This window comes from Pinus tabuliformis, chromosome 3_2 (assembly GCF_031772625.1).
Source record: "Pinus tabuliformis cultivar Carrire ecotype Pingquan chromosome 3_2, CPIR1, whole genome shotgun sequence".
NCBI lineage: Eukaryota > Viridiplantae > Streptophyta > Pinopsida > Pinales > Pinaceae > Pinus > Pinus tabuliformis.
This window is the reverse complement of record NC_142302.1, coordinates 100,797,610-100,869,698: the sequence shown is the minus strand read 5'-3', so window position 1 is coordinate 100,869,698 and position 72,089 is coordinate 100,797,610. Positions and strand designations below refer to the sequence as shown.

Below are 72,089 nucleotides of genomic sequence, written 5' to 3'. Positions count from 1 at the left end.
GGGGAGCAACGTCACATAATACCTCATCCGTGAAGGGCTTGATGCTGTATGGAAGGTGACATTATTGGCTCACGCACAGATCTCGTCCTTGGTGAAGCCACCTGATGGTGTACGGTTATGGGTGTGTTGTGGTCGGTAAGCCCAGCCGCCTCACGACCTTTGCTGCAATGAGGTTATTTTGGTTCCCACTATCTACAATGAACTGTAGCAGGGAACCCTTCACCCACATATGGGAGTGGAAGAGACACTCCTCCTCTGGATCTTCGGGTTCCTCCTTCTGGATCTTTGTGGTGGTGACGGTGGCGTTGGGCTCTGCATCGATAATCTGCTTCCCTTTGTCATTCCCCTTTTCAGGTTCTGACTTAGAGTCAGAACATGCATCTAATTCTGAAGCCTTCATCTCATCCACCAATGACGGCTTGGCCTGACACTCACTTGTGTTGTGGGTGGAGCTCTTATGGAACTCACCCCACTTTCCCATGTCCTTCTCTAGATTCACAGTGTTGTCCTCTTCTTGTGGCCTTGGTGGGTTGTCCTGGGCCATCCCGCCTTGGCTTTGTCCTTTGTTCTACGGTTTGGGGGCACCTTTCCCTTGCTTTGGATTTGCATATCCAAAGTCTTGCTTCTTCTGTTTAAACTTCTGCTTGATCTTGATGGCATATCGGTACATCGTGCCGAGTGAGGAGATGTCCAGGAGCTCCATCTCATCCTGGATGTATCTATGTAGGTAGTCGCGATACTTGAGTACCAAATGTTTCTCAAAATCCTTGATACCCAACTTCGTGCGAAGGGTATGAAAAACATTGTTAAACTCTGACACATCTTGGTCCCTTCCCTACCGTGGCGTGGTCCACTTTAAGTAATTGTCCTCATAGCTCCCGATAGGGTAGTACTGCTCCTTGATGGCATCCCAAAATAAATTCCAAGTGGGAAAAGCTGAAAATAGTGAGGTCGTACTTTCATCCTTTTGCTCACAATACGTTTCCCACCAGTCCTTGATGTGGGGGGCAACTTTGAGAAGAAAAAAAGTAATATTTTCTTGGCTGGAAAAGTCATGAACATAAAAATATCCTTCTAGCAGATTCAACCATTTATCTATGACATTTACATCTATTTGGCCCTAAAATATGGGAATTTCAAAGTTTACTTGTACCTTAAAAGGTTTGGAGCCTGCAGAGTGGCTGTTGGATGCAGATGTGCCGATAGTGGGAAAACGTTGAAGGATCTGGGCAAAATTATCCATCATCACGTTCCTTTGTTTCTCGAGGGCCTCTTCGAGAAATATTTTGATATGATCTCCTGCTCCCTCATCTTTCTTTTCTTCCCCCATTGGAGGCCGTCGGTATTCCGTCGGGATTTACGAGGTTGGTCTTGCAAAGGTTCGACTAGTTCAAGCCCTAACTCCTTATATACCAATCTCGTTGGGGACATGCAAAGAAAAACAAAGAAAGAGCATACCGCTCTGATACCACTAATCCGAATTTAAACCGAAACACAACAAATTACAAATATAACCATAAATACAGAGATGCAGCAGAAATAATACTTTCTTTCATTAATATCAAATAATGAAATATGCTTACAAACATAATGGAAATGAGACTAGCTCGACCGATGGTAGCTTATCTCTTAGAAGAGATGTGGCGACTACATCCGCTTGAACTGATTTACAATGAGGCTTAAGGGCCATTTTATTATTGAATAATAAGAGAAACCCTAAACAACCAAAACCCTAACCTAAGGAGATGTAACACCAAGAGTTTATGGGCCCCGTTGGGGTTAGTTGGGCAGCCAAATTCCTGGGGTCGTAACTTGGTCATATTATCTCTGTTTGACGTGCATGATACCTCGTTGGAAATATCACTGTCAGGAATACAACTGAAACAAAAACTCAATGAAATCGCCCAAAATAATTTTTCCAAAAAAACGTTGGTTAGGGCCTCAAAACGGTTCTGGAAGTTCAAGACCTGCAAAACTGCCAAAAATAGTAAAGTGTGCTACCATTAAGGAAACTGAAAAAAAATTGACAGAACAATGGTTGGGGTCCAAGTGGAATAGGCGAGTGACCACCAATATCCACCTGGATCAACATCACACCTTTACCAATATTATAATAATTACAATTTCAAATAAACTGAAGAACATGATCAAAAGCAGGGACATTATCCTTACCGTTAAATTTTATTTTTGACAAGATATCTACTACGTTTAAGGGAATGGTGGCAAGTGGAAGTCCAATGAAGCAACTCCAAATAGGTAGTTTATAAGGAGCCATTGTAAAAATAAAAAACTTTAAAAACACAAAAACTTAAAAAGACAACTCACCGTGGCCCTCGTTCTAGCGCCAAAAATCTTGATGGCCAAAAATGACCTCATCAACATTTGGGAAGACCACCCGGCCAGAACCCCAAACTAAGCTCTTACCTATTTTATTTGGCAGTTCTAACTAGTTCTATTGGGTCTAGTTACCCCCTCACTCTTTATGATGACTTATGATATATTTGATTATTCAACAACAAGAATAAACGTATTGGATTTACCATCTTGCAGAGCTCTTGCAAGAAAGCAATCCTTAAGCTGACTTAATGGTTCATCCAAGCCGCACTAAAACTCACTCCTGCAGAAGGAGACTTCTAAAAATATAGTGAATTCATTCTAAATGCAATTCTAGACTAAGATGAAAACAACATAAATGAAATCCAATCTATCATATCTCGATTAGAATTAGATATAGATCTTATCCAAATCAAGAGTGAAGTGAGTTAAAAGAAAAATGAGGATTTAATATATTTTTATATGATGAATATCAGACTGCTGAAGAAGTTCTAACAATTGATATAGTTATTGCAATACATGCTTTGTTTGGAGATTTAAAACCAAGAAAGATGTGTCATCAAAAGAAAAAATAGTTCATACAGTTTAATGAAAATTAAATCGATTTAATATGGAAAATTTCTAAGTAAATAGTTACTCAAAAATTTGATTAAAGCACATGAGAAAAATGGAAATACATAACAAATCGACACAATTAGGATATTAGATAGATTATCTCATAAACAACCATTCTCACATTAAACAAAAGTGCAAAATATGGGATAATTGACACAAATTTCCCATTAAAAAGTAAAAAAAAATTGAATTTACAAATAAAAGTACTTGCATGCAAATTATAAAACATGGATTCCCTTGCTCTCTTTCCCAATCAACCTCTAACAATCCTTTCAAGACCAATTTCTACTATTGAAGAAATAGTAGCAAAAGTGCAAACTCTGCCTTAAATAAAAGGACTAGATCTTGAAAAGAAAATCCCCAAGCAACTAAGATCCGAGTATCCCCCTTCACCTACAACTTAATTTCCCTTTACAAGAGTGCAAAGAGCTTAAAAGTTGCAGAAAAGAGGAACCCTTCCTCATTCTCAAAACAATAATTTATAAATTTCCAAAAATCTGCCAAAAATGGAGAGTTGTTGCAAACAATTTGATTCATCGAATTTTGAGCTGCAAATCCTCATTTTCCCTTTTGTTGGATAAAATTCATTGCTCCAAATCTCTTTCCCTCATCCTCTTCAACAAATCTCCTGCAAAAAACCATCAAAATTGAAATTGAAAACCATTTAAATTTGTCCATCAAAATGAAAATACCAAAATTGGGAAAACAAGCTCTCCAACAAAAAATTAATTAAATAATTAAATGAAAATAAATTGATGCTTCCCATTGATCTTTGTCAAAGTTATCTGGCCGAAGAAGAAAGTCTTCAAATGAATTTGCAGCAACAAAACTTTTGGCTCATGAAATTCCAAAAACAAGATTTAGAAAATTGGTTTTTTGTTGCAAATTCGGAGCTACAAATTCTGCTAAATTTTAGGCATATTTAATATTGATATTTTGTTTAGTTAAATCCTCCAGGTTGTTCTCCATGATTTAAGATTTTCAACAAGCCACCGTGGGCCTCATTTTCTTTAGTTAAATCCTCCAGGTTGTTCTCTATGAATTAAGATTTTCAACAAGCCATCGTGGGCCTCATTTGGCTTAGTAAAACTCAAGTTAGAGCCTTCCAAAGTTTAGGTTCCAAAATTGCAAGAGTGCTAGAAAATGCACAATCATAAATAGATTAATAAAATTCCAAATAATTTTACTATAAAATTTTATTTTAGTGACTTTTATTAATTTTAATAATTTCATAAATAATATAAAAATAACTTTAATAAAATCCCGATTCTATATGAATTCTATTTTTCGGGAGCTTCAGGAGGAGAGCGTGACCAGGTCTGCTGCTACGAGCCTCGGCTCCCCTCGACCTGGCCTCCGCGGTCTCTAAAACCTACGATCCTCCTCGATTTTGCTGATCCTGAAATCTGCGGCTTCAAATCTGATCAGAACCAAGACAGTCAATCGCCCTTCTGGCTAGGGGGTGGCCTTTGCTGCGCTGCCCTTGTGGCGGCCGACATCAAGCCTGATGGAGACTCAGGGCCAAGATCCGCCCTCCGATCCTGCCGTAGAGGCATTTAATCAGCTCCTGGCAGGCTTGCCTCAGAAAAAAAGAAATGATGCCTCTAAATTCGTCAAGAAATTAGATGAAATTCCAGAGATCTCTCTGCCTCCGGAGACTCCCATGCAAGTAGCTTTGTCGCTGGCGGATTGGGGACTTATTGGCCAATTCACAGGACTTTGGCCCTCCCCGAAAACTACAGAGCAATGGGTTAACAGGAACTGGGCGCCTCTGATCAGTCAAAGTGTTACCTCTTACTTTCTAGGGCGAGGGTTTTTTCTTTTCGAATTTACCTCCAGAGAAGACAAAGACCTGATCTTTAGAAATGGACCGTATTTCATGGGTCCTCAGGGTCTCTACCTGAATAAATGGACACCAAATTTTGACCCGGCGGTAGATGTTCCCAAGGCTGTTTTAGTATGGGTTCATCTCCCAAATCTGCCGGTTCACTGTTGGAACTGGGACTCCTTGAAACACATCGGCAACTCCCTCGGGAAATTCATAGATCGGGCAAGCAACAAGGATCAGTATGATTGTGCCAGGATCTGCGTGGAGGTAGATCTAGAGGAGGGTTTACCAGAAGCAATCAAAATCAAAGTCGGCAGCTGGTCCCATGTGCAGATCTTGGATTATGAACAGCTGCCTTTCAAATGCAGGAAATGCCACGTGTATGGGCACTTCGCTAGAAACTGCCCGACTAACCCAGAGCCAGAGAAAGGAAATGAAGAGGGTTGGAATCAAGTAAGACGAGCTAGAGCCAACCACAAGGGGCAGAAACAGGGTGGACCATCCGGCAAAGGCAATCTTCAGGTTAATGCCCAGAGACCCCCTACAAAAAAGGCGCAAGAAAACAAATTTGACCTTCTAAGCCAACCGACAGAAGACACTCCAGAGGCAGAGATCCAAAAGCCAGAATCCTCAAGGAAAAGCACACCTCCAGCTTCCCCCAAAGAAGCTGAGAACCCCAAAGACATGGTCCCAGAAGACGAGGAAGAAGAGCAAGAAACTGAGGAGTCAGAAGAAGAAGGAGAAATAGGAGAGTCTCAAACCTCGGTAAGAAGATCTGCAAGAGGTTGCAAAATAGATAAAGAAAAAAGAGAGCAGTAGACCTACAAAGATAAGCTACAGAGCAGCCAACCAACTTTGGAAAAACTCCTAGCCTCAAAGCCCAAAATGTTGAAAAACCAGCCCCAAGGCTCCAAGGGAGCACAACAGAAGCATAAATAATGAAGGCCATCTCCTGGAACTGTAGAGTTATGGGGAGCAAAGTCAAGAAAGATGTTGGGTCCCTATAATACTAGTGATTACCCCATTACTATTGTAGTTATACCCCTTATTTATATTGTTGTGCCCCTATTACCCCCATATTGTTATTTCTGTGCCCCATAGAATCCCTCTATTGTTATTTTTGTGGCTTTATATTATTATTGTTAGGTCGGCTGGATTATATTGTGACTCCTTAGACTCCTATATATAGAAAGGAGGTTTTTTCATTTGAATCATCCAAGAATTGTTCATTTATGTAATGTAAAGGAGGTTTCCCCCTCGAAGAGGCTGAATTCTAAGGCGTTGATCTATCTTTTCTATCTTTTCTTGAGCTGGTTTCATAACATTTGGTATCAGAGCTTTGGATTCTAGGGTTTCGCTGCTCCAAACAGGTCATCGTGGCATTTTCGCTATAACTTTTTTCTGTGACGTTTCAGAAGTCGCAAAAAAAAACCCATTTGAGAAGAAATTGCCCTGAACCTTGGATCCGAATTTCAGAGCTTTTCACACGATATTTTCGGAGATATGATCTGAGGAAGTTGGTCTTTTTGCAGACTCCTAAATTACATTCAAAACAGGTGACCTGGGGAAAATCATCATAACTTTCTCTCTGAGGATCGGATTGAAATTTCGTAAGAAGGTACACAAAGAGGACGGACTATAGTTTCTTGTATGCGTTTTCCAGATCCATAGGTCGAAACAATGACTCGTGGCACGTCGTACAAGTTTGCTCTACTGAACTAGTCTATAAGAAAGTCACTGTGGGAGATTTCACATAACTCTTCCTTGGAGAATCCAATTTGGGTCAGACTTGTGGCATTGGAAAGAGGACTCAGAAGGCTACTACAGGTCAAAATTTCAGAACTGAATGATTCGAAATTACAGAGATACATCAGATTCAATATCAGGCTTCTACAAAGTGAAAAAAGGTGTGTAGTTTTTTTTTTTTTAAATTTTTGCATAAGCTTGGTTTGAAGGAATTCAAAGGGCATAGTAAAGCATTATTATCGGTAACTGATGCCCCGAGGAAAGAAAATGCAAACACCTAGTAAGGAACCTGAAAGCTCTAGCATGACTCATGAAGAAGAGGAAGAAATGCTACATGATATATCAAAATTACAAGAACAAGTGCAACAAATGTCACGCTCACAAAAGCTAACAGAAGCTAAGATAAATGGCGTGGAATCTAAGATAAAGGGCATGGAAGCTAAGATGGATGATTCGAACACAGATTTGAAGAGAGACATGGCAGATTTGAAGACAGACATGGACGAATTGAAGATAAATATGAATAAGTTGCTACAAGAAATGGGCACTAAGGATGAAAGGGTACTAAAGGAAACTCATGATGAGAATAAAAGAAATGTTAATCATGATTCCATAGATGCTAATGTTGGATCGAAGACTCACCATATTCCAAAAATCGATATGAGGAAGTTTGATGGCAAGGATCCTGCCACATGGATATTACAGATGGAGCAATTCTTCGATCTCAATAATGTGCAAAACACACAAAAGGTACGTATGGCAACTGTATATTTGGAACCAAATCAGTTTGTATGGTATCAATGGCTTTGCTCTCGTAAAAAATTTATCACTTGGGCAATTTTTACGGAAGAATTGATAGCACATTATGAGGATACAAAAAGCAACACTTTTTTTAGCCAATTGATAAGTCTCAAACAAAAGGGTTCAGTAATGGAGCACATTGAGGAGTTCCAAAATTGAACATAAGGGTAAAAGATATTCCAGAGGAGCATAGGATTGATGTGTTCATAGGGTCTTTAAAGGATAATATCCAACATGATGTTCGCCTTTGGGAACCTGATTCATTAGAGAAGGCATTCAGGTTAGCAAGAAAAATGGAAAGCAAAATTATGGCAACCAGGAAGCATACCACTCACAACTATAAAGATGGAAGTGTTGTTGCCCCTAGTCTTCCACAACCTATAAGGTTGACACCACAACAATTGGAAGAAAAAAGAGCAAAAGGGCTTTGTTACAGTTGTGATAGCAAATACACTAAAGGTCATAAGTGTGCTGAGAAGAAATTATTCTACATAGATTGTGAAGAGGAAGAAGAAAAGGAGCAAGAAAGGTCAAAAGAAGAGGATATACTCCAGGAACAAAGCCTAGATGAAGAACAAATAAATCCGACCATATCTTGTAATGCATTGGCGGGAATTACCACTCCTCAAACCATCAAGATAGAAGGACAAATCAAGAAGAAAAAGGTAATAGTGTTGATTGATTCAGGAAGCACCCACAATTTTATTCATTGTAGGGTAGCAAAAGAATTGAATTGCTTCCTATATCCAGCACCAGAGTGTCAAGTGATGATTGCAAATGGAGGAACAATAAATTGCTCTGGAAAGTGCCATAATATCAAGCTATCCATGGGAGAATATGTATTGACTAGCCCAATGCTTTCCATTCCAATGGGAGGTGCTGATGTTGTACTAGGAGTCCAATGGCTACAATCCTTGGGTACAATAGCTTTTAATTTTCAAGAACTTTTCATCAAATTTTCTACGGAAGGAAAGGAAGTTGAATTAAGGGGTATTGCAGGGAAACCAGGAAAGATAATCAGCTCTAATGGTATGACAAAGCTTCTAAAAAAGGAGCAAAGAGGTGTAATTGCACAATTATGTTCGCTAGATGTTTCCACATTGGAATCATCTATTTCTCCAGATCTCCAAAAAGTCCTGGACAATCATTCCAAGGTATTTGAGACTCCCAAAGGTCTCCCACCTATGCGTGATCATGATCATGCTATTCATCTGATTCCAGGAAGTGTTCCTCCAAACATCAGGCCGTACAGATATCCCTATGTCCAAAAAAGTGAAATTGAACGTATGGTTGCAGAAATGCTAGAGGCTGGTATAATTCAACCGAGTCAAAGTTCTTTCTCTGCTCCAGTAGTATTGGTGCACAAGAAGGATGGATCATGGCGCATGTGTCCGGATTATAGGGAGCTCAACAAGCTCACTATTAAAGATAAGTTCCCCATTCCTGTCATTGATGAATTACTGGATGAATTGCATGGATCAATTTACTTCACCAAGTTGGATCTTCGTTCGGGATATCATCAAATCAGAATGAAGATTGAAGACATTCCGAAAACAGCATTTAGAACTCATGAGGGTCATTATGAATTTTTGGTCATGCCTTTTGGCCTTACCAATGCACCTTCAACATTTCAAGGTTTGATGAATTCAATTTTCAAACCATTCCTTAGAAAATTTGTGTTAGTATTTTTTGATGATATACTAATCTACAGCAAGTCTTGGAAGGATCATGTTGAACATGTTGACAGGGTGCTACAACTATTGGAGGAGAAACAATTATATGCAAAAAGATCCAAATGTTTCTTTGGAGTCCAGGAGGTGGAATATTTGGGTCATATTGTATCTCATGAAGGAGTTAAGGTAGACCCTAGCAAAATTAAAGCCATTAAGGAATGGAAAATCCCCACATCCATAAAGCATCTGCGAGGATTTCTTGGATTGACAGGGTATTATGGCAAGTTTGTTAAGTGGGAGAATAGCAGCACCTCTAACAACATTATTGAAGAAAGATGCATTTTCATGGACTCCGGAAGCAACAAAGGCCTTTGAACATCTTAAAGAGGCAATGTGCCAAGCACCGGTCTTAGCTACACCGGACTTCACAAAAACCTTTATTGTGGAATGTGATGCTTCAGGAAATGGAATTGGTGCTGTTCTAATGCAAGATGAAAGACCCATTGCTTTTGAAAGTCGTCCAATCAAGGGAAAGTTTTTAAGCAAAGCTATTTATGAGAAGGAAATGTTGGCAATACTCCATGCACTTAAGAAATGGCGACCCTACCTAATGGGAAGACACTTCAAGGTAAAAACGGATCATGATAGCCTTAAATACTTTTTAGAACAAAGATTATCCTCTGAAGAGCAACAAAAGTGGGTCACAAAGATGTTGGGTTATGACTTTGAAATCATCTACAAAAAAGGGAAGCAAAATGTGGTGGCAGATGCACTCTCAAGAAAGGATGAGGATGTGGAAGCATTGTTGTGCGCCATTTCTATTATCCAACCAGATTGGATAAATGAAGCAAGGGAGGAATGGAAGAATGACGAAGAAGTGTGGGCACTTATTCGAAAGCTACAACAAGATTCCAGTACGTCTGATACATTTAGCTGGCAAAATGATTCGTTATGGTACAAAGATCGCTTATACCTCTGTAAGAATTCCCAGCTAAAACAAAAGATTCTTATGGAATTGCACACTTCTCCCTTAGGAGGGCACTCAGGATTTTTAAAAACTTACCACAGGGTTAAGAAGGATTTTTTTTGGGATGGCCTTAAATCAGATATTCAAAAGTTTGTGGCAGAATGTTTGGTTTGCCAACAAAATAAAGTTGAAACAATTAAGACACCGGGTCTATTACAACCTTTATCCATTCCAAGCCAACGTTGGGAGGAGGTTTCAATGGATTTTATCACAGGTTTACCCAAGTCTGAGGGAAAGAGTGTCATCATGGTGGTAGTTGACAGACTTACCAAGTATGCACACTTTTGTGCATTATCACATCCATTTAAAGCCAGTACAGTTTCTACTGCATTTATGGAAACAATTCAAAAGCTACATGGAAACCCAAAGATTATTGTAAGTGACAGAGATCCCATTTTCACTGGAAATTTTTGGACAAAATTATTTTCTTGTCTTGGTACTCAGTTAGCTCATAGCTCATCTTATCATCCTCAATCTGATGGGCAAACTGAGATAGTAAACAAATGTTTGGAAGGATATCTTCGTTGCTTTGTATCTGATAAACAGACACAATGGGTCAAATGGTTGCCTCTGGCTGAATGGTGGTATAACACTTCCTTCCATACAACAACAAAAATGACCCCATTTATGGCACTTTATGGGTATCAACCACCATCCATCACATCATATTTAAGAGAAAATTCTAAGGTTCAGGCAGTGGAACATCACATCGAACATCAAAAACAAGTCCTCCAACTCTTAAAGGATAACCTCGTGTTGGCACTGTTAGTGTCGGTCTTGAAAGCCCTCCATCAGTGATCAAAGCTCTTTGCATTTGCATTAGTAGGTGTCTCATCAGTGTCAAAGTTTGCATCCCGTTAGGCATGCCATAACCCTGATGGAGGAGCTGGTCTATTTATACCCCTCTTGGTTTTGCTGGATCAGGTCATCTCATGTCATTTAGTGTTTCAAGCTTGTCTTGTTTTGTCTTAAGGTCAAAAGTCCTAGGTCTAGGGTTTTGGTCATTTGTCTCAGCAAGGTCATGTCTTTGAAAAGTCCTTGAGTCACCAGCAAGCCAGAGGGTGGATGGTAAACATGTTTCTTTGATATTCTCATCATGTACAGTTCATTTCTAAACTTGGATTTAAAAACTCTGTTTTTAAAGCCAAATTCATGATAAATTTTTGTAAAAAGAATAAATTTTCAAAAAGTCTTCAAAAAGGCAGCAACAACCCTGGTCCCCTTGCCACAGTCCTTCAGATGATCTACCTGCAAGAAGAAGCAAGTCAAAGCACTCAAAAAGTCAAATTCAGAGTAAAGGAAACCAAGAAATCAGTGTTTTAAAAAGTGTCAAAATAGACTTTATAAAGTGGGTTTATTGATGAAATTTTTTCAAATGAAGATTATAAAAGGTCATATTCCCTCCTTTCACTCTCATTGTGCATTTCAAAGCTTGCAAGAGAGGTTGTGAGAGAGTGATTGGAGAAAGGGCGAAATTACAGTGATTTCGGGCAGTTTGGAGGTGCGCGACCCGTCCAGACCTTTCCCGCAGTGCAAATTTACTACGGGCGCGACCCGTTGGGCGGTGCGCGACCCGTTGGGAGGCCTGCGTGACCCATTGAGCCGCTGGCCTGTAAAACTCAAAGAAATTCCCTAATTTCTCTTCAAATCATCTACATTGCTCGAGGTAGGGTCTTTACTCATTATTTTGGAGGTTGATGATGAAAATAAGGTAGTATGCTATGATTTTAACCTCACATTATGCGAATGAAAGGATATAAATGGCTGCTTGTTAATGTTTGTAAAATGCTAGGGTTTTGTGACTGTTTCAAGTGATTTTGTCCCATTTGGTTCCTTCCCTCTTTTCCCCTTTCATTCACAGTCATGCTTTCATCTCTGTCCCATATTATTTGTACATAAAATGTAAACTTTTTCCCCCATCCCTAATCTATAAACCCTACCCCTCTCCCAAGCACACAAAACCCTAATTCCCTCTACCATACACATGCAAAAATAAAAGCAAAAAGAAAAGATACATTTGCAAATAAAGAAAAGAGTCATGTGAAAATAAATGTTGCTGTATATCTAAAGTCATGCACATAACCCCTACATGCCCTTGACATCCCCCTTGTACATGAAAACCTTCCCTCTATGTTAAAACAATGTACATGTACTCCTTATTAAAAAATATTTGCCTTATGATACGTAAATTTGGTGTATGGTTTCCGTATGTCCCTATTGATACATGTATGCTCCTTCCATGTTTACTATCACACATGTTTTTTGTCCCATATACAAACATCTTTGCAAATGATTTCCTAAATTCAAATACATGTTCCTATAAGCATGATCATTTGTAAAATTTCCCTTGAAATTCCCTGTTATTTTCATATATTCCCATTCCTTGTTAAGAAGTTCCCTCCCCTAACATTCCCCTCATGTTTTTTCCCCTTGAAACAGCATAGAGTTCAGCACTTTTGCAGGCAGAGGCAGCAGTTCAATTTGTCCTTCAGTTTGTCCACTTTGCTCCAAAACCATGTCAGAAACCGAAACTTATGAGCAAAGTGATGACCATTCATCATCTACAGAGGTTGAGGAACAGAGGAGGCCTCGTAGAGGAGGTAAGGGAGGACATCATAAGCGGGAGGAGCCTACTTCTTTGGCAGAATTACAGGCCTGTCCTTTGGCAGTGAATTGCTTCCAGTACATGTCTTGCTATCAGTTTTGTGAGAGGATCTCTCAGATTCAGCATCATAGAGAGTTGGCCCGCTTGTTTGTCTTACACCTCCATGATGGACATGTCACTCTTGCAGGGGTGAATTTCACATTGACACCTGAGGTGATCTCACAGGCTACAGGGATACCAAATGTGGGTGAGGTGTGGCCTAAGCGCAAATTACTTGATTTTGTTCACTTTGAGCCCTATGTCCGGCCATCATTTGTGAGACTGTTGACGGGTGTTTTCCCATTCAGATTTCTCCGGAGCGAGTATGCTCCCCTCATGAGACTTATCATGCATTACTTTACCTGTGAGGGCAGATTTTCATAGGTGTATTCATATCACATTCGCCTTTTGATGCATTTCACCCGAGTGAGGATGATGAACCTCCCGGTCTTCTTATTTCATAACATTCAGAGGATGGTGCCCATGTTGCAGAGGAAGACCCCGGCTCAGCAGTACAGGAGCCTTTGCCATTATGGTTTGATTCAGCTCATAGTCTCACATCAGTTGACTCAGCAGGGCATCTCATGGGAGGAGTTCATCTCCCGTGAGTTTTTCACAGTGCCACCTCAGCCACATCAGGAGGCCATTCATGAGGAGGGAGGACCATCTCAGCAGCCTGATGCTCCCGTCACCTGACATGTCAGCTCCACTCCTTTGGTCACCTATCAGAAAGGCCCAAGGGCCTTATTTGCAGTAGCTAGGCGAGTACTATCTCCACAACAGGTGGAAGGGGTCTCACCTTCATCTTCAGATCAGCGAGTGTTATCTCCACATCAGGTGGAAGGGGCCTCGCTTTCTTCACCAGCACAGGTATTGCAGAGGGGCAAAGAGCCCATGATTCATGAGGATCCGGTGATTGATCTTGAGGCCAGTTCTCCTAGCCAGGAGGCAAAGGAGATCATTCAGCATCTCAGGGCCGAGAATGATGTTTTGCAGAGGAGACTTGAGGGTGCCCAATGGACCATCACCTACCTGGAGCAGCGGAACAAACAACTAGAGGAGGAGAAAGTTCTTGATGAGCTATGGAGGATTCGTAGTGACCGAGTCCTAAACCGAAGGAGGCCCGGTGATCCTTTGCCTGCTGATCGTGAGTCTATGCTCATCCAGGTCAATGCACACTTAGAGAGGCTGTTGGCTAAGGCCAACCAAGAGAAAAGACTGCTGAGAAACATGAAAAATCACTATTGGGCAAGGATGCATGTTTGCAAGGCTAAAATGAAAGTTTTTCAAAGGAGGTTGACCGAGGCACTAAAACGGAGAAAAAGGCCAAATCCACTCCGTATCTTGGATGAGGCATCCCTCAAGGATCATGGCACTCATTAGCATCATCTACAGCGCAAATCCCAAAAATTTTGGAGAATTTTGGGTAATTTTGGTATTTTTGGGAAATTTACAGGTTTTGGCTTCTCAACGGGTCTCACCCCCAGTGAGACCCTTTGTCATCGTAGCTCCGTTTTGTGAAAACTCAGCATTTCTAGATTTTTCATGCAAAGTTACACATGCCTATGGATGGACTTGAGTTTTTATGGAGTTTTGGGCCTCCAAAAGGTCAAAATACAGCCAAATTTTGACTTTCTGCCCCTTTTTTGAGCTGCAGAAGTAGTCTTGGGAGAATTGACTTTTTACTAAGCAAATGACCTCCAAATCCAAAAATTCTGGTTGGGTTGGAAAGTAGACTCAGAGACCTTTCCAACGAGCTATCCTGCACCTCATTCTGACACCGGGAAGGCCTCCAAACAGGGCTCCAAAGTGCGCAACCCGTTGAGGAAATGTGCGCGACCCGTTGAGGAAAAGTTGCCAGATTTGACCAGTTCAACCCAGAAATTGCAGTTTTGACCTTTTTCGACTTTCTGAGGTTAATGATGATCTTGATGGATGTAATTGTGACACTTTTTGGATATTTTTACTCTTGTTTAACTCTTCTAGAAGTTTCTATCATGTAAAGGGTAAAAATTGACTGTATGAACTGGTTTCCAAGTTTATAGAGGCAAGTTGTTTTGACTGCCTATTTTCTAGTGCTTAGTTTAGAAGTGGTTCAAACAGCTCCTAGGATAGTGAGCTCGACCCATGGAGGCAGGGAAAGAGGTTAGATCATCTATATTATGTACTTTCTTGCTCATTTTCATGGTTGGACTCTTGAGGGAGAAGCTATCATTGTATATTTTCACTGTATCTCTGCAATTTTTGGCTAAGGAAGACCAGGGTTTTGCAGTCATCTTTGGGATTCTTGTGGACCCATGTGTTGATGGAGTGTTTCTTCATGTTATTGTAAGCTTTGTTATGTGATTCATTTCCTTTCTATACTGCTGCATATTAAACAAATGAAGTGATAAAGTTAGAATTCATGCTTGCCATGCTCTACTTTTAAATTTGTTTAATTTCTATGTTTTCTACTGTCTAAAGAGAATTCAAATCCATTGTTTGCTCTCTTTAGCCCTCTTATCTTTCTTCCTAATCATCCACTTCAACTGAATACATCAATACAGGCTCCTACCTTGCCCCAAAGACCCCCCTGCAGAAATTGTGTCCAATCCCCGCACCCTAAAATTGCAGCTCCTAAATTTGCCACCAAAAACCCCAAAAACCCCCAACTCAACCTTCAAATCAGTTTACTAGCCTAATATCAGTGTTACCTTGTTTGGTCATCTCATCCTATCGTAAATCTACCGAGATTGACCGGAGAGAGCCTTCTCCTGCCCCGTAGGGCTAGCTACGAGGCTGAATGGTTTGATGTAGCTTTGAGATTTGCCTTTTCAGCCTGAGGTGAAATTTCAAGTGCTAACAGGCACAAAATAGAATGAAACAACAGGCAGATCAACATCGCAGTGAAAGAAGTTTTGATGTAGGTGATTGGGTATTCCTACGGCTACAACCATATAAGAAAATGTCCCTAAAGCAAGCTAAGAAGGATAATAAATTATCACCAAAGTATTATGGTCCGTACAAGGTGTTGCAAAAGATTGGTACTATGGCATACAAATTGGAGCTTCCTGCAGCTTCTCGATTGCACCTAGTTTTCCATGTTTCATGTTTAAAGAAGGTTATAGGCGGCAAGCTCCCAGTTCAAACAATATTGCCAGAACTTGACGAGGAAGGAAAAATTATATTGGAACCGGAAGCGGTCACAGAAACAAGAACTCGACAGCTACGAAATCGATCAATTTCAGAGTATCTTATCAAGTGGAAGAACTTATCCGCTGAAGATTCCACATGGGAGGATGAGAATTTTATGCAGAAGTATCCAGAACTACTCAAGCGTTGAGGACAACACTTTTTTGAAGGAGAGGGGCATGTTGGGTCCCTATAATACTAGTGATTACCCCATTACTATTGTAGTTATACCCCTTATTTATATTGTTGTGCCCCTATTACCCCCATATTGTTATTTCTGTGCCCCATAGAATCCCTCTATTGTTATTTTTGTGGCTTTATATTATTATTGTTAGGTTGGCTGGATTATATTGTGACTCCTTAGACTCCTATATATAGAAAGGAGGTTTTGTCATTTGAATCATCCAAGAATTGTTCATTTATGTAATGTAAAGGAGGTTGCCCCCTCGAAGAGGCTGAATTCTAAGGCGTTGATCTATCTTTTCTATCTTTTCTTGAGCTGGTTTCATAACAGAAGAAGTCATAAGAAATCTAATAAGAACAGAAGCCCCAGACATACTTCTCATCCAGGAGACCAAACTGGAAGACAAACTCTTCCTGAAAATAAGCAAAAAATTGTGGCCTAAAAGCGAAGCAAGAGAAATCTCAGCCAGGGGTGCCTCAGGAGGGATCGGTACTCTATGGAACTCCAATAAATATGCACTCACCTTTGAAGCAAGTAACTCTCATTGGTTGCTGCTAAAAATGCAGAACCTCGACACAAAGGAAATCATCACTCTCTTCAATGTTTATTCTCCAGTTAATATAAGGGAGAAAAAAGATTGCTGGGATACTATAAAATGACAGGCAGATCTGATAAGTCTGGAAAATACAATCATTGCTGGAGACCTCAATCTCACTCTCCACTCATCTGAGAAGAGGGGAGGAAGCATAGTCTGAGATCCGGCAAGAGAATGGGTGGAGGATCTTCTGCAAGATTGGGACTTGCTGGACATCAAGCCCTCAACAGGTAAGTTCTCATGGTCTAACAAAAGAGTAGGACCTGGGCATATTGCTGCCAGGCTAGATAGATTTTTCATCCAAAGTTCTTTCCTGCTACTTGGTCTAGAACCTAGAATGCACATTCTTCCTTGCAGCATCTCGGATCATAAGCCGGTAAAGCTATAGCTGCTTGCCCACCTAGATCTGGGCCCCATCCCCTTCCGATTCAGTCCCCTTTGGGTAAAGGAGCCCCTTTTCATGCAATTAATCAAAGACTGTTGGAGCCAGCCTGTTAAAGGCTCACCTTTCTTCATTTGGGAGGAAAAGCTTAGAAGGGTAAAAGGAGTCTTGAAACGCTGGGCAAAAACCCTTCCAAATCCTGCAACATAAAGGAAAGTCATCAAATCCTCTCTTGCCTCTCATCAAACTTGCATGGAGAGCACCATAATCACAGAGGAGATGATAGACCAAGAAACTCATCTACAACAAAGTTATCATAAGGCCTGCTTGGCCGAAGAAGAATACTGGAGATTAAAATCACGAAATTTGTGGCTTAAAGCAGGGGATAGGAATATGGGCTTCTTTCATAAGCAAGCCCAGGCTAGGAAATGCTTTAACACTATTTCTGAGATCAAGGAAGATAATGATATGCACAAGGAATTTGCAGACATCAAGAAAGCAACCTTCTTACATTTCCAAAATCTATACACTGATGATTAGGAGCCGCTCCAGCACCAAGGGCTGCTAGACATTATCCCTCAAGCAATCTCTCCTCGTATGAACAAGATTCTAGAGGCCAAAATCACTAAAGAGGAAGTTAAAAAAGCCCTCTTTGACATGGATCTGGACAAGGCCCCAGGACCAGATGGCTTCTCTACCAGGTTTCTTCAAGTCTGCTGGCCGATTGTTGAAAAGGACCTTCTTAAAATGGTACAAAAGTCTCAAAATTCTCAGAAAATAGGAGGTAGCACAAACTCTGCTTTCTTAGCTCTCATACCAAAGGAAAAAGGTGCCAACGATTTCAGCAGATTTCACTCGATCTCGCTTTGCAACACTGGGAACAAATTAATTACCAAGGTCATTGCAAACAGGCTGAAGCCCATCCTATCAAAAATTATTCCGGAAAATCAAGGAGGCTTTATACAGGGAAGGAAAATCGTGGACAACTACACTCTCGTTTAAGAGGCATTACATTCAAGTCTTCTCCGAAAGGAACAAGGTATGGTGATCAAACTCGATTTATCAAATGCCTTTGATCGAGTCAATCATAGATTTCTTTTAAAAGTTATGTGTTAATTTTGTTTTGGAGCAAATTTTATAAAGTGGGTCCGGGCTTGCATCTCAGAGCCTTGGATTGCCCCACTTGTAAACAGAAGAGCCACTGAATTTTTCAAAGCCCCGAGAGGCCTCAGGCAGGGATGCCCTCTGTCCCCCCTGCTCTTTGTCATTCAAGCCTCTGTCTTCAGTTTTCTGTTAGATAAAAAGATGTAAGATCAAGATATCAATGGTCTGTGTATAACTAGAGGGGTTAAAAGCTTAAACCATGCCTTATTTGCGGATGATACCTTGCTGTTAGGCAGTGCCACCCTCTCCTCTGCCTCTAAGTTCAAAGCCTGGATGTCTCCATCAAGGCCTCTGGTAGCGCTCTTAACAAGAACAGATGTCATATTTACAGCTGGAATACCTCGCCCAAGATTCTCTGCTATCTCTAGATGTCTGGATTTTGCTGCCACATCCTCCTGGACCTCTTTTAAATATCTGGGCCTCCCTGTTTGTCATAAAAGGTTCTCTGTCAAAGACTGGCATCCTCAACTTGAAAAATTCAAGTCTAGGATCTAATCATGGGGCTTCTGCTGGCTCAACGCTGCTGGAAAGTCAGTCCTTGTGAAATCTATGCTCTCCAGCCTCCCTATATTCCATTTTGCAGGACTCCTTGCTCCAATAACCATTCTTAACAAGATGGATGAGTTTATGCGCAGATTTTTTTGGAAGGGCGGAAAGCAAAATGAAAGGAAAATCCCTCTCATCAGCTGGGAAACTATTGCCAAACCGTTGTGGGAAGGCGGTCTGAATTTCAAAAACATAGGTCACCAGAATGTGGCTATGGCAGCAAAGACCATCTGGAGGATCATTGCGCCCAAACCTGGATGGGCTCAGCTCGCTTTATGGAAAAAGTATTTCAGGGGATCTCGATTAAGATGTTTAGAGAATGAAATTCAGGTTCAGAATTCACCACTCCTCAAGCAGAACTCGCCATTCCTCAAACTATACGCTAAAGCAGGCCCTCTAATCAGAACGCACTCATTCTGGATCCCCGGGAATGGCAGGAGGATTAACATCTGGTCTGATAGAATAATGAACATGGAGCCTATGGAAAACATAACCGCCATCAGTGATCTACGTACGTGGATGGACAACAACGGGCTGCGCACTCTCTGGGATATTTCACTATGGCACGATGAGTCCTGGGCGGGCTGGAAGAGCGTGGTAGTGCCGGACCACCTGCGCAATGAATGGATCACGCTGACAGAGCATCTCCACGGCCTGGCCCCCACGCAGATGAGAAAAAAGGATCAGAAGGGATGGGGATCGCATGACAGAGGGTACACGGTTGCCATGGGATACAGAAAGTTAAATGAGAAACCCCATGTTCCTCCCGATCCAACACCTTGGCAAGGAGTATGGCGCACCCCCTCATGGCCCAAGACGGATTTTTTTGCCTGGCAGCTCTGTCATGAAAGAATTCTTACATACGATATTCTGCAAAGGAAAGGAATTCATGGACCATCTATATTCCCATTGTGCAAAGAAAACTCTGAGACAGCTACTCATATAATTCTTGAATGCAAGTTGTCCAAACGAATCTGGTGCTCTTTCGTTCAGAATTTGAATTCCAACTTCTTATTTCCTAATTCCATTGTGGAGCTGTTCTCAAATTGGACAGCCAGATATCTAGGTCAGCCTCCAAAAAATCAGGTAGTAAAAACAACATGGGTCATTCTTCCAAAGACTATCTGCTGGCAAATTTGGCTTGAACGTAATAGAAGAATTTTCAGAGGCACAAATTAGAGCAGCAAGGTTCTAGAGAGCAAAGTTAAAAGCCAAATCAAGGAATGCCTAGCTGACATTAAAGATGATTCAAACCTCAGCCAACAAGACATTTCCTGGGGTTCTCTCATTGGCTTGCAATTCCAACCAGCAGACAGAACTGCCCTCTCTTACAAAAATTGGAATATAAGAAAATCTGAAGATGACTTTCAAGAATGGCTCAATGCGCTTTCAAGACATTCCGTCTTCTTTGATGGGGCAACAAAGGGAAACCCGGGCAAAGCTGGTGCAGGAGGGGTCATAGTGAATCCAAATGGGGAAATAATTCATTCCTTCACATGGGGACTTGGATATACAACCAGCGTTCAAGCTGAGACTCTAGCTCTATATCAAGGCCTCAAGTTCCTCCAAGACATAAATATTGAAGTAGCCAATGTAATCGGTGACTCTCAAATTATAATAGATGCAATGATATCCAACTCCGCAGTGACGGATCTCAAGCTTACTAGACTGATATCCAGAATCAAGGGCCTTGGAAAACGCTTCCAGAGCTTAAACTACTTTCATGTGCTGAGAGCCCTCAATAAAGAGGTGGACAAAGAGGCCAATAAAGCTACTCTCCTCTCAACAGGGATCAACCAGAAAGACAAAGAAGAATCATGGGATCCCATCCCTTAATCTGCAGGCTGCAATGTTTTACTGCCTACTCTTAAAGCAATTTGTCTGTATCTCCAAGTGGGGGAAAATTTCAAGAATTAAAAACATAGACACTAGATCAAGGAAGAACTTTGTAAGAATAAGATGCATACTCACTCATAGAAGTGACCTGCATCAGATCACAGAAGACCTCTATGTAATCAGTTTACTGGCATTTAGCCCAAGAGGAATATAAATACCCCATACCCGTTTTCGTAAAAAAAAGAACTTTAATAAAATCCCAAATTTTAAAAATATTAAAATAAATTTAAATTAAATAGCAAAATTTATAAAATAAAAATAACTAAAAAAGAGTGTTTTTTTAAAATCAACTTGAGTTAAAATGTAGTGGCATTTTTATGAGAGGATGACTTGAAAGGTTTTAATAAAGGATATGGGAGGAGGCCCATATGGGAGTGAGAATTTTTTCTCATGAATTCAAACATAAAAAAGGGAGGCTGCATTGCAGCTAGTCCCTGCCTTGAGCAGGAAGTATGAGAAGTATCTAGAGTCTCTCAGTGCATGTAAAAGAACATTATATGATGCAGTTTATACAGATACATTTCATAAACTAGTTTGCTTTGGGAGCCTGGCAAAACGGTACCCAAGTAAAATGTTAAAAATCTATATAGATACATTTCATAAACTCGTCTGCTTTGGGAGCCAACTAGATCTTAATGTCATGCAATTGGAACCAGTAAAGAAGTGCCTAAATAAAAAACCAATGTTTTTCTAGATTTTCAAGATGCTGAATCCCACTCATAGAACATATACCAGTCGTTGAAAATGATATCTAGAATTGACACTTACAGTGGATATGTTCTTGACTTGATATGCCAAGCAATGGAAATTAGATGCTTCAACATCTTCCAGTAGGAACCGAGATTTCTCTGGACCTCTCAATTTTTTCATGCTTTTTCTGAGACCTTCTGCACCCCAACGATAATCAATATGAGAATCATAGTCTAGATCTGGATATATTGGTGAATTTGGATTGTCACTAGCTGTATATAAAAGTTGGCTCCCACTGTTGCAAATTAGAGCATCAAACGCAGACACTTTGATTCCAATAGACTGAAGCATAGGAATTGTTTCTGGAACTGTTAATGCAGTAGATAAAATGAATCCAACAGATGAAAAGTTGCTAGCAGAACTCATTTTGTTTTACTGTAACGTAAGAGAAGCCTTTTCTGCCTGGGTTTTGTCTAAGTCGATTAGCTGGGAGTTGCAGTAATAAGAACCCTTCGAATGGAAGCAGCGCTACCACAAATGTGGTGGCTGCAAGGTCAGTCCCTTGACCCACCAATCTCACTGTCCAATTGTGCATAGAATACACCTGATATATGCTATGTATCTGATAAATGCTATGATATATGCTATGTATCTGATGAATGCTATGTATGCCTTGTAGGGTCACTGACTATGACTGGTGCTTTGTACTATTGAGAATTTAATAATTGAATTCCTTAAGTTGAATGTTATTAGGAAAGAAATACCTTGAATGCTTCAGCTTGCATTTGATGGCATAATGCGCTTGCCTTTCTTTGCGAGTTATGAAGAATACTCTGCAAAGACTCAAAGAACATGAACAGTCAGAGCGAGCTCTTCAAACGATATGAACTAGAAACGAATTTGACGGCATACTTTGCTTGCCTTTCTTTGCGAGTTATGAAGAATACTCTTCAAAGACACAAAGAACATGACCAGTTAGAGCGAGCTCTTCAAATGATATGAAAGATTACTCCATGCCCATAGTCAAATTAAGCTCTTCAAACGATATGAAACAGAAAGATTAGTTAGTGTGAGGCTCATTTGTTTTCAAGAAGGAAAATAGAAAGACCATACCGTGACTGGTATTGCTTCTCCGAGTTGCTGGAAGCGAAATACCATACCGTGACTAGTATTCCTATCCGAGTTGCTGGAAGCAAAAGACCATACCATGACTGGTATTTCCTGTCCAAGCTGCTGGAAGAGGGCTGGATGTATGACCTAGGCGGCTCATATAAACCATGTACGCACTTGGATAACCCAATTAGCAGGGAAAATCATGAATTTATTAAATATATGATATTATTTCGTTTACCAATTTTACTGTGTGTGATGGGTTGTTCATGAAGGATGCACGAAACTAGACAAAGGAGCACCTCACATGTGTTTTAAACTGGTGAAGTTGGGAAGATATGTAGTATGATAGTGTACACATCGGCACATGTGTTGCATGCAAGCACTGCATGAGTACCGATAGTCAATTGTTCCGTATTCAAACACATGGGCAACATGCACCATCAACCATCGATTATCATGAGTGGACAACACAGACTATATGGACTTGTATACGCTGGAGTCGGATGGGTGGTTTGGAAAACCAAGAAAGACTTGCCCGAGGAACTCATTTTCCACATCAATTATTTAGGAGCTGATCAGCCCACATTTACACTCAATTTTTCTAAAGGTAATTCTCTGAACACCAGTATTTTCTTTGGCCCAAATCTAACTTAGCCCTCTTTGTTCCCAACCAGAGATTTAACCCTTTTTTTTTCTTGGTGGTAGGTGCGAGTCAAATTATTGGGCAGTACTACCAACTCATTCGATTTGGTTTCGAGGTCGACCCTCACTCTGTCCCTAAATTATCATTATATTCCTGTGCTTTACTCAAAACAATTGACCTAAAATTGTTGTAGCATCATATTCTTGGGCTTTATTGACCTAAAATTGTTGTGGATGCTACAAGGATACAAATTGATTATGGAGAATTGCAGAGCGAATGCAAAATACCTGACAGAAATCCTTGAAGAGACTGGACGTTTCAACATACTTTCCAAAGATGTGGGCGTGCCTGTTGTTGCATTCTCGCTAAAGGACAAGCGCTTTGAACACGATGAATACGAGATCTCTGATAATTTGAGAAAGTTCGGATGGATTGTTCTCGCTTATACAATGGCTCCTGATGCTCAGCATATCACGCTTTTACGCATTGTTGTCAGGGAGGACTTCAGCAGAACTCAGGCTGAGCAGTTGGCTCAGAATATTGAGATGGTTTTGCAGGAATTGGAGGCTCATCATCCTAAGATCATGGAGGTTCTTTGAAATGACTGTAGTTTCAGTTTTAGATGAGTGTAAGTTCCAGGTGACGCAGATCCTGTGAACCTGCCGTAGTAATGGAAGCATGTCCAGCCCACCGTAACCTGCCTGGCCACGGCACAACACGACACAACACAAACATGCACTCACAGATGGCGGAAATACGACTATAGATGTGTTGTGCAATGACCATGTGGCTACAACTGCCATGTGGTGTAGCCAATGACCTGTTATCCCTATTTCTTATATGTTGGTATATACAAGCATGTTCCTGAGCTGAGCTAACATTTAATGCCCTCGACTAATGCCAACATTAGTTTAGGTAGTATTTACAAGTTTGAAAATATCAAACAAACAAAAAATTATAACCTATTCTTTTAGCTTCGGGCCTCGGGAAGAGGCCAAATAACATGATAAATCAATATGTCTCTAAAAACTTTGTTTATAGTTGATGAGCCAGGACTAACAAACAACTCAAATAATACTAAACTCCTCATTTCTAATTACTATAGTCCCATGCCGGGATGGCAGGGACTAATAAGGTCTTCGCTTCATTTTAATACAAAGCCATATGTTTAATATCATGCTTGTGATCCCCTCCCAGTACATCATCCCAACGATGAGACCTCAAAGGTATAAATGTGAAAACATTGAACTTGTAGAATGGCTCAACCAGGATGATGTAATATATATATATATATATATATATTTTGTTATTATTTTATAAAATATGTTTTGTTTAATAATTATAACAATTTTTATATATTTTGTTATTATTTTATAAAATATGTTTTGTTTAATAATTATAACAATTTTTTTATATAGTTGTAATATATATACAAGTTTTGAATCTGGTGGTTTTTTTTAGAATAATTACAAATTAAATAATATATTATTCACAATTAATTAATAATTAATAAAAAAAATAATGAAACAATAAAATATTAATATATACAAATTAATTAGATTATTACTATTAATTTAATTAATATAAATTAATTAAATAATAATATTTACATTTTAAAATTAGTTTAATTTATAAAATAAAGTAAAATACAATTTTAACATTAAAGCTAAGGCAATGAAAATTATTCAAATCTTGAACAAACATCATTTTCAAACCATAAGTCCAAACTTAGCAAAATTAGAGCCATTGGGAAGACAACGAGAAACTGTACACAACGAAGCGATCAAAGTGGAAAACCGAGAAAAATAAAAATATTGCAAAATTAACAAAATCAAAACATGAAAAGAGTGATATGACCAAATTTTGCATAGAGTGTCCCCATATCTTTTGTAGAAAATTTATGGGGGTTGTGGCCACAACACATTCTTATGATAGATCATGTCTCTAGGGGCTTAAACTTGGCTAGATGGGATAGAAAACCACCATCCTTACCACTCAAGCTAAGCACCCGTTGACTTTTTATATAATTGTTGTTACCAACATCAATATTTATACTTTAAGGATAGTTTTTAATTTATAGTTATGTGATGTTATAAATGATTATAAATATATATTAATAATATATAAATATTTATATAGTTATAATTATGATTATAGTTATAATAATAGGATTTATATAGTTACAATTTGTTTTAGAACTAATTAAAATAGTTATGGATTTATTATTAATTTTGTCTTTCTCTTTTTTCATATGAGATTGAAATGTATTTGTCTGTTGTTGAATACTACATAAATTCTTAGCTTGCTTCTATCCATCTCTTCCACCATATTAGCTTCCTGGATGTTATGTACAATCCTCATCTTATCTCCCTTGTGATGATAGACTTTATACATGTAACCTTCCTCACATCCCCAACACTTTGTGGGTTGACATATTGGCCTTTTCCCCAAGGAATCTATCATCTTAGACTCAGTTTGTGTTGGTTGTCTCTGATGATAAGCTTGATAGTCATTCCTGAAGAAGATTGGCTTGAATCTTTTCTTACTTTGATCCACCTTACCGTTTTTCTTGTCATCCCAAGCTTTTTAAAAAGTCAGCATGCCTTTATTCTTCCCATACAAATATTTTTCCTTCCTTATGGTTTCTTCCAAAGTTATTGGCTTATCAAATAATATTTGATCCTTGTAAAATGGTGAAACTCCATTAAGAAAGCTATGGAATTTAACCTTTCCTCTTTGACGAAATCCACATACCTCAAGAGTTCCAAAAACTTCCTCCAATATTCTTCCATGGTCATGCTACCAAGCTTGAGTTTAAATAACTCTTTCATTTTCTTGTCATAATAGTGTTATGACAAGTATCGCTTCTGAAAATACTCTTGAACTTTTTCCAAGAGATTCTCTTGTCATCAATGTGCTTGACTCACTTTAGTTGGTCCCACCACATGGATGATTTTCCTTACATGAGGTTGGAAATATTTCATGCCCAATAGCCAGGCTTCAATTTCTTCACCATTCCTATGCTCTCCATCAATTATAGGTGGCCTAAGCTTCCTAAGCTCTCCTTACAAGAAATCCAACTCATAAACTCATCTTTGATGCCTTACAAGTGACAAACATGGGATGCACTCTGACTCTACATGTGATCATACACATGAATGTATAGGTGAATGATGATGTCTACTAACACTTCTTGAGTGCCTAGCATCAATAATCATCACTTTTCTCATGAGATTTGTGATCTACTACATGAATTGCACTAGTTGGATGTCTTGTTCTAGACTCATTGTGAATTTGTATTTGCAAGTTATTAGACTCTATAGAAATTGAGTATTAATATGGTTCTACTTGTCTTAAGCTCTTATCATGTTTTAATTATTTTCTCTATAGCTCTGTAGAATCCTCATTGTCTCAACTAGCTCTATAGGCTCTACCTACTTCTATGTCCATTCGATTTTATTTCCACATTATTTGGGTTAATATTTAAACCTCTAATTTCATCTCAATCATTGTAAGAGACATGTGCATCCTCCATATCTCTAGTATACATTTTTTATCTAGCTCTATTTTTTTTTGTACCCTTAATTCCGCAAAAATGTTCATGCAATAATCACTATTAGAATTATCAAATTATGAAATATTTCATTAGTTAGGCTACAAAACGTTCTCCGTATTAATTAAGGGAATACCCTTTAAATTTCATTTGGTTTTGAGTTAATATGTTATTGTTATGACCAAAACAAGTTTTTAATTCTAAACATTTTTATTTTTCTATAAAAACCATCGTCTACCTGACATGGAATTGCATATAGATTTTGATGTGGTATTGATGTCCACATATTAGTCCTTTATACATCCATGTCTTCATCCTTGATGAGTTGAAAAATTCTTCCATTGTAATTGCCTAATTTTTTCCCATCGAGGGTCGGTCAATTTCTTCCATCGAAGGTAAACCAATTTCTTTGTACACGGGAAATATCTAAAATCCACTTTGATGATCCTCAGAATGGTCTCATCAATGATTTCTAAAATAAAAATCTCTTTCAACAAACTTACAGATTATTTTCCCTTGTCGCTCTACAAAATGCACTTCAAAAATATGTAGAATGGTTTCTCTTTAGGCAAACCCCAAAACTTTTACTTTTTTCAGCCAACTCCGAAAAACCTACCTTTTCAGTCGACCTCAGAATAACTACCTTTTCAATGTACCCCAAAAAATTCACTATTATAGTTAACTTCCAAAAACTTACGATTTTTTTCCAAACCCAGGATGAATCTAGGTTGTTGATCTCAAGGTCAATTATGAATTAAACATTGAATTAGTTCAAATTCACACCAACTATGAAAATATAAAATTGTATCTTTTAGGCTAAATTTAACTTTGTAACTTGTAAAGCCCATGAAGGGAAGCTCAATTTATGATCATTGTGTTATGAAATATTATGTACACCATGAGATTCAAGGTTCAAATCCCTAATGGATCAGGCAAACAAAAAAAATAACTTTGCAACTTGCAAATCGATGAGATTAATCATCTTTATTATGATTTTGAGGGAAAATTTGACCTAAATTCACTTAGAAATCTAGGGATTTCACTCCATTTTTATATATTTCCCCAATTGGGCATAAACCAAAACTCCACAATAGTGAATTTGTTAAATTAGCACTATTCTCTAGCCCATACAACTCTAGTGTTGAATGTACAAATATGGTGATCGAATTGCAATTTCTCAACAAATTTAATATAAATCAAGAGACACAATACTACTTTGCAGAAATTAATTCACAATTAGAACAACATTCGCAAACATGCAATAAGAAAAATGACACATGCATAGTATTTTTCTACGGAACCCAACTAGGAAAAAACCCTTAGGCCTCTTTACATTAATCAAATGAATAGAGAATGTATTACAATGGATTGACCGCTTTGAGCACAACCTAAAAGTGAATAACCTATCTCCCTGCTCAATGAGAAGCTATGACCCAGAATTAGTCAATTTTTGCCTTAGCTTGAGCCCCTATTTCCTTGCACAATTCTTGAGGAAATTAGGCCCCTATTATTTAGGAATTTCCTCCAAAATTCTTGTGCAATTCCCAAGGCTGCTCATCCGACTGCATGCAACACATGTACACTCAAGACTAGTCTACAACTGATGTTACATTGCCTAGGAATATCCACCAAAACTAGGGAGTTCGAATTCTCTACATGCACTAGCTATTTTGGGCTGATTAATCAGTTAACTGGATGAACACTGAGTTAGACTACTATCCCATTGCACAAATGACCTTCCACTAGTTCCTCCAACAATTAGAACTAGTTTAACTGAAAACAACTTGAAATAACCGACCTTGATTGCAACAAATTAGCAATCACACATGCTTAACTGAACTCTAAGCCCTATAACTCGAATTTATTGAGATAATTGAGTGACAAAATCCATGTCACACAAGTTAACGGCATCCAAGTTGTCTGTTGATGTGGAAATTTGAATTTTCTTAATTTGACCAAGGACAAATCAAATTGAGACTTTCTTGTTGCATTTTTAAACACCCCCTCTCAACAAGAAATGGATTATCAACCACCCCTACCTTGCACGCGTGGAACTCAAACTTCCCTCTTGAAAAATATTTTCTCAAAATGTCAGCATCTTGTTCCTCTGTCAGAATGTATTATAGCAAAATTATCTGCCTATGCACACAGTCCCGTAAATGGTGATGCCAAATATCTATATGCTTGGATCGATTGTGAAATACCAGATTCTCAGAGAGCTTGATGAAACTTTGATTATCACAATAGATCACGGTCGGATCCATCATATGACCAAATACTCCCACAAGTATCTTTCTCATTCAGATTGCGTCACATGCTGCTTGACTTGCAACCATGTATTCTACTTCTTCTAATCTGAGCACCACAGATATTTTCTTCCATCTATACTAAAAAATAGTTACAGACCCAACACTGAAAATTCCACCCAATGCACTCTTTTAGTCAGGTGGATTCCTTTCCCAATCTTCATCTTTGAATCCCCATAGCTTCACTCCCTTTGTCCGTCTATACCATAGCCCAAATTGGGTAGTGCATTTGAGGTACCGTAAAACATGCTTAGCTCCATTCCAATATAATTTGGTTGGCTTAACCATAGCTTGGCTGAGCTATTTGACTTCATAGCACATATTTGGTTGTGTGTTCACAAGATACTTTAGTGAATCCACTAGTTGTCGATAAATGGTAGCATCCACTTCCTCAGCTGTAGTGGCATACTCCTTCTTCCAGTTGGTCACTAGACGTGTCTCCATGGGTTTACAATTCTCTATGTGGAATCTCTGTAGTATCTCGTTTTCATACTTTGTTTGAGACACAAACAATTCCCCATCGCCTTACCATATTTCCAACTCGAGGAAGTAGTGCATGAGACCCATGTAATTCATTTCAAATTACCTTGCAAGATCTAATCTGATTCTCATCACCAGTTAAAATTAAATCATCAACATATAAGACAATAATAAGGAATTTAAATTCTATAAAAATATGATAGAGGTTCGCATCTGCTTCACCTTTTGTGAAGCCCAAACTGGTGAGATAATTGTCAATCTTAGTGTACCAAGCATGGGGTGCTTGTTTGAGACTGTACAATGCTCGATTGAGTTTGCACACATGAGACTCTCGATCAAATGTCTCAAATCCTTCTGGTTGCTCGATGTACACCTCCTCCTCAATAACACGGTGTGAGAAATGTTGTTTTTACATCCATCTGGTGGAGCTTCCATGCCATATGCGCAACCAGTGCAATAATTGATCTAATGGATGAATACCTTGTTACAGGAGAAAAGGTTTCCTCATAGTTAATTCCCTCAACTTGATAGAATCCTTTGGCCACAAATCTAACCTTATACTTCTCTATGCTTTCGTCTGCTGCATGCTTAACCTTGAAGATCCATCTTAAACCCACAATTGATTTATCTGTTGGTCTTGGGACCACTTCCCAAATACTGTTCTTTACAATGGATTCATATTCTTCCACCATTTCATCAACCCAAATAGGTTTCTCAACTACTTCCTTGAAGGAGGACAGATCGATATCTACAAGATCAGTCATTAGAGCCATGTAGCTAGTGTAACTCTCAAGTGACCTCCTTTGCCTGCACAAATTTTAAGGAGTTCCCACATTCTCCCTTAGATCCTGCACAAGTATATTAGCTTCCCTGGTTCTTTTTCATCCTTCTCGGGATGGTTCTATTGGAGTGGATGTCTCCACTCTCTGATTTTCAATTTGTAGTTTCTCCAAAACATTCCGAGTCTCCTCCTTTGGAGCTAAAAACTCCTCTTCTAGTGGGATCTGAAGCTCCCTCTCAAGAGAGCACCACATCACTTTCTCCTCATAAAACTTTACATCCCTTCAACAAACTGTCATTTTGAGGGAAGGTAAGTACACAAGGTAGTTGTGTGGAGTTTCCGAGTAACCCACAAGAGATTCCAAATATGTTGTCAGCTCAAGCTTCTTCCTAGAATCTTTGGAGACATGGCATTAAACAAAGGCTCCAAAAATCCTGAAGTGAGACACATCCATCTTCCTCCCCAAGAAAGCCTCCTCCGGTGTAATCATACCAAGAATATGACGAGGACTCTAGTTCTGTAAGTATATTGTTGTGTTACATGCCTCTACCCACAAATGCAGCAGTAGGCCTTGGTCATGTAGCATAGCTCTCGTTTCTCACACAATGTTGTTGTTCTTCCTCTCAGCTACCCCATTCTGTTGTGGGTTGTGGGGTACTATCATCTCTCTTCGAATTCCTTCTTTCACACATAAATTATTGAATTCATTCGACACATACTCACCTCCATTTTCGCTCTTGAGAGCCTTCACCTTCTTGTCAGACTCTTTCTCAACTAGTGCCTTGAATTCTACAAACTTGGAGAATGTATCATCCTTCTTCCACATGAAGAAGCTCTAACACTTCCTTGAGAAATCATCAATTAAAAAATAAAAAATTGTATTTGGAAGTGGAGGTTGTTGAGAAAGGTCCACAAACATTAGAGTGGATCCTTTCCAAGATTGCATGTGATTTGTTGTCTCGATCATGGAATGTGACTTTTGCATACTTCCTCAAGTTACAACCTTTATAGACATCCTGTTGCTCAAGTTCTCATTTAGGGAAGCCAATGGTTATTTGCTGCATAATCTTCAAGGAGCCATGATGTAAATGGAAAAGTCTTTTGTGCCAAATTTCACCAACATTGTGGCTCTACACTTTCTTTTCCTTACTTCTTAATGCAACACAATCTTCCACATCTAGCTTAAACAGGTTCTTCACACGAACCCCAATCTGCTTCATCTATCCATTAGCTATGTGTCTTGAGAATGCTTTCCATTTGCTGAAGATCACATCATAACCATGGTCTTCCAAAACTACTACAAAGATGAGATTCTTCCTTTTTATTGGAACAATCATGACATATTTGAGGTGAAGAGGGGATCCCAACTCCCTCTGAAAGGTGACCATACCTGTTACAGATCCATTTGGGCACTTCAAATCCCAACATTCAGATTAGTGATTTAGGACTCATCAAACCCTAAAATCAGTTGTTTCATGCCCTAAACAAGTAAACCCTTTGAATGCCTCCTTCCCAGACAGTTTCATGACTTGAAGACATCCAGAAATTGCCTCTAGAGGGACCAATGTAGGTAAGCCCTTATGAAGGTGCGCTGCAGAGCAGCTAAGTCCACTGCCAGGGTGCTCTGAAGAGCACTTAGGATTCCTTTCACCTGCGCTAGGTGAGAATGAGTAAAATTCACATAGGTTTTGGGAATGTTCTTATCTTGTGGAGTCATCTAGAAGCTTCCCTGTCTTATCAACTCCTATGAGCTTGAAAATGGATGAGGAATGAGTTAAGGATCATCCTATCCTCTCATCCCTTCCTCCATGGAACTAATTCTAAGTATGGAAGGCCATTCAATGTTACCATTAATGACAAGACCTCCTTCATCTTCCTATAAATTGACCACTCATCTAAGTGATCAGGGGCTGGATTATGTTGAATTATAAGGAGATAATGCTGCTATGAGAGTTGACTTTGGAGCAAGTGATGTGATGCCACAAGCTTGTCTTGCTTTTAATGTGATGTGGATGGGATCCAAGCTAGAGGAATGAATTTGAATCAGACACTGATGGTTGTAATTCCTTCTTTTATCTATTAAAGTGTTTGAACCTTTTTCCATATGATGTGTTATTTCATAATGCTTATATGTTTGAATTGCTTCTGATTCCTTTCATTTATATTCAATGGATCATATGCTTTGATCGGTTTTTGTCTTCTGTTGTGTTGACAGGGTACTTTTCGAGTGAATTAAGTATGGCAAGGAGCGATGGAATCGATACAAGGGAGACTAGAGGAAAGCGGAACTACAGGTAGGCCTTCTATCCTCTCTTCTTATATATTGCTTATAGGGAAAGTCTAAAACACTTTAAACTATTGTTCTAGGCACAACTACTTGTCTAGTGAATTAGTATTTATCCGTAGATGATAAATTCTCCAAAACAAACCCATGCTCAGCTTATAAACTTTCATTACATGTACATAAACAGTCGTCTACAAATATAGACCCATGATCGGAATGACTATCAATGTAAAGCCATTGTACATATGATTTAGTACTCCTGATATCGTAGCCCGGATGGATGAAACTAGATCCGGGGTCTTCAATCTCGTTCAACTGTTCGCTCAAGTACGAGTCTAACCATGTGAATATGTGATCTGAAGTCGAACATGGGAAGACACCATATGATTACTAGCCGATGATGTAAGCTGTTAACAGATGCAAGAGAAATCACCGATAATGATAATGATCCTCAAGGTACTGTAGTACATTCTGCATGGTGTGAATGGATGATTTGATGTCGAACACCATACAAAGTCTTTTGGTCGAAGGCCATTGATGTATGCCTATCGCCGAAAGCAAGAAACCTACCATTGATGCATGCAAGCCTCAAGGTACTGAATGGGTGTTTCTAAGTCAACTTCTTGGATAATGAGTTGATGTCGACAAGAAGCGACTCGTCGCAGGAGGGCCTTGATGTATCCCACATCAACGACACAAAACAAGTGTAGTGATTTTTAGAGATGGAATTTGACTAACACACAAAGTTCAGGAATGGCGGTCATGAAAATGAAGGTTTATGGTGTTTAGTCAATTTAGTGTGTCCTAAATTGCTGCATTAATTATCAATCCGAGAGTCGTAGACTGATGAAGTGTGGCGCACTATATGTGCAAGACAGCCTCTTTTTTACCTTTTTGTCGTTTTCAATTTTTATTTTGTTTTGGGGGTTTTTATCTTCGTTTATCTCCTAATATGAATGGAAATCCTATTCCTAAGTTTTAAGAATACTCTAGAAGGCAAGTATGGATATAGATTTTAAGGCAATTATGTCCTCTATAATGATTTCCAGAACTTAACACCTTAGAGGGTCTTAGAACATACTGGTAATGAAATTAATACTTGAACAAGAATAAAAATGTGCTGCTATTTAAATCAAGCAAATAACGAACTACTGATCATGAAACCATTATCTCTATTGCTGTCTAAATACAGAAAAATGAATTAAACTACTGCACTCAAATAAATAAAAAATTTCAATCTAGTAAAAATAAAATCAATTCACATCATTCATAGTCCAATACATCGCCAGGTAGTCTAAGCTATGGCTTTCAGAGATAATGTCAATGATATGAGCAAGTTGATGTCTAATTGCAGAAAAGTAAAACTAAAATCAAATCACATCATTCATAGTCCGACACCTCGCCATGTAGTCTAAGCTATGGCTTTCGGAGATAACGTCAATGATATGAACAAGTTGATGTCTAATTGCAGAAAAGTAAAACTAAAATCAAATCACATCATGCATAATCCGATACCTCGCCAGGTAGTCTAAGCTATGGCTTTCGGAGATAATCATCAATGATATGAGCAAGTTGATGTCTAATTGCAGAAAAGTAAAACTAAAATCAAATCACATCATTCATAATCCGATACCTCGCCAGGTAGTCTAAGCTATGGCTTTCGGAGATAATCGTCAATGATATGAGCAAGTTGATATCTAAACTAACTAACAAAGCAAGTGAATAAGACTGAAATCAACAAAACATAACTGGAATTAAAAAAACTAAGAAAAGCAAAGTCAGCAGAGAGGCTAATCCCATGTCACTAGTTATTGCGAAAATTATATGAAAATGCCCGGGCCTACTCTATCCTGAAACATACACACACTGATCAGCGTTAACAACAATATACAAAGCTTGTAAAATCATAAACAGGAATGAAATGTTAATATCATAACAGATGAAATATATACACAGGTGGATAACTATGAAACATGTGCAGTGGAAATAAGGAAATAATACATAAAAATTGTACAACAAAAAGGAAACAAAACCTCAGCGTGCAGGGGCCCTCTGCACAGCCTTGGTCAACAGGCTATCAATCCAAAATTATGCACACGCAGTCATATAAAAACAGAGTCTTCTTTTATAATTCAAAACAGAGTCGTTACCACAATGGGACTAATGTCATAGCACATTAAACTTTAACAGTGAAATTACATTAATAAAGACTAACTCTATGCGTTTGGGAACGCATTATTTATAACAAAAGTTTTATAACTATTTTCCTGTGAAACTACGTCAACAGAGGACACGTAAAAGACATCGTCCATGAATTTAGCATAATGGTTGCCGAGGTTATTCAATCTATCAAAAGTGGCTGTTGGATTCGCATTGTGGGGCAGTCTACAGCTGTCAACATGACCCCAGGGATCTAGAAACAGCCACGAATCCTTCACGTGATTGAAGACAGAGTCCTATTGCTGTAGGATTCCTCTGTTTGACCACTGCTTGACCACCATTGACCACGACTTTCCTTGATGAATCCGGCTGAACCAATAGGACCTGATCCATGTCCAGGTCATTCTTGATCTACCCACGTGTCCCGTTTTTCCTGATGACACCTACAACCTAGAGTTTAACAAAAACAGCTGCGGAAAGTTGAATTAGCTGTGGAAAGTGGTTGCATTCCGCAGCTAATGAGCAAAATCGAAGTCAAACAACAAACACAAGAACATAGTTAGAAAACCACTTAAATGCTCTTTTAGAATCAATATGTAATGATTTCTGATAGCTTATGGAGTACTGGTGAGGAGAAAAAGTCTGGGAAAATGTGTAGGAGAGGTGTAATTTCAAAGCTCAATATATGGTATTGCAAAAGATGGATTTTGACTAAATGACTTCTCTTGAACATGTCGGCGACACTAAAGTGAATTGGTAGAATTGACCCAAAACAAAGCGATGGATGGTATGATAGACCAATGGTAGGATAACCATCAAGCTAATAACCCAACCCAAATAGTCACGGTGATGGAGTGCAAGTGTCATGTTTAAGAGTGACTTGATTTTTCCCCTTTTTCCATTTTCCCTAGTCATTTTTGATCAGTACCTCTTTATTTTTTATCAAGCTTGAGGAGGATAACATATGCTTGTTGTATAATTTCACCCTTTGGGCGAATCCATCTCTATTTGATGTTTTAATGAGTCTAGCGAAGGTGAAACTTGGTCTTGTCTAGATGGAAAAGTTTGTCGCTATTTGATGTTTTAACGAATTTAACGACAAGCATAACTCGGTCCTTTTCATGTTTAGAGAGTTTGAAAAGGGACAAAAAGAAAACTCCACAAGTTCTTTTTCGTAAATTAATCTCTCAAGCCCGAAAAAACATAAAATAATACAAGAGAGATATCATTTCCAATCCATTAACGAGCTGGTAAGGACAAGCGCTCGGCAATCTTTTCATGTTTAGAGAGTTTGAAAAGAGCTTAAAGAGGAATCCATTTTGAGGAACGAGTGGTGTTTAGGGTAGCAACTAGTTCCGGTGATGTTGGAACTTCTCAAAACATGTTGATTTATGTGAAGAGGCTGGCTAATATGAGCACTCATTGCAACTGTTCCTCAAAAAGGGTAAAACAACCAAGTGAAAGCGTATGATCAACCAAAGGGATGGTAGCGATGGGATGAAAACAACCAAGTCTCATATGACAAAAGAGGCTGATAGAATGGAAATCACGAGGGTTAAAAATGGAAATGGGTTCATTTTTACACAAGCTTGAACCATAGGGAACTATGCTTGGGTTCAGTTTCATGTTTACACAAGCTTGAAACGAAAAAATATGCTTGGATTCAGTTTCATTTTTACACAAGATTAAAATGAAAAACTATGCTTGGATTCAGTATCATGTTTACACAAGCTTGAAATGAAAAACTATGCTTGGATTTAGTTTCATTTTTCCACAAGCTTGAAACGAAGAACTATGCTTGAGATTGGTTTACATGCCCCCAACATGATAAAAGGGAGAGTATCTTGTAACGAGATGGAAGTCGTTGCGGTGAAGCAGTATGGTTATCCAACACCTTTTTGGCTTCGTCCATATAGGGACAAAGGTGAATGGGTGATTCCCTTCACATAACCTATAGGAAGACTTAACTTTACCACTAGGTGTATGCCCCCCAAGCTTCATTACATTCACCTAAGTAGACTACTTGTGGCTATTAGGTGGATGGAATGAAGGTTCTTTTACGAGATCAAGTGAAAGACTCAATTGGGATTTTACGAGATCTAATCATAGACTCAACTTAGAACTTGGGACCTTGTTTCATTTTATAATGAGTTTGACACAAGACAAGGAACTTTGTTCAAATTCCTTGTTTCATTTTTTAATGAGGTTGACACAAGACCAACAACTATCCTCATACCCCTTGTTTCATGTTTTAACAAGGTACACACAAGACAACGAACTATCCTCATACTCCTTGTTTCATTTTTTAACGAGCTTGACACAAGACAAGGAACTATGCTCATATCCTTGTTTCATTTTTTAACGAGGTTGACACAAGACAAGGAACTATCCTCATGGACCTGTTTCATTTTCTAACGAGGTTGACACAGTAAAAGAACTATCATCATACTCCTTGTTTCATTTTTTAATGAGGTTGACAAAAGAGAAGGAACTATCCTCATGGGAGCCGTTTCATTTTTTAACGAGGTTGACATAGTAAAAGAACTGTCCTCATATTTCAATCATAACTCATAATAGGTCATGAAGGAGAGATCTGGTTCCAATGCCCCCAGTACATGATGTACAACATCACTGAATTGATTGTTAGTTGATGTAGGTATGGAACGGGTTGCCACATAATTAACCTGTGGCGGGGATGATACCATTGGTACAAATGGACCATTTAGGGAAGATGGTTGACTAGAAGCCATATTTGGACTGGGAAATGAAAGCTAGTCAACGGTGACAATTCTGCCTTCATGCGAGAAACACATCACTCGAAAGAGTGTGGAAACAATAGCTCCCATGTCATAAACATAGTCGCACCCTAGAAGAAAGTTGTAATCTAAAGGGCCTGGGACAACCATCACATTCAGATAAATGGTTTTTCCTCCCAAAGTAATAGGTAACTGAGGGAGGATCCCTAATGGTTGATTGGTTCCTCTGTTAAAAGCCAACATATTCTGGGTAACAGGCACAAGCAGCGGCGAACCGAGTGCTTGCCAAGAAGTTGAGGAAAGGATACTCACAGATGCACCTTCATCTATGATAGTTCCAGATACAATCATATTACAAACATTTACTATGATCTGGAAAGGCACATAAGAAGGAAGACAGAATCCTGCCAGTCGATTCCAATCAAAGGAAGTGACTAGACTACTTGGAGGGGGTACTGTAGAAACGGGATTATTAACCCTTTGAGTTACGAGAACTGGAGGATTTTCCTCCTGTCTTGATGGAACAGGAGGACTGCCCCCAATCTCATCAGAATCTGAAGAAACAAAAAGAACCTGAGTGGTATCATATTCACTCTCTTTGGGAAAGGTACAATTAATTGAAGGTGAAATCGAGTCAACTATTTCCTTGACTTGTTGATTTAGGTCGGGTATAGACTCATAGGATTCACTTTCAGAGAGAGTGGGTTTGACCGATGGTTTATTTGGTCAGTCAATTCATCAAATAGTGAAGGATTTAGGGAGAGTTTCCTGTAACTAGATGGATGTCGCTTCAGGAGTACTAAATCATATGTATAATGGCTTTACATTGATAGCCATTCTGATCATGGGTCTATATCTATAGATGACTGTTTATGTACATGTAATTAAAGTTCATAAGCTGAGCATGGGTATGCCTTCCCTCAACTATTCATGTAAAATCAAATATCATGATATATGTATTGTAATTAGTGCAGGTCACCTTCCACTTCGATACCTCCTCATCACATCGTAAAGCATTTCATTCAACATTGGAATTTTTCCGACTTCATGCTTTAGGGGGAAACTGTTACAGATCCATTTGGGCACATCAAATCCCAACATTTATATTAGTGATTTAGGACTCATCAAACCCTAAAATCAGTTGTTTCATGCCCTAAACAAGTCAACCCTTTGAATGCCTCCTTCCCAGACAGTTTCATGACTTGAAGACATCCAGAAATTGCCTCTAGAGGGACCAGCGCAGGTAAGCCCTTATGAAGGTGTGCTGCAGAGCAGCTAAGTCCACTGCCAGGGTGCTCTGCAGAGCACTTAGGCTTCCTTTCACCTACGCTGGGTGAGAATGAGCGAAATTCACATAGGGTTTGGGAATATTCTTATCTTGTGGAGTCATCTAGAAGTTTCCCTGTCTTATCAACTCCTATGAGCTCAAAAATGGATGAGGAATGAGTTAAGGATCATCCTATCCTCTCATCCCTTCCTCCATGGAACTAATTCTAAGTATGGAAGGCCATTCAATGTCACCATTAATGACAAAACCTCCTTCATCTTCCTATAAATTGACCACTCATCTAAGTGATCAGGGGCTAGATTATGTTGAATTGTAAGGAGATAATGCTGCTATGAGACTTGACTTTGGAGCAAGTAATGTGATGCCACAAGCTTGTCTTGCTTTTGATGTGATGTGGATGGGATCCAAGCTGGAGGAATGACTTTGAATCAGACATTGATGGTTGTAATTCCTTCTTCTATCTAATAAAGTGTTTGAACCTTTTTCCATATGATGTGTTCTTTCATAATGCTTATATGTATGACTTGCTTCTGATTCCTTTCATTTATATTCAATGGATCGTATGCTTTGATCGATTTTCTTCTTCTGTTGTGTTGACAGGGTACTTTTCAAGTGGATTAAGTACGGGAAGGAGCAAGGGAATCGATACAAGGGAGACGAGAGGAAAGCGGAACTATAGGTCGGCCTTCTATCCTCTCTTCTCATCTATTGCTTATAGGGAAAGTCTAAAACACTTTAAATTGTTGTTCTAGGCACAACTACTTGTCTAGTGAATTAGTATTTATCCGTAGATGCTAAATTCTCCAAAACAATACCAATCCTGACCTCATTGTACCTTACGTCGTCCCCCAGCTCAATATGCAACTGGAGATCTTTCTCTTACAGGTCACTGAAAAACTTTCTACACCCTATTACGTGGAACGAGGCACTAGAGTCCAAGTACCACACGCTCCCCATCATTATGTTGTTCATGAATGCGATAAGGGTGAAGTCAAGATCGAACTGTGAAGCCAAGGATTCACAGGCAACTCCTCCTATGTTCTTCTTGCTCGACTTTTTGTGTGGACACTTCGTGGCATAGTGCCTGAATTCATGAAAATTGAAGTATTTTATTTTTGACATTTCTTTCTTCTTGCCCACTTGGCTAGATTCTGGTTTGGTTTGATATTTATTCCCTTTTTTCTTATTTCCCTTTCCAACCAATGCAATTTTTTCTTCATCCTTGCCCTTGGATGAGGTTTCATCTTAGTATTCTGCTTGATATCCTCTTGTACCAAATCATACCATAATAATTCCCAATTCGGTAATTTCTCCTTACCGTTCAATGAGGCTTAGTAGTTGTGACAACTTTTGGGAAGGCTTAGGAGAGTTAGGTTTATCAAGTCATCTCCTGCAACGTTAACACCAACCCCTCCAAGCTCATCACTAACTTGTGTAAATATTCTCAGATACAATGGAATAATTTCATTCTTCCGCATCTTGATATTTTGAAGTTTGTCTTTGAGGGCCAGTTTCCTATGGTTGTTGTTATTTTGGAATAGATTTATCAGTGCCTACCACATTGCGTAAGGAGTTTCTTTCCCATGGAGATTTGAGAAAATGTGGTCTCGCACCCCCTCCAAGATTATTCTTCTTGCCTTGTCTACATCTTTATTCCATTGGGCTAGGATTTGTGCATCAGATGCTTGTGATTTTGAAATTTTTGTCTTGGCATATTCTAACAATCCATTGTCATCCAACACCACCTCCATGCAATGAAATTAGAGCTTCCTTCTAAGGCATACTCTAGTCCCAGCCCGTTGAAGGTCATTTTCCCAACTCTGAAGAGATCCTGCTACACTGAAGCTACAAATTAGAACCTCCTGAGAAACAACTTCAAAATTCCTACTCTAATGTGAATCTTGCTCTGACACCATGTAGAAATATGGTGATGGAATTGTAACTCCTCAATAAATTTAATCTAAGTCAAGAGACACAACTACTCTACTGCTCTACTGAAATTAATTCACAATTTAGAACAACATTTGCAAACATGCAATAAGAAAAACCACAGATGCACAATATTTTTCTAGGGGAACCCAAATGGGAAAGACCCCTCAAGCATCTTTACATTAATAAGATGAATAGAGAATGTATTGTAATTGTTTTCCTGCTATGAGCACAACCTACAAGTGAATAACCTATCTCTCTACTCAATGAGAGGCTTTGACACAAAATTAGTCAATTTATACCTCAAATTGAGCCCCTATTTCCTTGCACAGTTTTTGAGGAAATTAGCCCCCTATTATTTAGGAATTTCCTCCAAAATTCTTGCGCAATTCCCAAGGTTGATCATTTGACTGCATGCAACATTTGTACACTCAAGACTAGTCCACAACTAATGTTACACTGCCTTGGAATCTCCACCATAGATGGGAAACTCGAATTCTCTGCATGCACTAGCTATTTTGGGCTTATTGATCAATTAATTGGATGATCACTAAGTTAGACCAATGTCCCACTACACAAATGACCTTCCACTAGTTCCTCCAACAGTTATAACTAGTTTAACTGAAAACAACTTTAAATAACCGACCTTGATTGCTACAAATTAGAATCACACATTCTTAATTGAACTCCAAGCCCTCTAACTCGAATTTACTGAGCTAACTGACTGGCAAAAGCCAGGTCACACAAGCTAACTACATCGAAGTTGTCTGCTGATGTGGAAATTTGAATTTTCTCAATTTGACCAAAGCAAAATCAAATTGAGACTTTCTTGGTGAATTTTTCAACATTGAAACATTCACTCTAATATCACTATGTAACATACCCAAAACCCCTGTTCGAAAAGATTACTTCCAAAAACAAATCAAATACCAATTTGAAAGTGGAAATATGCATAAGATGAAATCCATATTCTCATGCAACTATCTTAATTTTTGAAAATGTGAATGCAAGTTAACTAAACATGGATAGTAACGTTAAAACATAGATCATGAATTGAACAAAGCATTCCACATGACATCAACATAATAAACAACACAATGATCGGATCACTTATCTTTATAATGGTTTACACAACTAGCTATGTATGTCAAACATTCCATCCAACTATTGAATCTGTTGCTCCAATTATCTCAGCAATAAGTTACCCCTTAGCTTAGGCTATGAGTCCAAAAGGACGAGCAAACTTCTATTGGTGTCTATATTCCATTCACACAACCCAAAACATAGTAAAAACATAGTGATGTGCTTGGACCTACATCGATTCTAATTTCCTAATTTTATTCCCCATTGATTTTCACAACCCAAGGGATGAGATTTCCTTCTCTATACCACAATCCCTTAGACAAACTCCACAAAACTAACTAGGATTTTCTTAGTTGAGGGCTCTAGGAAATCTAGCTATTACATGAGTGCTCACAAAAACTTTTACACATGCTCTTTAGTGATTTTTCATTGAGAGCTTGTTATAGACATATCATCCTAGCTCTTAGCATAATTATTAATTCAACAAGTTATCCTCAACACATAGGCATGGCTTCCATACTTCTCCTAGCACTAAACTATTTTTCTTCACTCTCTATATGTGTAATGGTTCTCCAATAATACACTCTATCCTATTTGAATTTCCTTTTTCATCCCCCCATGCTTGCTTGACTCTTGCTCTTCCCAAAAATACTTTTACTCAACACATGTTATCATAACTAAGTGAGTTGACTCTATCATTGACCTCTTACATGAGTTAACTTACGCCCATGCTTCAATAAGTACACAAGATGACTCTTATGCTATCCTCACTCATGCATTTAATTATTTCCTTTAATAAGTAAAATGGAGACTACATGGTGATGACAAATATTTTAGGAAAATGACATGGGATTATAAACAGGTGGATTTCCCATTGGACCCCCTTTTCATCCCCCTCTCTTATGGAATCATAGCCCCCTATGACTCTTCCCTTATCTATTTTACATTCGGTGATGTATTTTATTTCATTATTTTCCATGCATAATGCTTACATATTACATTGTTAGGCCCTTGACCATTCATAATATAAAACTAGGGATCAAAACTAAGGTATTACAATAAAATTATTCCAAGATGCCAAAGACGATGCATTCAATTATTTGTTGTCCTCTCCATTATTCACTTTATTTAGACACATGTTCACATAACATGTCCCATAGAGAAGGGGGATCTCAAGCAAGTATGCATATCTATCCCAAAAGAAATCAATCATAATGTTTGCAGGAGGGGCATTACTTCTATGGACACCCCCATTGGAACAATGAACAAGATATGTTAGGACTTTTATGTGCAGTGGACTAAAATTCACAACAAATGCAAGATAGCACACAATAGGGGATGAGTTTTTAAATTTGTAGAAACTATTCTAAGATTCCAAACGCGATGTATCTAACTATTCATTATCTATTTATTATCTATTTATTATCTAGTTTATTATTCATTGTTTATTCACATTTATGCACCTATACAACATGAGGGGAAGGGAAACAAAGCAAGTAATCATACTCATCATATAATCAATCAACCATTGTCTTCATAGGAAGAATGTTACCACAATGGATTCTCTTATTGATGTAAGGATCACAATATGTATGTTATGGTGGATTGGATCTCATGAGGGGAAGTGAAACAAAGCAAGTAATCATACTCGTCATATAATCAATCAACCATTGTCTTCATAGGAAGAATGTTACCACAATGGATTCTCTTATCGATGTAAGGATCACAATATGTATGTTATGGTGGATTGGATCTCACAACCAATTGAGCTTCTACTTTAACAAATTTTATTGAAGATGGCTCTATTAGCTTTTCTACCTCGTCGAAAGACTAGAAATTCATTTTTACTTAATTACATTAATAAATGTTTGTCTTATACATCACATTGGGTGAGCACAAAGACAATTTTGTCATAAATAGGAAACCATTAAATATTGCAACAATAAAAAAAATTCAGAATCATTAAATATTACAACAATAAAAAGGTTGGGAATAATTGATAATATGATGCTCCCATAATTTTTTAAGCCACTCCATTATTTCAACATCAAACTTAGGCCAAAAATATTGGAATTTGTATTACCTTGAATATCATAACCATTTATCCTTAACTAGAGTGTTGAAATTTAATGCTTACCATTACTTATCAAATTAAAAATTCATAAAATTCCAATATTTTTATTACTCTTTTATTTATATGGCCAAAAATTAATAACCCATTAATTCTAATTTAAAAAAAAAAACAATATATATTTTTTTTACATAAGAAATTGATAATTTTAAAAAAAATTGACAGCAATGAAATAAATAAAAACAACGGCACAACACATTTTCAATATAATGTAAAACAATATACACAATAGGAAAAATACTATTAAAATTTTCATATAAATTATATATTACATATAACTATATAATCTCCCATCTCAGCTCCTTGAACTTACAGATTGCTTTTTAGTAGGCAATTTTTTGTTTGGTCCTTTATCTTAATAAATACCAATTTGCAATTGATTTAAACTAGAGCCTTTTCTTGGGGAGGCAAATTAATTGTTAGTTCGACTATGGATGCTAAATGGTTATGTAAATGTGATATTTTTAAAACCTCCTCATTTGGGAGGAAGAATGGCTTACTTTTTTATTTTCCCCTTTCACTAAAGTATATACTCAACTTTTATTTATACCAAGTGATAAATAAATATTGGGATTTTAGGTAGAAAATTAGAGTGCCCAAAATACTGACAGTTCTTTCAATTTTGATCATGTTAATTTCTTTTTGGGTTTATTGAATTTAAAATCAATTAGGTAGCTACTTGTCCCTTATAACAAATGCGCAAATAACATAATAATAAAATACACGTGTGTCTACTTGCCCCTTATGACAAATGCGCAAATAACATAATAATAATATACACGTGTGTCTACTTGCCCCTTGTAACAAATGCGCAAATAACATAATAATAAAATACACGTGTGTCTATGTGTTATAGAAGAAGTAGATCTAAAGGTTAGTGGTAAATTGTAATCACAAAAGGATAGAACTGTGGTAATTTTAAATTATAATCACAAAAGAAGGATAGAACTCTGTAATTTCAGAGGTATTAAAAATAAAAACATACGAGGAGTATTAATCAAATTATTTATAAAAATAAAAAAATTCATATAAAATTATTTGAAAATAATTTTCGAAATTTAAATTTAAAATTGTAAAATCTCATCAGAATAAATAAATTTTATTCTCTTTAATTATGCCATAAGGCGTTTCCCTCTGAAATGAATTTCCCTAAAATCTACTTGTCATCCCTATGTGCCGTTAGATTATGTGTTAGACGATTAGAGGATTGTTAATCGTTCGATCAAGGGAAGGTAGTTGAGTGGTTGGAACTGTTCACGATATTTGAAATAGTTGCAAAACAGTTGTGGTTTACTGACCTGGGTTCCTACTCCATGTTTCCAGCACCATCCGAACACCGAAGGTTCTCTGTAGCAAGGGGCCTCTGTAAAACTGAGGCACCATTCTAATTTATCTCGCATAATTTGTTGTCTGGTTCAATACCACCATACCTTGGCGACATGGTAACTTTGCACCATTCTTTCTCATATTTGCAACCTATTCAAGTTTTCACAAAAACCTCAGCAACACACAGGGCAACTAATGAAAAGGCCCTGACCTTCCTCTTTTGTAAAAATCTTACAGCTGTCGTCGCAGTTTTGTCAAGGAATGAACCTCACGTCACCGCAACCATCGCAGGGTTTGGAATGAGCCTGCACTGGGAAGCATTCCAGATACTTAGCTAACTCCCCTATTTCATGCAGTTGCTGAATTTCCTCAACCCCGCCAATGTATTTTCCCCCAATAAACAACCTAGGCACCAGCATGGGCTTCCCTAAAAGATCCTGCAATTCCTGTCGAAAAGGGGAATGCATGGAAATATCCCGTTCATCAACCGAAACCCTAAAACCTCGAAGAATCAATTTCATAGTGCAGTGATCCTCAAATGTTTTCCTTATTCCCCTCAAGCTTGTGAAATACAGAACCAACTTATCTTCTTTCCCGGGGGGAGCCCTCAACTTAGCGTTTTTTATAGAGAATTTTTTGGATATGGGGGGTCGTTTGGTCGACCTCTCATCTATTATCTACTGCAAAGTATTCACCCTTGCCTGAATGCTGCTAGATCGGAGCCTAAAAGATTTTCTTGGGGTACCCTTTTCGTCTTCTCCACTCTTGCTTCCCGTGCTGCCCTGACAGACCTCTGAAACGGGCTCCATCGAATCTCTGGGGGAAATTTCATCCATGGCTTTCCTAAATGTAGAAATGAGATCCGGATCAAATAAGGTCAGAGATTAATCGTCTGACGACGACTGCTGCGTCCAAATGATTTTCGTGATTGAATCTGCAGGAGTCGAGGGCGAATCTGCCCTAAAGGAAGAAAAGCCGTTGGGAAATCCATTGCCTTTGTCAAAATTTTTCTTCAAATTCGTGTTGGGTGTTGTTGAAGACACCCGCAAATTTTCGTCTGCAATTTTTATGCTAGGGGTAACCTTGTGCCATATAGAGACCTGACAACTGACAACCCAAAAAACTTCAAGAACTTGAAGAAGATATAGTATATTGGGTAAGATTTATTGTTTCCAATTCCAAAAGAGCAAAATCCTCTCTCACTCATGTCACAATTTTCACTCATACTTCTCTAAAATTAAGAATTGTACTTATCAGTGGTCCAATGCATTCACAGGCTTAGGGATCGTTTCATTGCCTTTGTTGAACATGGAATGATAATTTTGTATTGGGAGAAACATATAAAGAGCACTGCTCATTGAAGTTTTTTTCAGGCTTTTGTCTGGATTATTGAATGTATTAGAACTAACTTCAGAAGATGGAGGAACCAAAATACCTTTCTGTAGCTGATTGCTTTTTACTATAAAGGAAATTTGAGTTTCATCAACATTGAGTTCATTAGAGCTGTTCTGATACTCAACAACGGATGTGTGGCAGGTTATATTCCTTTCTGATGATTGGTTTGGTTTATTATTTCACATTTCCTCCATGTTATATTTGTCCTTTCCCATTGAAATATTTAACAAATCCCCATATCTATATTCTTCTTTAGTTCTTGTTGAATAGGGTCATCGTGAGTTTCTTCTATCTTTATTTTTGCAGTTAACGTGGACAAATTTTTTTGACCTTCTGGCAGGTGTTGGACACAAACATCACTTCTAGTGGCATCTGGAATGCCATAAAGTTCCTGACAATTTTCACGTGTTCTCACACTAATAGGAAGTCCGGAAAGAGCATCTGTTTTAGTTGCTTGACCTTCATCATTATGATCTAGAGCTGATATTTGAGACATTTCTGAAGCACTGAAGACAGATAATGAATTTGGCATGCTTGCAACATTTAAAGTTGACGAGTTTGGGGATTCTTTCCAATTCTTTGGATTAGAATGCCGACAACCATTTTCTAAGAATTGTCTGTCCCTAGGCATTTTCCTGTTTAGTCCATAATTTATGTTCTAATTTGCTAAATATACAATGAAATATAAAACAAATAAGTAAGCCAAATCCCCTTCAATCAATGTTCTAAAAAGGTGTGAGCATTGTGAGTCATCTGCCATGCTCCCATGTTTATGTTATTGAAGAAACATAGAATGACTAAATGTTGAACCAATTGTTTCGGTAGAGATTTTGGAGAGCATTGGCAGAGCTAAAAAGTGCTTGAAGATTTATGGTTCGATTAGGATTGAGAGCATGAGAGCAAGCTTCAAGAGCATGGAAACTGATTATCTGAGATATAATTCTTCATCATCTATTGATAAGCTTGAGTGGACTGCTCTAGAAGACCATGTGGCAGAATGGTTGGAGGTGTTAAGGAAGACAATGAAGGTCTTGGTTTCTTCTGAGAGGAAGCTCTGCAACAAGATTTTTCAGACATTTGATATTGAATTGTGGACAAATTTCTTTCAGAAATTGGTTTTAGGAAGCGGTATGAAAGAACTGATAGAGTTTGGTGAGGTCGTTGCCCTGAGCTAGAGAGAGCCTCAGAGGTTGTTCAAGTTGTTGGACATGGTTGAAGGATTGGAGAGATTGAAGGAGGACTTCGGGGTGGTTTTTGAAGGGCCAAGATGCCTGGAGATGAGGCTTCGGTTGAGCGAAATGGAGAAGCACTTGGTGCATAGTGCTTGTCAAGTTCTATGGGACTTTGGGAAACAGGTAGAGGAGGATTCAGGGTTGTTTGTTGATGGGAGTCCACCAAAGCTTACAAGCTACGTTGTGAATTATCTCAAGTTTATGTTGATTGAATATGAGGAGGTTATGGCAATGGTCTGGGGAATGGAGAACAACACAAGCCTTGCAGAGGCTGTTAGTCATGTGATGGATTCTTTGGAGCTGAGTTTGGAGACCAGAGCCACAGGATACAATGCATCTGGATTGTCACACATATTCCTCATGAATAATTATTAGTATATATTCAAGAGAGCCAAAGACATGAAACTAGGGAACCTGTTGGGTGAGGCATGGCTAAAGCAAAGGAAGAGATTGGTTAACCAACATGTTTTGGGTTATGAAAAGGAAGTATGGGTTCCCCTGGTGAAGCTTTTGAACAGAGATGGACTGGCTGTGTCTAGTGGTGGAAAAGGAGGAGTTGGGGATTTGTTTAAGCAGAGAATCCACTCATTCAATTCCACATTTGAGAAGTTATATGAAGAGCACAAGAATTGGTTGATCTCTGATGAAGAGCTCAGAGAGGGCACCTTTACGAAAATTTAGCAAGCTATAATTCTTGCTTACAGGAACTACATTGAAAATTTCAGCATATTGCTTGATCATTCTGCCAGTGAAAGCAAGCATTTGAGATACACTCCAGAGTAAGTCGAGTTTATGTTATCACATCTGTTTACACAGAGATCAAGTAGGACTGGATTGTCCAACTGAAATAAAGTAGATATTCCAGGTCAGGAAGGTCAGGGCTTAAACATAACCGCATGATTAGTAGGCACCCTTATTCTTTTTAGTAAATTTGGAGGTCTCCGCTAATTACTTACAGATTTTTTATCATCACAATCTATCAAATTACAAGCTTTTAATATAGGGTATGTGAGTGCTTGGGAAATTAATATTCAGATATTACATTTGGTGCAAAGCATGTAGTATTGTAGGAATTTATGGTCTTTAGTGGGCCCTAAGTTATTAGGTTTTCATTATCCAGCTAAGAGTATTGCAAATTATCCAATCTGCTAAGAGTGGCTGCAATGCTACAATGTACTGTAAGTTATTTTGACAAAAAAAGGGGATAATTGAGTACATGGAATACTTGTAAACGGGATAACTGGATACATGGAGAACTTATGAGAGAGGGCTTTCGGATTCCAATATCAATGTTGTACCACTGTTCTAATGAGGAAATTATGTTCCTTTTACATTTTGGGTAGCAGTGGCATAAATGTAAGATAATGTCCTCTCTATTGCTCTCATAGGAAAAAACAGAGAACTTAATCTTTTATTTTGAAGTGGATCAAATGTAACTCCATGCCACATTCTCAGGCATCTGGGCCCTTCAAAAACCACCCCGAAGTCCTCCTTCAATCTCTCCAATCCTTCAACCATGTCCAACAACTTGAACAGCTTCTGAGGCTCTCTCTGGCTCAGGGCAACGACCTCTCCAAACTCTATCAGTGCTTTCATATTGCTTCCTAAAACCAATTTCTGAAAGAAATCTATCCACAATTCAATATCGAGTGTCTGAAAAATCCTATTGCAGAGCTTCCTCTCAAAAGAAACCAAGAACTTCATTATCTTCCTTAACACCTCCAACCATTCTGCCACATGGTCTTCTAGAGAAGTCCACTCAAGCTTATCAATAGATGATGAAGAATTATATCTCAGATAATCAATTTCCATGCTCTTGTAATGACTATTCAAATTAGTTATTTGTTCTCAGCGTTATCATTGTATAGGGTGGTTGCATTAAAAGGCATCTCACTTGGTGTAAAAGATGTCAAAATTAGATTGTAATCTATTTGATATGACTTATTTATTGTGTAGCTTGTGGCCTAGAGTAAGATGTTTTATCTTGTTGTTACAAGCATAAAATCGCCTCTATCCCTTCCGTAATGGATTATGTTCATGTTTTCTTGGAAACGTATCGACATTGATTTGAAATCCCCTACATAATCTACTAAGAATTTTTTTAAAGCACCAGAAGTTTCAATCCCATTGACCTTCGTTATTTATAAATTTTATGTTTAATTTGGGAATAGATCATCATATGGTTTGGCAAAACTCAGTATAGCGTAGATTTAGATTGGAAAAGGAACTGGTAAGTAGAAAATGGTCTCCCAAGTCTCAGGACAAGTATCCTATGTGTTGTCTACAATTTATGTTTAATTTGGGAATGATCAGTATATGGTTTGCTAAATTTAGGTGTAGTAAAATTGCAATAAGTGGTAGTATTTGGTTAATGTATGTGATTAAGGTTAGAGTTTATTTGAAAGCATATGACTTTATTGTTGTGGCATTGGCAATAACAGTATATGATATAGGCTTTTTTGCTTATACTATTTAGATTGAAACAACCTTTTTGATATTGATCTAAAACTGTTTTTGATAGTCTAAGAGTTCATTTTCTTCAGATGTCTAACAACCTTTTTGGTCTTGATCTAAAACTGTTTTTGATAAGCTAAGAGCTCATTTTCCTCTGATGTAAAAAAAACAAATTCACTACCCAAAACCCTAAGGCATCTATTAACAATGGAAGTTTGCGATCTATTAGATTGTAAAGTCATTGCAAAGTAAATCAACTTCCTTAATATATGTATCAGCGATGATAGGTCAGTAAATTTTGCTCATGGTTATAACTTATAATGCTTTATTATGTGCTACATTAAAATACATGGACTCTCCCGCAAGGAAACGACGTTGTGTTTAGACAAATTAGAAAGAACAAGGGTTATGTTTTGGAGATTTTCGCTACAATTTGTTTTTGGCATAGTTTAACTTATAGACGAAATAGTCTTTTTCACAGGAATTCACCAAAATCCGGCAATACAAATTCAAGATTTTTTGTTGTTTAAACTACATTTTTGAATGCATAAATGGATTTAGCACCCTGAAAAATCCATGGGGCACTGGAATTATGCAGATTAAACAATTTAAACTCAAACTTTAAAAAATCTGTTGAATTTTGATTAAAATTAACCAGAAAAAACATTGTGAAAAATGCCATTTCCTCTGTAAGTTAGACCATTTTTAAAGAACATATCATTAGCTTAGTGTTAATGCATTTAAAAGATCGTATTACAATTCTGTGAAATTTCCTTTATGTTTTCTCCTTTTTTTCTGGTTTCAATTTCCAGTTTTTAGAGTTGAAATGAGCTCTAGCCTACAATGCTATGTATTCATAAACACATTTATTTACGATAAGACCTTTATCTCTGACAAAGATTTTTCTAAATTAATAGATTGCTAACATTTGTTATCTATAATTTTCACAACAAAATCTGTGAGCATTCAAGTTGTCTGTAAATTTCAGATATCAACGAGAAGAAGCAAGAATTGAAGCTTTGGTAAATCTCAAGATTTCCAAAGCTGAAGCTGCAACCAAAAATCTTAAGGTATAGGGAGTGTGCCTATAAATATTGGTACACATTTAAGAATATTTCTATAATTCTGGTTGTTTACAACATTTAGAAAAAGTGAATAGATATGTTGATATTTAGGTCATTGACGTAATGCACACACTACATGGATAAATTTTGAACATAAACTTTACCAGTTAGATGTAGTGTTAAAGACCACAACAAATGTCGAAGCAATTTGCAGTGGTAATTAAATATTTCTTGCTTGCGTTAATAGAGAACGATTTTCATGGTCGCATTTTTAAAGAACATATCATTAGCTTAGTGTTAATGCATTTAAAAGATCGTATTACAATTCTGTGAAATTTCCTTTATGTTTTCTCCTTTTTTTCTGGTTTCAATTTCCAGTTTTTAAAGTTGAAATGAGCTCTAGCCTACAATGCTATGTATTCATAAACACATTTATTTACGATAAGACCTTTATCTCTGACAAAGCTTTTTCTAAATTAATAGATTGCTAACATTTGTTATCTATAATTTTCACAACAAAATCTGTGAGCATTCAAGTTGTCTGTAAATTTCAGATATGAGCGAGAAGAAGCAAGAATTGAAGCTTTGGTAAATCTCAAGACTTCCAAAGCTGAAGTTGCAACCAAAAATCTTAAGGTATAGGGAGTGTGCCTATAAATATTGGTACACATTTAAGAATATTTCTATAATTCTGGTTGTTTACAACATTTAGAAAAAGTGAATAGATATGTTGATATTTAGGTCATTGACGTAATGCACACACTACATGGATAATGGATTTCCACACTTTATGCCTTACGGCGTTTCCTTTGCAACATCTGGTGCAAATGCTAGTATTTAGTACTTTGGATTTTTTTTAATAATGCATCAAATTTTATTTAATATAATTAAATAAAAAAATTAATATATATATATAATTTGGTTTTATAATTTGATTTTAAAAGAAAAATGTATAAAAAAATTATTATCTATATATATATATAAACTAATAGATGATGATAGTTCTCATTATAATTATTATATCCAATAAAAACAAAACTAAATGTATATAGGAAAAAATAATAGATAAATTATTTGACCAAATTATTTAAAATGCCTGTACATATTTGGGTTATGGACTCATTGGTCTTTTAAGTAGTGTGTTATATTAAAAAATTATAAATAGAGAATATTGTTGCTTTGTATTATATTAGTATAAATCTATTTTAAGTTATTAATTTTTTTTGTGTAAAATTTTTAGAGTGTAAAATATAATGAATTATTTTTTGTTATTTAAATTGTATTTTTGAATGCTATATAGAGTATATAAAATCAAATAAACATTTTAACCATACAAATTTATTTTTTTCATAATACATATATAATTGTTTTTAAATGATATATAATATATACATAATTGATATTAAAATTATTTTACATAACATGTTCATCGAAGACGTTAACCATCACCATTAAAATATTTGGTCTCAGTGGACATTAACCATCATCATCATCATCAATATATTTTCAATATGTCAATATTAATAATATTAAAATATTTTATTGATAACCCACTTTGAATATTTTTTTATATAAAACATTAAAATATTTTATTTTAGCAAATTTCTTTCTATATATAAATATATATGAAGTTGAAATCATAGATATATACGAAGTTGATATCGACATAAATTAATTAACATAGATCTTCAAAAAATTTGAAATATTTTTGAAAAGTATAAAATTTAACTATTTTACTTATATATTTTTTCATTTTTTAATTTCTAATTACTTTACATCATATTATTCTTTTATTTAAAATATTATTTTTATTTTTAAAAATATTTTCCAACTTAATTTACACATTCCTTATATTAAATTATAAAATAAACCTCTACTCTCAATCATTACAACAAACAAAAGCTAATCATAGTTTAAGCGGAAATAACATTGACTTTGGAGTGCATTGTTGACGTTGAGATACGATCTGACTTGTGTGTGGTTTATTTTTTAATACAGTACTCATTATTAGGGTTACTAAAGCAATAATCCATTGTTAAAGTTATATACATAAGGTTTTTCAATGCTTCGCCCTTTTTTCTCGCGTGTTATTGTTTAAACAAGATCTTTCAATAACATACAATGTCTTTGAACTACATTCAATGTAATTTTAAAAAAATAAAATATTATTTTGTTATTCTTATGTTTTTATATTTTAAAAAAGTGATACCTACTCTACATATTAAAAAAAAAATATTATTTTGTTATTCTTATGTTTTTTTTTTTTTATATGTAGAGTAGGTATCACTTCAGTGTTTTTTAACCAGTTTGAAGTTTAAAATGTTTTTATATTTTATAAAGGAAAGATACATGTTTTTATTAGGGTGAGATTATTTTAAAGTTATTATAAAAAATTGTTTATTATTAAGTCATGTCACATGTATCAATTAAAAGTGAATAAAGAAAATAATAATAATATTTTTCTCAACTATTAACTACATTTAATTAATAATTTAAAACTTTATACTTTATTAAATTAAATTTCACTTAATTATATTCAATTAATAACTTAAAATTTTATTGATATGGTTTTAAGTTATTAAAACCTTATTTTGGAAACAAAGACCTTTGAGCTCTTTAAGTTTTGCTTGGATTCGATCACAAATCTCTTTTAGCTTGAGTTTCTTCTACTTGTCTTCCACTTATGACATCTCTTGTCTAGAGTTTCGTTAAGGTTATTTTGGTGAGTGTGTTGAAAGGAGGCCAAGCTCTCCATCCCCGCCACCATTCTTTTGTACTATCTTTTCAGGGTCTACAACAGGGTCTACCAAAGGAGAAAAAACAGAAGCCAATTCCTCGAAGTTGCAAATTTTAGGAGAAAAATTACAAGCGAGTTTACAAGGGTGTTGTATTCCCAAAGCACCACAGAACCCCACTTTCGACATTCCTTCTAAAAGCCTAGACGATCATTGCAAATGACTAAAATATCATGCCTCATTTGAAAATTTATAGGAGGATGGCCCTCATAAAGAGACTTAGAACACTAGATTTCACAAAAATGGTAGCCCCAAGGAGAGATAGACCTTCGTCTGGGCCCTAGAGGCTTCTTTGCTATTATTTTCTCTAATTTGGAAGGCAAAGCTAGAATTTTTTATGGTGGCCCTTACTTTTACAATAATGTGGGCTTGTACATAAGACATTGCAAGGAATATTTCAACCTCGACAAAGAGGAGTTTTTGTTTGCACTGGTTTGGGTTCATCTGTATTCACTACCGATTGATTTCCGGATCGCAGAAATACTTGAAAGCATAGGGAATGCACTAGGACATTTTCTGAAAGTATCAAAGATTACTAGACAGGGTAGGAATATTACATATGCTCCTCTCTGTATAAATATGAATATATCTCAACCCCTCCCAGAGTCCATCACCTTAAATTATCAAGGAGAAATTTGGTCTCAACCACTTGGCTATGAACATGTGCCCATTCAATGTCAGCTTTGCCATGAACATGGCCATTTATTTTGGGATTGCCCCAGTCACAAAAAAGAACCAGATAATATGGGTTCGGTGGACAAAGAAGGCTTTACCAAGGCATTTAATCACCTTAGAAATTATAGGCCACGTAGTAATAATATTTCTCTGCCACTACCTAGAAAAAATAATTTTGAAACCTTAGCAGCAATGGAAGAAGATTACTAGAGAATCTCTCAACTGATGTTTAGATGCGGGAAAACACCTAGTATGTGAAGGAGAAGGATGTAAAGCAAACAACCAAGCGTAAAACACCGGAGATTGAAGAAGGCGTAAGTGAGAAGATTGAGGTAACAGACCTCCCAGATATTGAGGAGCTTTCCTAGCTAACAGAGCATACTTATGAATCATTATCTAAAACAATGTAAACTTTGAAATGGGAACTGATACTGTTACCCGTTTCGTAGAGATAGCAAAAAAGTGACCTGATTTTGAAAAGGGGTGATGCAGAACAAACATGTTTTTTTTAGAGCATAGTTTTTGGCACTTTAATTTTTTTATGTACATTACGTTTTAGAATCGTAGTGATTTTCATGCTGATTTAAAAAAGTGAGTATTCTGCATCACCCCCTTTTTTTAAAAGACCTGTTTTTTGGCTTTAAATTTTCTAATGTATAAAATGTAAATAATTATTTTGTAAATTTGATCATTGTTGAAGTGGTCGTTTTCTTCACATTTTCTTGTTTTTTATTTTAATTTTAACTTTTTTTTTAGTGAGGTTTTTATTGTTTTGCATTTTTAATTTAGGAGGTCAATATTTAGAATTTTCGATATTCTACATATTTATACATCCTTAATTAATTTTTCAATCCACATGATATTTTTTTAACAATGGACATAAAAATAACCATTTTTAACATAAATATAACTAAAAAATTACACATTTTGATAATTTTTTGCTAGAATTGACATGTCAAAATCACAATTTTTATATGATAATTTTAACTAAAAATGATTAAATAATAGCTTTTTTTATGAATTTCATGTCAAAAAAATAATAATAATCACTTTTTTTTTTTCAAAAAATATTGATTAACTTAAAAATCAATGCGAAAATCACATATTACAGATATTGAACGTATAACAACCCTAATTGAGTGTTTATTCTTCTCATAAAATGTCAAAGTCAAAACATTGCAAAGCTTGATTTACAAGCATAACTTAAATTTAATCAACAATGTCACGTAATCCAAACTCTTCGTCCTCTAGAGTTTCATCATTGCCTTCTTCCACAATATTTTCTGTTTCCTTTTGCTCATTTTCCTCTTCTAATGGGTCTTTGATGTCTGCGAATCTCGCACACAACTCCCGGCGCCCCAACCCTCTCAACCCGCCCCCCCAACCGACACCCCACCCGGCCCCGGCGCCCTCACCCACCCTCACCCGCTCCCCACCCCGGCCCGGGCACCCTGCCAACCCCCCCGGCCTGGGAGCCCACACAACCCCCCGCGCCCCAACCCTCTCAACCCCCCCGGCTCGGGTGCCCTCACCCACCCCCCCAACCGCCCCCCCACCCGGCCCCGGCGCCCTCACCCGCCCCCCGGCCCGGGCGCCCTCACCCACCCTCACCCACCCTCACCCGCTCCCCCACCCGGCTCAGGCGCCCTCACCTGCCCAGCCCGCACGCCCTCACCCGCCCCCCTGCCCGGCGCCCTCACCCGCCCGCCCTCACCTGGCCCCTTGCCGGGCGCCCTCATCCGCCCGACGCCCTCACCCGCCCCCACCGCCCGCCCACCAGGCCCGGGCGCCCTCACCCACCCGGCGCCCTCACCAGTGATTCCGGGAATCGCCCTGCCGCCTGCCGGGCGGGGGCGCGGGCCACCCGGGTGGCGCGGCCGAGGCAGGCGCCACCCGGGCGGCCCGCGCCCCCGCCCGGCAGGCGGCAGGGCGATTACCGGAATCACCCTGCCGCTTGCCGGGCTGGGGCGGGGGCCGCCCGGGTGGCGCGGACGAGGCAGGGTGGGTGAGGGCGCCCTGGGGGGGGGGGGGGGGGGAGGGGGGGGGCCGGGTCAGGGCGCCCGGGCAGGGGGGCGGGCTGGTCATGGCGCCAGGCAGGTGAGGTGGGTGAGGCCGCCGGGCGAGCGGGCAGCCGGGTGAGGGCGCCGGGGCGGGTGAGGGCATCGGGCGGGCGGGCGAGGGCGCCTGGGCGGGTGAGGCAGGTGAGGGCGCCAGGAGGGCGCCGAGCGGGCGGGCAGGCGGGCAGGTGAGGCGGGTGAGGGTGCCGAGCAGGCGGGCGGGCGGGTGAGGGCGCCCAGGCGGGTGAGGCGGGTGAGGGTGTCGGGCGGGCGAGGGCGCCGGAAGGGCAGGCGGACGAGCGCGCCCTGGCGGGCAAGGCGGGTGAGGGCGCCGGGCGGGCGGGCGGGTGAGGGCCGCCCGGGCGATTCCCGGAATCGCCCTGCCACCTGCCGGGCGGGGGCGCGGGCCGCCCGGGTGGCGCCTGCCTCGACAACGCCACCCAGGCGGCCCACGTCCCTGCCCGGGTGGCGCCTGCCTCGGCAGCGCCACACAGGCGGCCCGCGCCCCCGCCTGGCCCGCGGCCCCGCCCGGCAGGTGGTAGGGCGATTCCGGGAATCGCAATGCCGCCTCGCGGGCGGGGGCGTAGGCCGCCCGGGTGGTGCCTGCCTCGGCCGCGCCACCCGAGCGGCCCTCGCCCCTGCCTGGCAGGCGGCAGGGTGATTCCGGGAATCGCCCGGGTGGCCCTCACCCGGACGCCCGCCTGACGCCCTCGCCCGCCCGGCGCCCTCACCCGCCTCACCCCCCCGGGCACCCTCGCTTGCCCGCCCGCCCGGCGCCCTCGCCCGCCCAGCCGACACCCTCACCCGCCTCACCTGCCCGGGCGCCCTCGCCCGCCCGCCCGCCAGGCGCCCTCGCCCGCCCAGAGCCCTCAACCGCGTCAGCCGCCCGCTCGCTAGGCGCCCTCGCCTGCTCGGCGCCCTCACCCGCCTCACCCGCTTGCCCGCCCAGCGCCCTCACCCACCAGGGCGCCCTCCCCCGCCTGCCCGCCCGACGCCCTCACCCGCCCGCCCGGGTGCCCTCACGCACCCGCCAGGGCGATTCCGGGAATCGCCCTGCCGCTTGCCGGGCAGGGGAGCAGGCCGCCCGGGTGGCGCGGCGGAGGCAGGCGTCACCTGGGCGGCCCACGCCCGCGCCCAGCAGGCGGCAGGGCGATTCTCGGAATTGCCCTACCGCTTGTCGGGTGGGGGCGCTGCCGAGGCAGGGTGGGTGAGGGTGCCCGGGTGGGCCGGCGGGTCAGGGCGCCCGTGCGGGGGGGCGTGCGGGTCAGGGCACCTGGCGGGTGAGGTGGGTGAGGACGCCGGGCGGGCGGGGGAGGGCGCCCGGTCGGGCGAGTGCGCCTAGGCGGGTGAGGCTGGTGAGGGCGTCGGGCAGGCGGGTGTGGCGGGTAAGGGCGCCGGGCGGGCGGGCGAGGGCGTCGGGCGGCCGGGTGGGCGAGGGCGGGTGAGGCGGGTGAGGGCGCTCGGGCGGGCCGGCGTGTAAGGCCCTCGTGACTCGGGCAGGCACGCGACGGGCGGGCGCCCCTTCACACGACGGGCGAGCACCTCTTTACACGACGGACGAGCGGTGGGCACGACCCGGGTAGGCACGCACGGCGAGCGGGCGCCCTTGCACGATGGGCGGGCGCCCCGTGCATGACGAGCGGGCGTGGTCACCCGGCGAGCGGGCGCGGTCACCCGACGAGCGGGTGCGGTCACCCGGCGAGCTGACATACACGGGCGGGCGCGGGCGCGGTCACCCGACGAGCGGGTGCGGTCACCCGGCGAGCTGACAACAGGCGGGCGCGGGCGCGGTCACCCGACGAGCGGGTGTGGTCACCCGGCGAGCTGACAAACAGGCGGGCGCGGGCGCGGTCACCCGGCGAGCTGACATACACGAGCGGGCGCGGGCGCGGTCACCCGACGAGCGGGTGCGGTCACCCGACGAGCGGGTGCGGTCACCCGGCGAGCTGACAACAGGCGGGCGTGGGCGCGGTCACCCGACGAGCGGGTGCGGACACCCACCGAGCTGAAAAACAGGCGGACGCGGGCGCGGTCACCCGACGAGCGGGTGCGGTCACCCGGCGAGCTGGAAATTCGTCGAACAGCGAACTATGGTGCGACGAAAGAATGTGACGAAAGGCACTTAGGCTGGGATATGGCTAAGTGTTGGACGCATATATTAATGCACATAAACATATTATATGGTGGCTTGTACGCATATGTAAATATGCATGAATAATTAAAATAAAATATAATATATACGTGGGCATATATGTATAATGGTGGGGTCGGCCATGAGTTGTGCACCCCCCTTAAAACATATGAAGAGAGCGTATATATTGATGGAGGATGGAGCTCCTAATCACCATCGAACTTCGCTTGAGTGCCTTCGCATAAGGACAAGGAAAAAGTGCGAAGTCTTGAGATATGCGCATATCTCATGCGCATAAGAGTTAAGGAGATCTCACATGTTTTAGGTTGGTTTATGTGAAGGGTTGTCATGGGTGAAGGAGGTTTTGTGGAGCAGTTTTATGCAGGACTTAAAGGAGGAGGTCTTGTGTCTCAGTTGAGCACCCTCCTACCGTAAGGAGTTAGCATATGTATTGTAAGGCTGTTCTATGCGTCGGTTATGAATATTTCTAAGTGTTGGCCTTGGATTTTGCTAGGCACACTTGTATGATGTATTATTGAAGGTTTTCATAATATATTGTTATCGGGCAGACTTTAACGGGAGTTGCCCCTCCCTTTATACTTGTGTGCAATTGTTATTGTTCTTGGTTAAATTGCATAATGGATAATGAATGAGTATGGGCTTCATTAAGTATAAAGGCTAATGCATTTTACTTGGTTGCGAAACACAAACTAAGTATGTTAATGTGGAAAGGCGTAGTCCATGTGCACGAGTATTGTTAAAAAGAAAGTGTACGGTGGTGCCGCACCTCGCCGGACACGGTTGGAAGACTACCGTAGGCCTGGGGGCGTGACAGGTGGTATCAGAGCAGGTTCACAGGGTGTTGAAGCTGCTACACACCTTTACCGAAGTAAAGGTGGTATCAGAGCTCGGTCTAGAGCTGGTGAGCAGGGTTGCTCGTGACAAGTTCTTGCAGGTGAAGGAAACCGTTTCACACGAAGTGGAACAAGGGTTGGTTCAGGTTGCAGGTAACTTGGTAAAGGTTGGAACCAGGTGTCGTAAAGTTGGGCAGGCGGTACTACGTGCTGGTCATACGATTTGGGCACTTGTCAGGTAGGCAAGTGGGACTGCGTATGGACAGGTATACACGGTCTGGGCGTCTGAACGAAGTACGAACCGGGGAAGACGAAGTACAAGGCATGGCAAGTTTGAGAGAAGGTGAAGGGAAGCTCTTGCTTACCTTATGCAGGTTGAAAAGGTTGAAGGAAGAGAGGCCCCGAATCCGTGAAGAACTTGAAGTCTTGGAGAAAAACATTGAAGAAGAACTTCTTCAACTCGGTTGGACAATAGGGCAAGGTGAAGTTGCAGATTGTGCAACCCGGGAAGAGGAAGACATGATAGAAGAAGATGCTACAGACTTGACTATGATGGAAGTCATACTTGAGAATGATCAAGTTGGACCAAAATCGTACAGTTTGTGGGCATGGACAGATGAAGATACTCACATGGGAGAACCTCATGATGATGAAGACATGATGGAGGATGAACTTGAAGCTGTTCAAGTTGAACCAGGATCATGCAGTTTGTCAGCATGGAGGGATGAGGACACTCGTATGGAAGAACACCATGATGATGAAGACATGATGGAGGAAGAACTTGAAGCTGATCAAGTTAGACCAGGATCGTGCAGTTTGTCAACATGGATGGATGGAGTCACTCACATGGAGGAGACTCATGATGATGAACAAGGATTGTTGATGATTGCTGGACTTGTTAGGGCTACTTGTGACTTCATGGTAGAAGATACAAAGGCCCTTGACAAGGGCGGGACTTGATGATCGTTGTGGATGATTGGGTCATGCTTTAGCCACATGGCTAAGTGCCCGGCATGACTCATGGACAGATTGAAGGGCACACCCTTGGGTGGACTTCTCATGGCCGAGACCAAGAGATAGTCTTGATGGACACCTTGGTGGAGGAGCTATGATGGAAGAGACTCGTGATGATGATGATATGGTTGGGTGACCGAGTTCACTAAACCGAAGATTGCAGCTTGGATGAGGATGACCGATGTTGTGATGTGTCTACTTGGTTGGACTACATGGGCAACATAGTCATGGGCATCGGGTTGGAGACATGGAGCATTCCTACTACATGGAGAGCTGAGGCATCTTGCAGAGACCTTTGGGCCGAGACTTGTATGCTTGCTAGAGTGTTGGTTGGGGATGACTTATGGAGCTCATGAGTTTGTTGTGACTTTTGGGGACTTCATACATGGTGGACTTAGAGATCTGATGCATTGAGGAGCTGAGGTCAGGAGACTTTGATGCAGTATGGGATGCATACTTCCAAAGTACATGTATGGGCATGGCTTGGAAGAGTGACTTGATGTGGAGGATCGATGAGACACTTTGGAGTGATGGAGTTACAACGATGATGATGATGCCTTGGTGGCTGCACTTGGGCATGGGTTGAGCCGAGACTCAACTATATTTCACACATGATGATGTTGGGTTAGATGTGGATGTTCACTTGCACATTGACACCAAACATCATGGACAACATGTTGCAGATGAGGTGGATGGAGTTCCATGGACCTGAGCATGGTTTACTTATGGAGATAGATTCTTGATCGAGTTTGGGATGTGACAGGATGCTTTGGGGAACAACTGATGGTGACATGAGGATGTGCATTCTCATGGGTTGAGCGTGACAGTTGGACTGATCACCTAGCTAGTTCAGACATGGGGGTTAACAATGTACAGAGATATGTTAGCATTATGTTGGAGTATCATGGCAGCAGTTCACATGAGGACGACACATGATGATCATCATGGATTGAGATGACTTCCTGTTGATGATGATCTTGGTGGAGAGCTACCGAGATGGTATGTTGTCGAGGACGACAACGATTTCAGGTGGAGGAGGATGTAAGGCCCTCGTGACTCGGGCAGGCACGCGACGGACGGGCGCCCCTTCACACGACGGGCGAGCACCTCTTTACACGACGGACGAGCGGTGGGCACGACCCGGGTAAACACGCACGGCGAGCGGGCGCCCTTGCAAGATGGGCGGGCGCCCCGTGCACGGCGAGCGGGCGTGGTCACCCGGTGAGCGGGCGCGGTCACCCGACGAGCGGGTGCGGTCACCCGGCGAGCTGACATACACGAGCGGGCGCGGGCGCGGTCACCCGACGAGCGGGTGCGGTCACCCGGCGAGTTGACAACAGGCGGGCGCGGGCGCGGTCACCCAATGAGCAGGTGCGGTCACCCGGCGAACTGGAAAACAGGCGGGCGCGGGCGCGGGCGCGGTCACCCAACGAGCGGGTGCGGTCACCCGGCGAGCTGACATACACGAGCGGGCGCGGGCGTGGTCACCCGACGAGCGGGTGCGGTCACCCGACGAGCTGACAATAGGCGGGCGTGGGCGCGGTCACCCGACGAGCGGGTGTGGACACCCACCGAGCTGACAAACATGCGGACGCGGGCGCGGTCACCCGACGAGCGGGTGCGGTCACCCGGCGAGCTGGAAATGCGACGAACAACGAACTATGGTGCGACGAAAGAATGTGACGAAAGGCACTTAGGCCGGGATATGGCTAAGTGTTGGACGCATGTATTAATGCACATAAACATATTATATGGTGGCTTGTACGCATATGTAAATATGCATGAATAATTAAAATAAAATATAATATATACGTGGGCATATATGTATAATGGTGGGGTCGGCCATGAGTTGTGCACCCCCCTTAAAACATATGAAGAGAGCGTATATATTGATGGAGGATGGAGCTCATAATCACCATCAAACTTCGCTTGAGTGCCTTCACATAAGCACAAGGAAAAAGTGCGAAGTCTTGAGATATGCGCATATCTCATGCGCATAAGAGTTAAGGAGATCTCGCATGTTTTAGGTTGGTTTATGTGAAGGGTTGTCACGGGTGAAGGAGGTTTTGTAGAGCAGTTTTATGCAGGACTTAAAGGAGGAGGTCTTGTGTCTCAGTTGAGCACCCTCCTACCGTAAGGAGTTAGCATATGTATTGTAAGGCTGTTCTATGCCTCGGTTATAAATATTTCTAAGTGTTGGCCTTGGATTTTGCCAGGCACACTTGTATGATGTATTATTGAAGGTTTTCATAATATATTGTTATCGGGCAGACTTTACCGGGAGTTGCCCCTCCCTTTATACTTGTGTGCAATTGTTATTGTTCTTGGTTAAATTGCATAATGGATAATGAATGAGTATGGGCTTCATTAAGTATAAAGGCTAATGCATTTTACTTGGTTGCGAAACACAAACTAAGTATGTTAATGTGGAAAGGCGTAGTCCATGTGCACGAGTATTGTTAAAAAGAAAGTGTACGGTGGTGCCGCACCTCGCCGGACACGGTTGGAAGACTACCGTAGGCCTGGGGGCGTGACAGGGCGGGTGAGGCGGGTGAGGGCGCTTGGGCGGGCGAGGGCGCTCGGGCGGGTGAGGCGGGTGAGGGTGCCGGGCGGGCGAGCGAGGGCGCCCGGGCGGGTGAGGCGGGTTAGGGCCCCGGGTGGGCGAGGGCGTCGAGCGGGCGGACGGGTGAGGGCGCTCGGGCGATTCCTGGAATCGCCCTGCCGCCTGGGCGATTCCGGGAATCGCCCGAGCCGCAGGGCGATTCCGGGAATCGCTTGAGCCGTAGGGCGATTCCGGGAATCGCTCGGGCGCCCTCACCCGCCCGCCCGCCCGACGCCCTCACCCACCTCACCCGCCCGGGCGCCCTTGCCCGCCCACCCGCCGGACGCCCTCGCCCGCCCGCCCGACACCCTCACCCGCCTCACCCGGCTGGGCGCCCTTGCCCGCCCGGCGCCCTCACCCACCCGAGCGGGCGGGCGGGTGAGGGCGATTCCGGGAATCGCCCGGGCGCCCTCACCCACCCGCCTGCCCGGTGCCCTCGCCCGCCCGGTGCCCTCACCCGCCTCACCTGCCCGGGCGCCCTCGCCCGCCCGCCCGACACCCTCACCGCCTCACCCGCCTGGGCGCCCTTGCCCGCCCGGAGCCCTCACCCGCCAGGGCGCCCTCTCCCGCCCGCCCGCCCGGCGCCCTCACCCGCCTCACCCGCCGGCCCGCCCGGCGCCCTCACCCACCCGCCCCGCGTGCCGCCGCCCGGGTGCCCTCACCCACCCACTCGGGCGATTCCTAGAATCGCCCTGCCGCCTGCCGGGCGGGGGGCGCCTGCCTCGTCCGCGCCACCGGGGCGGCCCGCGCCCGCGCCCGGCAGGCGGCATGGCGATTCCGGGAATCACCCTGCCGCCTACCGGGTGGGGGCGCAGGCGACCCTGGTGCCGCGACGGAGGTAGGCGTCACCCGAGCGGCCCGCGCCCCTGCTCGGCAGGCGACAGGGCGATTCTCGGAATCGCCCTGTCGCTTGCCGGGTGGGGGCGTGGCCGAGGCAGGGTGGGTGAGGGTGCCCGGGGGGGCCGGCGGGTCAGGGCTCCCGTGCGGGGGGGCGTGCGGGTCAGGGCACCGGGCGGGTGAGGGCGCTGGGTGGGTGAGGTGTGTGAGGGCGCCGGGCGGGCAGGTGAGGGCGCCGGGGCAGGCGGGCGAGGGCGCCCGGGCGGGCGTGTGCGCTCGGGCGGGCGGGTGCGCCCGTGCGGGTGAGGCTGGTGAGGGGGTCGGGTGGGTGGGTGTGGTGGGTAAGGGCACCGGGCAGGCGGGCGAGGGCGGGCGGGCGGGCGAGGGCGTCGGGCGGGCGATGGCGGGTGAGGTGGGTGAGGGCGCCGGGCGGGTGGGCGGACGAGGGCGCCCGGGCGGGTGAGGCGGGTGAGGGTGCCGGGCGGGTGAGGTTGGTGAGGGTGTCGGGCGGGCGGGCGAGGGCGCCCGGGCGTGTGAGGCTGGTGAGGGCGCCGGGCGGGCGGGCGGGTGAGGGCGCCCGGGCGATTCCCGGAATTGCCCTGCCGCCCGGGCGATTCACGGAATCGCCCTCACCCGCCCGGGCGCCTGGGCGGCAGGGCGATTCCGTGAATCGCCCGGGCGCCCTCACCCACCCGCCCGCCCGGCGCCCTCACCCGCCTCACCCGCCCGATGCCCTCACCCGCCTCACCCGCCCGGGCGCCCTCGTCCGCCCGCCTTCCCGACGCCCTCGCCCGCCCGCCCGCCCGACGCCCTCGCCCGCCCGCCCGACACCCTCACCCGACTCACCCGCCTGGGCGCCCTTGCCCGCTCGATGCCCTCACCCACCCGGGCGGGCGGGCGGGTGAGGGCGATTCCGGGAATCGCCCGGGCGGCAAGGCGATTCCGGGAATCGCCCAGGTGCCCTCACCTGCCCGCCCGCCCGGCGCCCTCATCCGCCTCACCCGCCCGGGCGCCCTCGCCCGCCCGACGCCCTCGCCCGCCTGCCCGACACCCTCACCCGCCTCACCCGCCTGGGCGCCCTTGCTCGCCCGGCGCCCTCACCCGCCTGGGCGCCATCTCCCGCCCGCCCGTCCGGCGCCCTCACCCGCCTCACCCGCCCGCCCAGGCGCCCTCGCCCGCTCGCCCAGGCGATTCCCGGAATCGCCCTGCCGCCTGCTGGGAGGGGGCGTGGGCCGCCCTGGTGGCACGACCGAGGCAGGCGCCACCCGGGCGGCCCGCGCCCGCGCCCGACAGGCGGGGGCGTAGGCCGCCCGGGTCGCGCTGCTGCGCAGCGGAGCCAGGCGTCACCCGGGCAGCCCGCGCCCCCGCCCGGCAGAGGCAGGGTGGGTCAGGGCGCCCAGGTGGGGAGGCGGGTGCCGGGCGGGTCAGGGCACGCGGGCGGGCGGGCGGGTGAGGGCGCCAAGCGGGTGAGGGCGGGCGGGCCGGTGAGGGCGGCTGGGCGGGGGGGCGGGTGAGGGCACCGGGCGAGGGGGCGGGTGAGGGTGCCCAGGCCTGGCGGGCGGGCGGGTGAGGGCGCCCGGGCCGGGCGGGCGGGTGGGTGAAGGTGGGTGAGGGCGCCGGGGCTGGGTGGGGGGGCGGTTCTCGGCGCCCGGGCCGGGGGGAGGGGGGGTTGAGAGGGTTGGGGCGCGGGGGTTGTGTGGGCGCCCGGGCGGGGGGGGTGGTTGGCAGGGCACCCGGGCCGGGTGGGTGGGTGGGTGAGGGTGGGTGAGGGCACCAGGGCCGGGGGGCAGGTGAGGGCGCCGGGGCCGGGTGGGGGGTCGGTTCTGGGGGCGGGTGAGGGCGCCCGGGCCAGGGGAGGGGGGCGTTGAGAGGGTTTGGGCACAGGGGGTTGTGTGGGCGCCCGGGCGGGGAGGGTTACAGGGCACCCCGGCCGGCGGGGGGGGGTTGGGAGGGTTGGGGGGGGCGGGGATTGAGAGGGCACCCGGGCCGGGCAGGGGGGAAGGGTGAGGGCGCTCGGGCGGGCGTTGGGTTGGGTTGGTAGGGATTAAAGGGGACAGGGGTGTGGGGTGTGGGTGAAGGTAGTGAGGGTGTCAAGAGGGGGGTTAGAGGTAGGGGACGAGTCGGGCTGTGGCGCCCACCCTAGCATGTTATGGTTGAAAACATGTTAAATTTATACTTGGGAAAGAAAAATGATATTCTACCAAAAACATTAATGTGTTTTTTTCCTCATAAACAACTTTGTTTGACACATAAAAATTTGGTTTTATTAGCATTTTTTAAAAATGTTGAAAATTGACCCTAAAAAAAAAAATCATTATTCCAGTATCATCACTTTCATTTTGAAGCTATATTTTGCACGAAAATTTCATAGTAAAGTTTGTAGTTACTGCCATTTTTAAAACATGTTCAAAATTAACGCCTAAAAAATAAAATCATCGTTCCAGTATACACACTTTTCGTTTTTAGCACTGTTTTTGATGTTTTTTTGGGGTTTTTTGGCCAGAGTTCCCGTTTTGAGTTTATAGTTCCCGTTTCAAAGTTTACATTGTTCTAAGGAATAATGCTAGCTAGTGGACCTAATTAATGAATGGGCTGAAAAAGACCTGACAAAATTTTCAGTCGACCAACGTGATCATTATGTAAGGGCTTTGTTTTCATGGAAAACCCAAATATGAAAACACGTGTCCAAGGGAGCTAGTATACATTCTATGGCAGAATTTCGGGAAAAAAAGTAATAATATTTTAGTTAAGGAGACTAAAAAGCAAGGAAGGAAAAATAAAAAGGAGTCTTTGTAGGAAATGGGGGATGTCCTAGTGAATTATAGACAAACTATGGTGATTGGGGATTACTGTAAGGTTATTCCCTAACCATCTCAATGAAGATTCTCACTTGGAATATAAGAGGCCTTAATGGAAAAGGTAAACAAAGGTATGTACGAGAAAAATAAAGAAGAAGAAATCGACCATTATAATCTTTTAAGAAAAAAAAATAGGCTGGGACAAATTGAATAAGATTGTTGATTTTTGTTGGAAAGGTTTCCAATTCATGGAAATTTATGCTTAAGGAAGTGCTAGTGGATTAGCAATATTGTGGAACCATGGGGAGGTCATATTCCAATATTGGATGGAAAGCACTTGTGTTTTAACAAGACTTTTCAGTTACCTCTGTACAAAGGACCTAGTGGTTTTGATAGCGGTATATGGACCTCCAATACCTATAGAAAACCCAAATTCGTAGAGCACATTTGTTCTATACATGACGATTTTGCCACAAATTTTGGATTGTGTGTGGAGACTTCAATATAATAAGATCATCAAAAGGAAAAAGGAGGCTTTGATATACTTGAATCGATATCAAGAAATCTTTAATAGTTTCATTGAAAAAATTGATTTAGTGGATATCCCTACAGTAAATGGTACCGTCACTTGGAACAATAGAAGAAAAGAATGTCGCCATATATCTAGTAGATTGGACTGGTTCCTTATAACAGAGGAAGTGTTACATATGGATATATTTGTTGAAGCAACTATTTTTCCTTGTCTTGGGTTTGATCATTGGCTAATAAGACTAGAATTAGACTTGCAAGCAAAGCCGAAAAATTGACCTTTTTGTCTGGAAGGTTTTTGGTTGGTGTCGAGCTGTAATAAGGGTCTCTTTCACCTCTAATTACCTCACATTAGTTTGTCAATATAGGAACGTTTTGTTATTCCAAAGAGTGTCTCAGTTTGAGGCTATCAATTGCCAGAGTAATGCTAGTAGTATAGCGCTAAAAAATACAAGAGTAAACGGATGCTTGTTTACAGCAAACTACTTTTAAAGACTAAACCATACATTCAGAAAACTAAGCAATTTATCAGTCAAGGGTTCAGTAGCAGTAACTCATCCCTTTGTAAACTGATGGAACCAAAGGAAATCAGGGAACAGATCGTCGATCTGGGAGCCAGACAGTAAATGTCAATGCCCACTACAGTCTCAGATCGTTCTACACACCGAAGCAATAATAATGCGAATAACAAGAAATGGAACAACAGATAAGGAATGGAACAACGACTAGGGAATTGTAACAACAGCTGAATTTAATAAGCAACAACACCTTAGTCTACAAGAATAAATGCAACAATCATGTCCTACAGAAATCAAATGGCAATCCCCTACTTTTAAGGATGAATCGAGCAGCACACAAAATAGAACAGCACTGATTAATAATGGACTATAGAACAACGCTTGAAAGCCACACATACATGCACACGACACACCTTAATAGTAATCTGATCTTGGTAATCCAGTTATCAATCTTAGTTATAAAGAATACGACTGTATTTTGTAATGGAACGGTAACGTTAATAGATTCAACAATCGCAAGGAAATATAATCTCTAAGATGAATTCAGTAATACCAATGGATAAGTGTACAACACAGATACTCTGTAATTGAACAACAACAGTATTCTGTAAAGACCGGCAATATTATATCAGCACTTAAAGGAACAGTAATACGTTGCAAAGTTAATATAATGGTTCTGTCTCAGAAATGATATTACTCAGTAAATCAAATGTAACAGAGCTGTGATGTAAAATAACAGAACATATCAGATTACCAAATAGAGCTGATAAGCAAAACCACACATAAACCAAAAGTAATAGTACAGGAGCAAGTGTTCCACCAGGGCTGGGCCCTTAGCCTCCAGGGACACACCGCTTGAAGTTATTCCAGGATCAAAGATGAAATAGCAACCAAGTTTGTATTAATGCATTAAACAGAATTACAGTGGATCACTTCTCCACGAGAGTCGATGATCAAAGTCTTAAATTTAAGAAAAGTTACATAGAAGTATCACAGACTATCCCCCAGGCTAACGGTGCTGCCCCTTTTTATAATGGCGAAGGCGGAGATATCTAGGTGCAAAAATAGTTAAAGCAGCGATCCCTCAGGATCAAAGGATCCTGAGGGATTCGCCAAACTGTTGACTCTCGGTTATCCCTTTACTTTCTTGCGCCGAGCCGATATCTCCATTTCCTTTCCCTGGCTGATATGCTTTGATTTGGTTCGCCTTGTTTGCATGTGGTTCCCCGCCAAAGGGACAACGGTTAACTTGGCCTTATCTTTTTCTTTGGGACGACAGTCTTTCGTTTTTCCCTTTTCCTGCATAAGAAATGACAATTGTCAGTGTTTTCGTTTTGCACATTAATCTTACAAACTTTATCATAATTTCCTATTATCCACCTAGTTCCTGATGCAAAGGGTTTGTAAGTTTTAATGAAAAGATGCCAAAATAATCACTAAAAACATACCTTCTTTAGTACTCCACACACCCCCCTGCTTACCCTTTTTCATGCCCTCATGAAAACATTGTAGTTGACATGTAAGGCAGTGAGAGAGTAGGCTGGAGATGGGATCTCATGTGGTGGTCTACAGCCATGATGCATAGCTAGATGTTCAAAGAAATGGCCTGTCTGACCCTCAGGCATCTCATACAGGGCTTGGTATCCAGGTGCAGGGTGCCAAATAATTGGACTCCGGAACCTATATCCTAACCAGGATGGCCCTGCCCTCAAAATGATTTCGCCATAGAGGTGCAAGCGGTCGGCGACTAACTTAAAATTTTCATAATTAAATGGTTCCCTAAGTTGGATATTCGGATTAGAGATCTGATATCGAAATTTAGCCGCATCAATGGCAAGGTCTTTAATAGTGAGAAAGTATTCTATTCCCTACTGATTGATTGTTGTATGAATGGGTCCTAATGCTTCAATTACGCCTGGAGTCCTCATGAGGTTCCTATGTTCCCTCCACAACTGTACTGGATTCCTAGGCTCAGCTCTTACCCACAAGTCTAATCCGTTTTCTTGTCTTTGGAAAGCATTATAGGCTTTAAGCCATTTAATTTGATTAACCCCAAATGAAATAAATGCCTGCAATTGAATATCCCCAACAAAAGGGCCGGGGTTCTGCTCGGTCTCCTGGTCTAACACAAGGTTATGCAAATAGAATTCACACAGTAATCTTTGAACCTTTACCCATAGTGCTTACAACAATTTATAAAATCATCAATGGTATTAATTTGTATAGGGGCACCTGCTTTGACAACTTTTATTTTCAATTGCAAATATCGTTCCATTAAAAACAAGGCATAATTCTTAGCAGGGGCTCTACATGCTAAGACGTCAGTGTACAAGGAGCATAAGGTATCCATCTGTTTGATAACTATATCTAACCTACGGGTTACCTTTGCGACTTTTTCTTCTTCCTTTCGCCACCCTTCAAAGGCCTGGCTTTCGGATAAATTTACATTCCTTAGCTGTTGCTGTAAGTCTTCATACCTTTCTCGAGGAACCGTTTGTTCTTTGAGTTTTTCTGCTGCTTGCTGTGCTTGCATCAAACCCTCTCGTAGGGTTACCGTCCTCGGATCACTATCCCACATGGTAGTGGAGACCGGGAGGTTTACTTGAATCTTCCTATTGCGTTGTCTTGTGTTCATGGCCCGTATTTCCCCCGAGGGTTGTGCCTCTGTCTGAATTTCTTTATCACAGGTCAATATATCATCCGTTTGTACTTCAACATGGGTAACAGTTAAATGCTGTTCCTTTTGATTTTGAACAGCAGACTGCTCCTCAACGAGGTTTGGAATAACAGACTGCTTCTCAACAGGGTTTTGAACAGTAGGATGGACTCGGGTCCTCCGAACCTTTGTCTTGAGGGGTTTTGCTGGAGTGGTTGCATGTTTCCCTCCCGAAGTCCTTTTTACCCTTTTCCTTATTTTCAAAATCCTGATCTGTTGTCGAAGTCGAACTATCTCATTCAGTAGTCTTTGTTGTTCTTTCCGTAATCTCTTAATTTCTTCTATTTCCTTGGAAGGAACAACTGCCTGTTTATTCGGGCCTGGACTGTTATTTCGATCAATTCCCTGGTTTTCTTCTTGGGGTGCTTCTCCATTGCTCTGCTTGGGTTGCTCAGAGGTAAGAACCCTAGCTGGTTCTGTTATTTCATGGGTGACTTCTTTTTCCACCTCCTCTTCTTCCAGAATTTCTTCCGGTGTAGTCTGGCTAGGAACCGATTGTTCTTCCTCTGTATCACTTTCCTCTCCTGTCATATTTTCATCATGAACAGGCTGACTCTCCTTTTCTACCTCCTCGTCATGTAATTCTTCAGGTGCATTTTTATCCTGAGCAGAGTGTTCTTTTGGTTCCTCTTCAACATGGAGGTCTGGTGGGCTGAGAGGTTGGCCATATTCGCCCATATTGGCCAAAATTTTGGCCAATTCATCCTCTAATGGGCTGCCTTCACGCTGCTCTGTTTCCTCCTCCTGCTCAGGTTGCTCGGTTTCTTCCTCCATTTCTCCTTCCTCATTTCCTTGCATTCCTTTCTCATTTTCTTCTCCTTCTAATCGTGGGGGTTGCTCATCCCCTGTATCGTCTACCTCTACTGGCTGGCTGGTATCCCCTCGGGAGTTTTCTAACCTCCCTTTAATCCGTGCTAATCGGACTGATTTCCTTCATTTTAATGGGCGATCTGGTGTACTGGTGGCATGCTTACGTTTTGGGGATGGCGTGGTCAATCCCCCATCTATCATGGCAATTAGCTCTTCCCAGCTGCTCTGCTGCTGGGCAAGGCTATGGCTAACTATCAACCGTATTAGCCCATGGTGACTTACGACTGATTCTACATGCTGTGCCTTTTTCATGCTCCGTGCAACATCATGAAGTAATGAATTTAAAAATGCAGGTAAGTTTACAGAGCATTTTTGCTTTAATACGGCTAAAAGTTTAAGGTGTCGTGGTCTTACCACGTCTTTCCTGCCTTCACAGGTGATGTAGCTCTGAATAGTCTTCGCCAATTCCGCCCACGGCTC

The 72,089-nt window shown here is 41.6% G+C and overlaps 1 protein-coding gene and 2 pseudogenes across 1 annotated transcript; 2 read left to right on the top strand and 1 right to left on the bottom strand.

Moving 5' to 3' along the window:
- Positions 1-23,309: 23,309 nt before the first annotated feature.
- LOC149180036 (glutamate decarboxylase pseudogene) lies at positions 23,310-23,651 on the top strand (annotated as a pseudogene).
- Positions 23,652-45,302: 21,651 nt separating this feature from the next.
- LOC149180035 (uncharacterized) lies at positions 45,303-47,155 on the bottom strand (annotated as a pseudogene).
- A 577-nt stretch (positions 47,156-47,732) lies between these two features.
- Positions 47,733-48,131, top strand: LOC149180034 (exocyst complex component EXO70A1-like). Its single transcript, XM_089413739.1, has one exon. It carries the CDS (start codon positions 47,733-47,735, stop codon positions 48,129-48,131), a length of 399 nt encoding a protein of 132 aa, XP_089269865.1.
- The last annotated feature ends 23,958 nt before the right edge of the window (positions 48,132-72,089 follow it).

Bases quoted from the DNA above. Each gene is read 5' to 3' on its own strand.
- LOC149180034 (XM_089413739.1), top strand. From the start codon at position 47,733: ATGGTTGAAGGATTGGAGAGATTGAAGGAGGACTTCGGGGTGGTTTTT.